The 72,089-nt window shown below is 36.2% G+C and overlaps 4 protein-coding genes across 4 annotated transcripts in view; all 4 read right to left on the minus strand.

The window, feature by feature from the left end:
• Window positions 1–7,119: 7,119 nt before the first annotated feature.
• On the minus strand, window positions 7,120–17,552 carry dhx58 (DEXH (Asp-Glu-X-His) box polypeptide 58). Its single transcript, XM_073833264.1, has 12 exons — window positions 17,457–17,552; window positions 16,732–16,905; window positions 16,431–16,635; window positions 14,294–14,484; window positions 13,046–13,159; window positions 12,818–12,950; window positions 12,548–12,733; window positions 12,148–12,395; window positions 10,006–10,317; window positions 9,708–9,898; window positions 9,314–9,407; window positions 7,120–8,352 (listed from the first exon to the last, which is right to left on the minus strand). Exons 2-12 carry the CDS (start codon window positions 16,903–16,905, stop codon window positions 8,161–8,163), a joined length of 2,040 nt encoding a protein of 679 aa, XP_073689365.1. The 5' UTR covers window positions 17,457–17,552; the 3' UTR covers window positions 7,120–8,160.
• Window positions 17,553–20,776: 3,224 nt separating this feature from the next.
• kat2a (K(lysine) acetyltransferase 2A) lies at window positions 20,777–36,338 on the minus strand. Its single transcript, XM_073833266.1, has 18 exons — window positions 36,069–36,338; window positions 35,438–35,561; window positions 33,707–33,852; window positions 33,456–33,545; window positions 33,116–33,297; window positions 29,133–29,324; window positions 28,934–29,040; window positions 28,130–28,234; window positions 27,878–28,014; window positions 26,386–26,594; window positions 26,144–26,270; window positions 25,562–25,672; window positions 25,330–25,473; window positions 24,574–24,688; window positions 24,438–24,474; window positions 22,469–22,532; window positions 22,303–22,387; window positions 20,777–22,149 (listed from the first exon to the last, which is right to left on the minus strand). Exons 1-18 carry the CDS (start codon window positions 36,285–36,287, stop codon window positions 21,956–21,958), a joined length of 2,388 nt encoding a protein of 795 aa, XP_073689367.1. The 5' UTR covers window positions 36,288–36,338; the 3' UTR covers window positions 20,777–21,955.
• A 1,633-nt stretch (window positions 36,339–37,971) lies between these two features.
• rab5c (RAB5C, member RAS oncogene family) lies at window positions 37,972–57,445 on the minus strand. The gene is made up of 6 exons (XM_073833267.1): window positions 57,324–57,445; window positions 46,715–47,069; window positions 43,440–43,591; window positions 42,440–42,562; window positions 39,608–39,701; window positions 37,972–39,420 (listed from the first exon to the last, which is right to left on the minus strand). The coding sequence occupies exons 2-6, from the start codon at window positions 46,881–46,883 to the stop codon at window positions 39,293–39,295; spliced, it is 666 nt and encodes a 221-aa protein (XP_073689368.1). The 5' UTR covers window positions 46,884–47,069; window positions 57,324–57,445; the 3' UTR covers window positions 37,972–39,292.
• A 4,902-nt stretch (window positions 57,446–62,347) lies between these two features.
• kcnh4a (potassium voltage-gated channel, subfamily H (eag-related), member 4a) overlaps window positions 62,348–72,089 on the minus strand; it is a 47,252-nt gene continuing 37,510 nt past the window's right edge. Inside the window, exons 12-16 of the mRNA XM_073841459.1 lie at window positions 71,500–71,538; window positions 69,806–70,158; window positions 69,501–69,586; window positions 68,693–68,769; window positions 62,348–67,597 (exon numbers count right to left, since the gene is read on the minus strand). Of these exons, the coding sequence (XP_073697560.1) occupies window positions 66,740–67,597; window positions 68,693–68,769; window positions 69,501–69,586; window positions 69,806–70,158; window positions 71,500–71,538 (1,413 nt within the window). The 3' untranslated portion in view covers window positions 62,348–66,739. The remainder of the gene's footprint in view (window positions 67,598–68,692; window positions 68,770–69,500; window positions 69,587–69,805; window positions 70,159–71,499; window positions 71,539–72,089) is intronic.

Genomic DNA, 72,089 nt, shown 5'->3' on the forward strand with positions numbered 1-72,089 from the left:
AGAGCTGGCCTGCACAAAAGCCAGATAGAGGTTGATTGAACACAGCAGATGTGAAATTACCCATACCCCATTTGGGCCAATTTCCTTGTCTTTTACTGGCTGTTACTGGCTATCTGAAGAGAGTCAACACATCCATTCAGTCTCTCTTTTGCGCACATTGGAATACACAGTCCACTCAGACTGTTCTCTCTCTCTCTTGTTCGACATTGTAAAAAAACAGCCCAGTCTACCTGATCATTAATACACAGCTTCTTAGAAGAGAAAATAGGAGCCTATTAACTACAGAATAGGGAGATTAAAAGAAAACAAGATTGACAGGGTGTTTTTCATACAAGCCTGAGAGATGGACAAAAGGAGGAGGAGGGGAGCGAGAGACAAAGAGAGCAGGACAGACAGAAAGACTGTCTGAAGGAAAGATGGATAGACAGCGTGACTGTGCGGATAATGACAGACACACACCGCATGTCCAAGACAAATGAGTGATGGCTTGAGTTTCTTCTTTCCCTTGTCTTCTTAAAGGAATAGCTCCAAAATAATTATGTCATTATTGACTCACCCTCACGCAGTTATTTATTCTGTAGAGCACAAAATGAGGAATTTCACGCTTCATAGTTTACTGCGCCAAGGTTTGAAACTCAAGAAAAATAATATTATTTTGACTCCGAGTCTGAGCTATCAAGGTATCAACTCATTTAAAGGTGACATATCATAAAAATCTGACTTTTTCCGTATTTAAGTGCTATAAACGGGCCTCTGGTGAATCTATGAACTCTGAAAATGTGAAAAAGAACAACCCAGTAATTTTGTTTTGTTAGGCCATTCGCTGCAAGCTTGTGAAAAAACAAGCTGCTCAGATTTGGCTCCCCCTGTGATGTAGAAAGGATTTTATTATAATATTACCCTTTAATCTGCACGTTTCCACCCACGGTGCCGCCATTTGGTTTCACAAACAACAACGGTGTACCAGTTCTAACACCATGGCAAAAGTTCAAGCATAACATGCTAACTGTTCTGTCTTTGGCTGCATAGACGAGTCCCAGCCTCAGAGGAGACAAGAATACTGGATTTATTGATTTATTTACTGTATATTACGCTGCTGCCACACAGATCTAATATAAACATGTGATTTCTTTCCCAGCTGTTTAACTTTACAGACATAACCGACTGTTTTTGTAACTCATGTGTGTTTTTAACATAAACTTATGTGTATTTGACAGTTTAAGTGCAATCAGACATGAAAGAGAACACGTGTGACAGGAGCTTTCCGCGCGTCTGCTTTGGATGTGTGCACTCAGAAAACACTATAGTAGGGCTGCAACGATTCGTCGACGTTGTCGACAAAAATCGATAATAGAAATAGTCGACAATGAATTTCATTGTCGATGTTGTCGCCAGACATGTTTTCTCTGACCGAGTGAGGCATCTCTCTGCCGAGAGTCGCACATAGGCATTAGCTTCTATGCTGAGCGATAACATACAGAAATGGCGGCGTCCAATGCACTGAATGCAGCAGCTGCGCGTACCAAAACACGCCCGTTTCACACATACTCCGTCTAAAGTGCGTATTTTTTTTCCACACCCATGTTAACGGATTACAACGTTCACAATGTACGGACTGTAAACGCGTTCTGTGTGAGCGCAAAACGAGTCCGTGCTGCTTCTGCACCGCATACGTAACGCGCACGGACTGTAGACGCAATGCAGACTGAGTATGTGTGAAACAGGCATAAAGTTTGGGAGCATTTTAGCCTGCTACGGCGAATAAAAAGATTACCTGCATGGTTTGTAAAGCAGTCCTTGTGCATCACGGCAGCACCTCTGTGATGCACGAACATTTAAAGAGAAAGCACGTCGGACAGTTAAATGAAACCAGTTTGGCTGGCCTCGGTAAGATTTAAATAACATGGAAGCCAATACGTTTTGTTTTGGATATACATGTTTGTTTACGGTATTATTGCTGCTGATGTGCCTGCCCCTGGTTTACAGGAAGAAAATGTTTACTTGATTTTAATTTATTTTTTCTTATAAAACAAATGTGCCTGTCCTTTAAAAAGATTATAGAGTTTCTTAATTTATGCGTTTATGTCTGTACTGACCGATTATTGTGCCTAAATGGTTTTAGACAGGGCATTTTTATTTACTTTTAGTATGAATTGGCCTATCAGCAGCAAAGTTCAATAAAATATGCATTTTTCATTGAAGTACCCCCTTCTTTCTTGTATTTACTATAATTTTCCACATAATTAAAGCAATCTCATGCTAAATTTGAGAAAAATTGAATAATTATCCGATTAGTCGACTAATCGTTTCAATAGTCGGTGACTAGTCGACTATTAAAATAGTCGTTAGTTGCAGCCCTACACTATAGCAAAAGTTTAAACTGATATGGCTTCAAAACATGTAATTTCAGGATGATAGAGAAGATAATCAAAACCAAACAGATGTTTTTTTTTGGCAGAGTATCTGAGGTACAAGCTGTAAAGGCACAGCTCTGTTCTGAAAAAGGAGGCGGGGAGAAGCAGAGTTGCCAGGTTTTCGCAACAAAACCCGCCCAATTGCTATTCAAAACTAGCTCAATCACTTTTTGTTCACACGTTTTTTTTTCCGGGGGTTCCCCCGGTAAATTTGCATTTAAGGGGCAAATATGACGAAATATGACGTTATTAGGGTCGATTAAACCCGCGGACATAAAAAACAACCTGCGGCAACAGTAAAGTACAAAACACTAGGGAGCAGTAGCTCATTTGCATTTAAAGAGACATGCACGAAAACAGCATGTTTGTGCTTCCACTCAAAATAGGCAATTTCAAAATTATATAATAAATTATCTGCGGGATATTTTGAGCTGAAACTTCATAGACACATTCTGGGGACACCTGAGACTTATATTACATCTTGTAAAAAGTGGCTGATAAACCGTTTTCTACAAGGAATCTTCTGTGCAATAGAAAGGTTGTACGGACTTTAAATGTTATTCACAGAATCATAAGAACCTTCATTAATTAATTTAAGAGTGATGATGGAGTTGCAACGGTTCCTGGGTTAAGAGGAGTAAATATTAGTGAATACAAACCTAAATGTCATTTTGGCTTCAAAAGACTTGCAAAGTAGCACATACACTGCCCTCCGAAAGTTTGGAAACACCCTGGCAAAGTGTGGTTTTGGACGATATCAGCATAGTGTGAATCATCTGTTTGAATAAACTGACAGCTTGGATGATTATGCAGAGCTGTATAGCTGCTAGTGGTGGATATTTTGATGAATTGAATTTTTTTTTTCTATGTACTGTTTATGTAATAAAATATGCTTTCATAGTTTGTGTTGTCCCATATCAGTGCAAAATTATCACAAATTAAAAAGGATTCACGCCAATATTGTCCAAAACCCCACTTTTCTAGGCTGTTTCCAAACTTTTGGAGGGCAGTGTAAGTCTTATGAACCACTTTATGTTGTTCTTTTAGGATCTTCAAAGATCACTATGATCTAAAAAAAGACATGTTAACATTCTTCAGAATTCACATTTTCAGCTCCATGTATTAAAAGCAAAATAAGGGTTTGGAACAACATGAAGATAAGTGACAATTTTCATTTTGGGGTAAGCTATTCCTTTAATCGCTCCACTGCAGTCCCTCATTGTCTTTTATATAGTAAACTATATACAAGTTTAGCATGTTGTTAGTGTGGTCAAATGTTTATATATGGACTGAAGAAACTGGGTTTACAAGCATATGTTTCTGAATTGGTCAACTTTTGCATTTAAGCATGCGTAATTAAAAACCATGTTTAGCTACGACAGAATGAGGAAAGGAATTTCGGAAATATAGATCTACTTTACGAGACAAGTCTGGATTTACATTTAAAGCTGTTTTATAATCCTTTTGAAGTGACCATAAGCATCCACTGGGTAGGAGCTTTCATAACATTTGGTTTCGATTACAGAGTCTTTGTTGGACTGAGAGGATTGTTTCTCAGTCTCTATATGTGTGCTGAGTCATTTTAAACTGACAGCGGGAGGAATATTTGGTTTTGCCTCCTTGGCAGAGTCCATTCATCCATCTCCATTCCTTCATCATCTATTTTGCACCTGGGTCTCTATGAACACACACACACGCATACACACAAAGAGAGCGACTTACACAAACAGACTTAAACACACCTATGAACCCTGCAGACATGATTAATCCTGTCTGATAAAGCCAGTCCAGAGCTCAACACATGCCAACAACATCTGTGCCGTGTGCGCTTATGTGCATGCTGTAGTGTTGTCTAGATTTCTGACCCATAGCTGTTGCTAGACTCTATTTTAAGGTCTTTCTCTGTAACCCCCCCATAAAATCTGTGGTTAAGCTATATGATCTCCGTTTGCTGAAAACAGTGTCTGCAGTAAACTATTTGACACGGCTCACTGAAATCCTTGGTTCTGAATACTCTGTTTAGTAAAAATACAGTTGAGGTCAAAAGTTTACATACACCTTGCAGAATCTGCAAAATGTTTATTATTTTACCAGAATAAGAGGGATCATACAAAACGCATGTTATTTTTTTTTATTTAGTACTGACCTGAATAAGATATTTCACATAAAAGATGTTTACATATAGTCCACAAGAAAAAAATTATAGCTTAATTTATAAAAATGACCCTGTTCAAATGTTTACACACACTTGATTCTTAATACTGTGTTGTTACCTGAATGATCCACAGCTGTTTTTGTTTGTTTGTTTGTTTGTTTAGTGATAGTTGTTCATGAGTCTCTTGTTTGTCCTGAACAGTTAAACTGCCCGCTGTACTTCAGAAAAATCCTTCAGGTCCCACAAATTCCTTAGTTTTTCAGCATTTTTGTGTATTTGAACCGTTTCCAACAATAACTGTAGACTGCATTAAGAGCCGGGGGTGTAAACTTTTGAACAGAATAAACAGAATATTATTTTGCCTAGATATAAATTTTCCATTTAGTACTGCCCTTCAGAAGCTACAGAAGATACTTACATGTTTCCCAGAAGACAAAATAAATTAAACTTACCCTGATCTTTGAATTTTTTAAAGTTTTTACCCCCCAGCTTTTAATATATTGTTTCCTTCTGGAGCATCAGTGAGCATTTAAACCTTCTGTTCCTCAGTTGTCCTTAATGTGAAAAGATGAATCTCAAAATCACACAGTCATTGTTGGAAAGGGTTCAAATACACAAAATTACAAAAAAAAAAAAAAAAAATTGTGGGACCTGAAGGATGAAGGCAGTTTAACTTTTCAGGACAAACAAGCAGGTAACAACACAGAATCAAGTGTATGTAAACTTTTGAACAGGGTAATTTTTATAAATTTAACTATTATTTTTTCTTGTGGACTAGATGTAAACATCTTTTATATAAAACATAACATGCATGTTATATGATCCCTCTTATTTTAGTAAAATAACTAACATTTTGCACATTCTGTAAGCTTTGGACCTCAACTGTATTTAAAAAAAAAAAGTTCAATTTGTATACAGTTCACTTTAATCAGTGGTAGAGCACAGAGTTGACCGCTAAAGTTACAGTCATGCACAGGTGATGTAGGCTACTCACATACAGAAACCAAAAAGTATAGACATGAGAAAATCAATATGCTTTGTAAAGGAAGACTCTGTTAGCAGAGAAGTGAGTTAAAGGTATGTCTGTACATCTGTGATTCAGCTCTTCCTGTCTGTCCGACAGAATTTTAACTTTGACTTTGAATGTCCTTGCTAAAGTCTGTGTAAATGAGCAGCATGTGTTTGTGTGTGTGATTTGTTCTGCGGGCACTGTGTGTGTGTGTGTGTGTGTGTGTGTGTGTGTGTGTGTGTGTGTGTGTGTGTGTGTGTGTGTGTGTGTGTGTGTGTGTGTGTGTGTGTGTGTGTGTGTGTGTCTGTGTGTGTGTGTGTGTGTGTGTGTGTGTGTGTGTGTGTGTGTGTGTGTGTGTGTGTGTGTGTGTGTGTGTGTGTGTGTGTGTGTGTGTGTGTGTGTGTGTGTGTGTGTCTGTGTGTGTGTGTGTGTGTGTGTGTAAATGTGTGCTGTGGGCGTTGCTGAGGCACTGATCCATGCAAAACCACACTGGCACAACACTACCCTTTATGTCAACCCCAGGCCTATGGCTCTGGCTCTCTTCTGCTTTGATTACATTTAACATTACATTCACACAAGAATATTTGGTCAAAGTTTGTTTGTCATCTAATTTGCAGATACTTATTTACTAGTTACTTAGAGAGCCAGCTCCACTGACTTCCCATTTGATTATATACACATATATAATAAAAGAAATAATTTACAAAAAAATTACACAAACACAACTGGTATTTCTATCATTATGGGGACATTCCATAGGCATAATGGCCCTTACACAAAACTTTATGCATTTTTAGATTTTCAAAACACTTCATCCTGTATTATTTATGAGCTTGTTTCCTCATGGGGACCTAAAAATGTCCCCACAATGTCAAAATGTACTGGTATTACTATCCTTGTGGGGACATTTGGTCCCCATAACGCAGTTAATACCAGCACACACACATCTCACTTAAAAACAAATAAGTATAATATATATAAAAAAAAATATACAGCAGCATAATGTACTTGTTATGCTCTAATTGTTCATAACACCACTAATGGTTGTCACCCTGAGGCCTTAACAAGGCTTTTTGTATTCAAAAGAAAGAAAAAACCTGAGCAACTGACCTCCTGGAAATCCGGTTTGTTTTGAACCCATGTGCCGACTGAAAAAACACAATGGCTAAGGAAGACGAACTGTGAACATAATAGACTTTTATAATAACAGGCGTCACTTATTTTGTTCCTTCTCAGCAGGTTTGTAAAAGTTAAACCTAGAACAAACCAAAGAACGTTTAAACAAGGCAAATAAGAACTAATTAACTTGGGGAAACTGACAACAATTAACACGAACGGAAAGCAAGACTGCGTGGCGCCATCTTGTGGCAGACGCCAAATAGTAGCAAAAATCAATCGATCTGAGAAACTCCACGTCTTGAAATATAGTTTTGTTTTCTCATGTAAATCTGACTAGTCTTTCCTCACACACCGTTCATAACAGTAAGTATCCACTTGTGTAGCAACTACAAGGATGAAAACACGTCAAATACAGTGCATAATTGTTTTATTATATATTTTTCTAAATGTAGGCTAATACATAGACTTTCATGTTGTAATATAGAAAAGGTCAGTCGTTTGAAAAGACATTCATTTTTCTGTTTTGTGAGAAACATAATTAAGTGCTATAAACAAATCTGCAACCAGTCTAAATGAAGGTTTACAGATTTTGTTGTGTGTTCATGTTTCTCTTCATTTGTAAGTCACGTCACTTAGGATAAAAGCATCTGTTAAATGAATATATGTAAATGTTCAAGCAATCTGAAAACGATGGTCTGAGAATACCTGAGCTCAATTAAGAGCTTCAGGTGCATTTAGAGAAATATTGCACAGTATGTCAATGTCAACACTAGCTAATAAACAGAGCAGCAGAGTCCTGATCCCAGAGATGTCTAATAATAATAAATGAAAATGTTAAAAATAAATATACAGTCAAAGCATTCAACACACATTCAGACACATCTTTCTCAGATAAAATCAAGCAAAACAAAACTCTCACACAACAGAAAAGTAAACACTACCATTTTAAAAACTATGTTTTGAGTACAAACAGCTACCAACCACAAAAGCATCTACTGCTCCCAAAATCCATGAATAATCAGGATGGATCATTTCATATTTGTGACACTGAACCACAAAGCCAGTCATAAGTAGTATATTTGTAGTAATAGCCAATGTTAGCCAATATATTGTATGGGTCAAAATTTTTCTTTTATGCCAAAAATCCTTAGGATATTAAATAGAGATCATGTTCCATGAAGATATTTTGTAAATTTCCTATTGTAAATATATCAACACTTAATTTTTGGACAACTTTAAAGAATTTTCTCAATATTTAGATTTTTTTGCACCCTCAGATTCCAGATTTTCAAATAGTTGCATCTCGGCCACATCTTGTCCTATCCTAACAAACCATACATCAATGAAAAGCTTTTACCAATTTAAAAAATCAAGCCTTATGTACTGTTACACAAGTACTCACTGTACACAGAGAAAATCTGACACAGTGACCCTTACAGTGTTTTGACTGAGTTTAAATGTTGTTAGTCATCTAAGTCTAGGCCAGGGAAACGGCTGCTCATGTCATCAATAAAGTCGAACGCTTTTACTTGGAACTCAGTATCCTTCCAATACTTGGGAGTTTTTGTGCCTTCAGAAGTCTTCAAGGAAAAGCTTTTTATTTTCAAGCAGGGGAGTATTACCACCTTCTTGAACTTAATCTCCATTCCCCAGTCCTGAGAAAGAGAGAGACGGAGGGATGAAGAAAAGTAGGTCAGTAGTCTTAAAGGAGTAGTTCACTTCCAGAACAAAAAATTACAGATAATGTACTCACCCCCTTGTCATCCAAGATGTTTATATCTTTCCCTCTTCAGTCATAAATTCTTTTTTGAGGAATTTTGAGGATTTTTCTCCATATAGTGGACTTCTATGGTGCCCACGAATTTGAACTTCCAAAATATAGTTTTAATGCAGGGCTCTAAACGATCTCAGCTGAGAAATAAGGTTCTTATCTAGCAAAATAATTCATTATTTTCAGAAAAAAAATACAGTTAAATGCAGTTAGGCATGTCGAAAAACTCCCATCTCATTTTTTCCTCCAACCTCAAAATCACTCAACAGTGTTTACAAAGTGAACTTGCAAAGAAGGTCAAACGCAGTAAAACAGCGATGTAGGGTATTTTGAAGTTGGAGGAGAAAATGAGATGGGAGTTTTTCGACATACCCTAACTGTCTTAAACGGGACTGCACAGAGTATGCATGCAAATGGCAAAGCTAGACAAGATGAGCATTTGAGGTTTAAAAGTATATAAATTTCAATTTTTTTTTTTTTTTTTTTTAGAAAAGGACCAATCATTTCTCTAGATAAGACCCTTATTCGTCAGCTGGGATCATTTAAAGCCCTTTGAAGCTGCATTTAAACTGCATTTTTAAACTGCATTGCAAGTTCAAACTCGGGGGCACCATAGAAGTCCACTATATGAAGAGAAATCCTGAAATGTTTTCCTCCAAATACATAATGTCTTCACGACTGAAGAAATAAAGACATGAACATCTTGAATCACAACAGGGTGAGTACATTTATCTGTGAATTTTCACTCTGGAAGTGAACTACCCCTTTTAAGAATTTGTTCCTGTGTTTAGTTGGATACATTTATAATACAACATGTGATCTATTCTTCTTCTTCTATTCTTTACCTTTCCACAGTTCCTGCAGTTGATAACCCGTCCAGGTTCCCAATCTTCAAAGCTCCTCTCCAGAACGACCGGCCCACCTGTTCTATAGTGCCTCCTATGAAATACACCAGTACATGTTTGTTTTTGATCATGGTATGGATAATTGACTTCATTGTTTTATTTTGAGCCAGGACATGTTTTAATATAACTTTGATTGTATTCATATCAAAAAAGAAAGCCCTAGGATGGTTTAAGGCTGAGTAAATCATGGGCTAATTAATTTTTGGCGAACTATCCAACTTTTGAATGGTAGTGTACTGTATTTCTTTACACACTATCTTCAGCTGCACTTGTTTCAGAACTTGTGTCTGTTTGGTCTGTGATATTGACTGTGATGTACTCATGAACAACTCACTCAAACTCGGTGTTGATGTTGACATGGTGTGTATTTTCTATTTTTCTGAAATCTTCTCCAGTGCAGACAGGCAAGAAGCATCCTCTGCATTGAAACTGAACCTGACCAGGACTGTAGCGCTGCTTCTTCGCATCCTTTTTCCTCTCCGTCTGGATTCGAATCATAACAGCAATTTGTTGGAGCTCGGATATCTAGAGACAGAAATAAGACCTTATTACAAAATGTGTTGGAATTTTTTTAGGAATTTGAAATCTAAATTCTTCAGGTTTTTCTATTATTTGAAATTGCAATTGCAAACCTTTAGTCTGAAGTCCCTTGGACTCATCTGCTGCACTTGGTCAATGGCTCTTGCAGTCAGACCTTCGAGATACTCATTGATAAGTTCCCTGCGTAGTTCACGCCCACCTTCTTCAGCTACCACCGAATAGACGCTGTTCATAGCTCGAGCCCGCCCACTGGCCTGCTGCTGAGCAATCTCATTGGTCAACAGCCCGTAACGTACAACTAAGTTGCATTCTGGAATATCAAGTCCTTCCTCAGCTACACTGGTGGAGATGAGGAGATTGAGTATTCCTTCTCTAAAATGTTGTATGGTTTCCTTTTGCTTATTCTAAGAACAAATACAAAAATGAAGACAGAAATAAGAGGCAGAGGAAGTTATTGCTAAATCAGTGGTGTTCTGAAGTTTTGTTTTTTTTTCTTTTAATCAAATGTAAATTTATGTACCAGTCACATTTTCTTGGTTACATAAACAGAAAAAGAAAAAAAAACACCTGTTTTGACATTAACAATGTAATCAATATGACACTTATTATAGAATTACTCCACTTCCAGAATAAAAAATTCTTGATTCTTGATAATTTTCCCACCCCCATGTCATTTTTTTCTTCAGTTTCAAAGAAATTAAGTTTTTTGAGGAAAACATTCCAGGATTTTTCTCCATATAGTGGACTTTAATGTAGATCAATGGATTTAAGGTTAAACGTTCAGTTTCAGTGCAGCTTCAAAGGGCTCTACACGATCCCAGTAGAGGATGAAGGGTCTTATCTAGCGAAAATTAATTTAATTTTCAAAAAATAAAAATGTATATACTTTTTAACCTCAAATGCTTGTCTTGTCTAGCTCTGTGATGCACATGCGTACTCTGTGCACTCCAGTTCATGACAGTTAGGGTATGTCTAAAAACATCTCATTTTCTCCTCCAACTTCAAAATCATCTGGCATCGTTTTTCACCTTTTTTTGTAAAGGGCGTTTGACCACCTTTTCACATTTGTTGGTTTTACAACTTTGTCGGTATTACTGCAGAAATGTAGGAAGATTTTAAAGTTGGAGGAGAAAATGAGATGGTAGTTTTTTGACATACCCTAACTGTCTTGAACCGGATTGCACAGAGTATGCATATGCTTATGCAGAGCTAAAAGGGTTAAAGAGTATATACATTTTTCACTTTTTTCGGAAAATGACTGATTATTTCACTAGATAAGAACCTTATTTCTCGACTGGGATTATTTAGAGTCCTTTGAAGTGTCATTAAAACTGCATTTTTAACCTGCAATCGGTTCAGCACCATTGAAGTGCACTATATGGAGAAAAATGTTTTCCTCAAAAAACTTAATTTCTTTGTCACTGAAGAAAAAAAAAAGAAATGAACATCTTGGATGGCATGGGCTTCAATAAATTATCAGGACATTTTTATTTTGGAACTGAAGTAATTCTTTAAAGCCGATTATGAATCTCATCAAGTTTTTAAGCATTTTACATTAATTACAATAATAACTCAAGTCAGTAACAACTTAAACAACATATTTTATTTGTGAACTTATGTTCTTTTCAATAGTTAACTGGGTAAATATTGGTCACAGACACAGATTTACTTTTATTTACTCATTAAAACTCCCACACCATGTTTTCATACCATGTCATGTCTTATTTTGACGTAACAAATTGGTTGTATCTAAGTGTGAGTTCTTTTTTTATTCCATTAATGTTCATTTAGACTGATTGCGAACATCGAATGTGCATTAACACAAGAGGCGGGATTTATCGCATGAACCAATCACAGCCGAACATAACCAGTCATATCCAATCATACCGTGTTGGAGGCATTGCCTCCTCTCACGTGACTTTCCCCCGTTCATTCTCAATTACCCCCCACCAAACTCATGGCACTCTTTAGGGGATCTGTTAAAACTCAGTGGGCTCAGGGGGAGTCGAAAGAAATGTTGCTTTAGAAAAACTAGTGATTTATACACTTTTTAATGTTATATTTTGTATTAGGTGTTTTATTAGGTGAATTTTTTTCCCATCTAATATTTTGAAGAGGCACTGTCACGTCAGAAGAAACGCCCCCTTAAAAATGTCAGAATTAGTCCTCAAGTAAACAGGAATAACATTGCTTTTTAAGGAAACAATTTGAGATGTTTTCTTGATTGAAAGTACCTGCGTCATGTGATTTGCACCTGTACCCGCTCCAGTGAGAATGCCAGCTGTGATGTTGACTTTCTGCAGCTCAGGGTTAGTGTTCACCCAGTCATACAGACAATGGGTGCCCCTGCGGGTCTTTGAGAAGAGGATACCACGAGACTTTTCATTATGAAACTCATCCTGCAATGTGTGTTGCAACTTGGCCAGTTTGGGGTTTTCGTAGAGGGCATTCGATGCCAGCTGTTTAAGCTCCACGCGGTTCTCTGGACAGAAACAGAAGAGCAGAAATTTTTGTTAGAAAGGTAATCTAAATGTAATAAATGAAACACTATCAAAAGAAAATGATGATTTTTAAGGGGTTAACTGTCCCTGTTAGCATATCACAATAGTCAACGGCACAGTAAACACTCCACACCATCAAAAACTCCCTGGAGAAAGTAGTCTGTTACATCCAGCATTCTGGTTTTCCTTGAATTGTAGAACTCGTCTAGAACCCGGAACGCATCCACCATGCGAACGGTGTCATTAATGAGAAGAGCGTCGTTGTATTGTCGCAGATGCAATGCACACTGAGCAATCAGTCTGCTTTCTGTCTTTACACCTGACACACAAACACACCATCAAATCAAGTAATTTTTTTGCAAGGAATTAAGAATGTACAACTGAGAGTTGGAGTGACAGTAACCTTCTTTCTCTAGTTCTACCACATCAGCTTCATATTCCTGGGTGCCCATCTCTCGCAGGCTGCGACTCACAGTTGGTGGCATAAACTCATGAATCATCACCATCATCATCTTCAAGTGGTCGCCAAATGGATCCTGTAGCACACAAACAAACATACACACTTATTGGTCTTTAAAGCAGTTGTACAGTAGAAACACATCTCAATCTGAAAGCACTCAGAGGAAAGTACCAGAGGTCTTTTTTCAACAATGTCATATTGCTTTCTGGGTCTGGGAACGACTTTCTGCAGCACTGGTGTAAAATTCTTGGTGGACACAATTACTGAATCCAGATTGGCACAGATCTGAGAATGAGAGAGAAAAAGAGATATATTTATTAGTTCACAGGAAAAAATACATTTGTTTTCAAATGATTTTAAGCCTGTGTTTGTATTAAAGTGACAGTTCAACCAAAAATGTAAATTCGGTCATTAATTCATGACATAAGACCTTAATTTATCTTTAGAACACAAATTAAGATACTTTTGATGAAATCTGAGAGCTTTCTGACCCTGCATAGACAGCAATGCAACTGACAAGTTTAAGGCCCAGAAAGTTAGTAAGGACATTGCTAAAATAGCGCATGTGCATGTGTCAACAGCACCACACACATGCGTTGTGGTACTCTTGTGAATGCACGGCAGAGACTGACACAGAAAAGAAGAATTGTTGAATAAAGTCGTTATTTTTGTTTTCTTTGCACACAAAAAGTATTCTTTCAGCTTAGTGAATTCACGGTTGAACCACTGATGTCACATGGACTATTTTTAAAAATGTCCATACTGGACTGTTGATCAAAAATATCTTAATTTGTGCTCCGAAGACGAATGAAGGTCTTACAGTTTGAAATGACAAGAGGATGAGTAATTAATGACAGAATTTACATTTTTCATTTTTCAGCTCTTTATTGTCTATTATGGGTCATATATGTGACCCTGGACCACAAAACCAGTCTTAAGTAGCACGGGTATATTTGTAGCAATAGCCAAAAATACATTGTATGGGTCAAAATTATTAATTTTTCTTTTATGCCAAAAATCATTAGGATATTAAGATCATGTTCCATGAAGATATTTTGTAAATTTCCTACCGTAAATATGTCAAAGCTTAATTTGTGATTAGTAAATATGGCTAAGAACTTCCTTGGACAACTTTAAAAATATTTAGATGTTTTTGCACCCTCAGATTCCAGATTTTCAAATAGTTGTATCTCGGCCAAATATTGTCCTATCCTAACATTTATTCAGATTTCAGATTATGTATAAATCTCAATTTAAAAAAATTGACCTTTATGACTGGTTTTGTGGTCCAGGGTCACATATCTGATATTAAATCTTAGCTATGAATGTGGAAACATGACTTGAATCGAACTTCTTGCATATTTTTATTAATTGTGCTTTAGTACCCAGTCATAATGTGCACTGTACATTTAAACACACCTGCAGGACATGTTCAACAGCTTTATCCAGTGTCCTATTTCCTCCTGTACCAGGTGATGCTGTGAGGCCCAAAATCTGAGGCAGATTCCCTTCTTTTCTCACTTTCTTTTCAACATAGCGGCCCATGATCTTATTATAGACGGCCTCCTTTTGTGTATGGTGACATTCGTCTATTACCAGCAGAGTGAAGTCTGAATAGAGACAAATGAAGGGTACTGTTAAAAAAACTGCATATTAGTACATTATGTTTTCAACCCAAAACGTTTACAAGATCAACTAAATGAAGTAGTCATTGAATGAAAGTGCCTGAAGGATAGCTCAAGCTAAAATGAAAATTGTGTCATTAATTTCTCACCCTCATGTCGTTCCAAACTGTAAGACCTTTTTACCGCTCATCTTCGGAAAACAAATGAAGATATTTTTGATGAAATCCGAGAGTTTTCTGATTCTGCATAGACAGCAATGTAACTGACAATTTCAAGGCCCAGAAAAGTGGTAAGGACATCGTTAAAATAGTCCATGTGACATCAGTGTCAAAGACACAGAAAAGAAGAAATTGTTTAATAAAGTTATTTTTGTTTTCTTTGCGCACAAAAACTATTCTCGTAGCTTTGTAACATTATGGTTGAACCACTGATGTCACATGGACTATTTTAACAATTTCCTTACTGCCTTTCTGGGTCTTGAAGGTGTCAGTTGTGTTGCTGTCTATGCAGGGTCAGAAAGCTCTCGGATTTCATCAAAAATATCTCAATTTGTGTTCTGAAGATGAACGAAGGTCTTACAGGTTTGGAACGACATGAGGGCGAGCAATTATTGATAATGATACATTTTTAGGGGAAACTATCCCATTAACCTTAAATATTGTCTACCTTATATTTTTATTTTCGTATCCTTTTCTGTAAGCTTTTCAACAAAATGTTTCAAATCATGATTTGTTTGATTTTGTAATTTTACAGCAATTAACATTAAAGGGATGAAAATGTGATGTTTATCTGCTTACCCCGAGGGCATCCAAGATGTAGCAGACTTTGTTTCTTCAGTAGAACACAAATGAGGATTTTTAAGTCTGTCAGTCATATAATGGCAGTCAATGGGCTTTACGGCTTTGAGTCAAAAAAACATACACAGACAAAACCAAATTAAACCCTGCGGCTCGTGGTACATTGAGGTCTTAACACACAAAACAATTTGTCTGTGCAAAAAAAACTAAACAGTATTTATATCATTTTTTACCTCTGATCCACCGCAATATCCAACTTTCCTGAGCATGTTCACAACAGCTCTGGCATAGTAGATGCATAAACATATGTCACTCAATGTTTACACAGAGAGATTGTGGGTACGACGGCTACTCAAAATGGTAATTACTTGCGCTTATCTTGATTGATTAAAAGATTACGTTTGTTTGCTCGAACTCATCCGGGAGTGTTGACTTTTCACTGACTCCCAACTTTTGAGCCTGATCGACTGAAGTTATGGTTGCTTGCTCTTCGTCATGCGCTCAGGACAGTTGGACACTGCGGTGGATCAGAGGTAGAAAATGATATAAATACTGTTCAGTTTCTTGCACATACCAATTGTTTTGTGTGTTAAGACCTCAATGTATCCTCACAAGCCACAGGGTTTAGTTTGGTTTTGTCTGTGTAATTTTTCTTTACTTTCAAAGCCCATTGACTGCAATTATATGACTGACAGACTTCAACGGTTTGAGTTAAAAATCTTTGTTTGTTTTCTACTGAAGAAACGAAGTCACCTACATCTTGGATACCCTGGGGGTAAGCAGATAAACATCAAATTTTCATTTGTGGGTGAACTATCCCTTTAACATCAAAATTAAATATACAAAATATTTATGTACAACAAACTAACCAATAAAAAAACTATTCTAGAATGGGTTAAAGTGGTGCAGATTTAGCCTAAATTATGCTGTCACTTAGGTGCTACTTGGTTTGTAGTTACTGATGAACTTGTTTTTGTTTGATAATAGTTAAGAACAAGTTAAAAATGGCAACCAAAGTGTACCGTAATCATGGAGAAAGTCAAGTTTTCATTCATGCGCTAATTCATGCATGTGTAGAACTGTTGTAAGGCATTATGTATTATATATAGAGTGTCATGCAGAATCATCTGTTACCAGTGAGCTCCACGTGTTTTTCTTCCTCCGTGTTGGTCAGGGCATTCTCCAAGATCTGAGCCGTGCAGATGACCAGGTCTGAGCCCTTGACTAGAGTCCCAAACAAATCTTTCTCATTACTGTCCCCACTGATAGCTGTTACCTTGTATCTACTCGCAAGAAAAGGGTTGAACTCTTTTGCAAAGTGCTGGTCTACCAGATGCACCTGAGAACAATGGATATTTAGACACAATGTAAATCTAAAGACAATAAGAGTAATAGAAAGTAAAAAAAGCTTATGCACAGACCCGGCTGGCTTTACCTTGTTGACAAGCACTGCCACTTTGGCATTGGCTGTGGTCTCCAGGTGGTTCTTTGTGACGTAAACCGCAGCACGGGTTTTTCCTCCACCGGTGGGAAGCCAGATGATGCTGTTCTGGCCTCTGAGTGCTGCCTGCACCACCTCCTCCTGGTACGGTCTAAGATTGAAGTCCATCTACGCATATAACAGTCAGGAAAACAAGGTGCAATAATGACAGCTATTTACATTGTCAAAAATGTTTAGTATTCATTTTCACCACACATACTAAAATGGTTTGACTAAAATGGCTGACACATTTCCTGAAGCTTCAGGCACAGTAATGCATTTGATTAGTTATGTGCTTAATAAGCCCTTTCAAAAAAAGGTAATCATACATTCAGATCATTACAGATTAACCAGTATAATGGATAAATGCGATAATGAATAAACTGATCCAGTGCCAATCTGAAGATACAGTAAGAAACAGGTAGAATATAAATTGTGCAAACCAGAGAGAATGTTTTAGATCTTTTCATAGAAATTCTTACAAGCATTTAAGGTAAAACGCTAGTTGTTTCACTATTAATCTCTGTTAAGTGAAAATGAACCACTGGTGGTGTCATTATTTATAATTAATCTTAAAATGAAGTTACAACTTTGCTTATGGTTTTGTATTGAAAGACTATAAACTAAGATCAAATAACTATATCTGAACAAATCAGTTTTGTGTCAGTATGTTCACTCACCTGTGCTGCCGTCACTGTAGCGGTGAGGGGTCTGTGTGTTACTTTGACAGGCTGAACTTCATCTGGTCTTTAAAAACGTTCCCTTTGTGAGCCTGCTGAGCAGAAAAACGAAACCGAAAACAGAGAAAGGGCCCGGCAGGAGGAGATGAATGACATACAACACAATAGGCTCCAAATTCAACGACAGCATGCATCAGTGGGCTGTTAGTAAAAGAAATAATCAAAACTTTGACTTTTTGTCTGCTGTTATCAGAGCTTTGTTTTTCTTTGATTACTCCATGGCACAGCGGTGATGTGAACTGAAATGTAAATGAAACATGATTCATAAATGTGGAGAGCAGAAGCTGGAATGAGGGCACAAGGCAGTAATAGAGAGACCTTAATGGGGCCCCATTTCACAGTCTGATGTTAGGAAATCAAAACTGAACAAACTGCCTTTGTCATCTGCCTGTTAGTCATGCTCTGATCAAAACATTATATATTTTTATATATTATATATTATATATATATAAACATTATATATTATATATATATATATATATATATAAACTACACATATAAATATATATATATATATATATATATATATATATATATATATATATATATATAGATATCAAAATAATGTTATTCATATACTGATCAAAACAAACACGTTTTAGGGTTGTAACGGTATTGTAAATACCGTCATACCGCAATAACAATTTTTTTCGATACTACCGTGGTCGCATGACTCGATAAAACGATAGGTCTTCTGAGAAAAGTTTGCTCAGGCGAATGGAGCGAACGGGAGGTAGCGGGAACTACAATTCCCATCAGCCCAGGCGTGGCCATCATCCTTTGCGGTTTGTTGTCGCTACAGACTGTATCAGCAAGGAAAAGAGATGGAAATGGTCGAACCTGCTCCGTCTGCAGTGCGTATGAGTTACATATTCTTTTCAGCACCCATGTTAACGGATTAGAGCGTTCACACTGCACGCGGTTGCTGTCCGGCAGTACGTCCTAGAAGCGGTGCCTTTGAAGCAGTGCAGCGATCGTTTCGGCACCTAGTCTATTTTTTGCTGCGCTGTATGCGCTGAATTAATGTTACAGTGCATTGTTCGCTGTAAAAATGAACATGGATTGACACGGAAATGTACCATAAATGCATATAAATGAAGTCTACTGTGTTTCACAGTCAACACGTGGCTTTTTGGCTATGTTTAAAATAAGGAAAGGTGTTTAAATAAACTAGGCAACATAATAGATGCACTTGTCCAGGTAGAAAAGTTCTTTAAAGGATTGTTTTTAATAAAGATGTAATGCGAAAGAAAGGCATGAGAGCCTACTGCACTGAAAAAAATGCTTTTCTTACTTAAAATTTTGTCTTGTTTCCAGCCAAAATATCTAAAAATTCTTAAATCAAGAATGATTTTCTAGACAAGTAAAAATTGTCTTGTTTGTAGTAAAAACAAGTCAAAATTAAGTGAGTTTTTGTTTAAAACAAGCTAAATAATCTGCCAGTGGGGTAAGAAAAAAAAATCTTATTTCAAGCAGACAACTAGATTACCGTACCGTGCCATTCATACCGAGGTATTACCGTACCGTGAAGTTTTGATACCGTTACATCCCTAATAAACTACACACATATATATATATATATATATATATATATAGATATATAGATATAAAAATAAATATGTAAATATATTATATATATATATTTATATATATATATATATATATATATATATATATATATATATACATAAATAGACATATATATTCATAAATATATAAACAGATAAATATGAATATATATAAATAAAAAACTACACACACACACACACACACACATATAACTACATATTTAGAACTATATATATAAAATATATAAATATCTGAAAAATATATAACTATACCTATATATAAAATATAAATATATAAATACATACATACATACATAGAAATATATATATATATATATATATATATAAATATGAATACATATATATTAGAAAATATAACAATATATATATATATATATATATATATATATATATATATATATATAAATAACTACATATATATATATATATATATATATATATATATATATATATATATATATATATATATATATACCTATATGTATATAAATTAGTGGTGGGCCGTTATCGGCGTTAACGTGCCTGCGTTAACGTGAGACTCTTATCGGGCGATAAAAAAATATCGCCGTTAATCTATTCTCAAAGTTGGGTTGGGAGCTGGGTCTAAACTACGCAAGATATGATGACTTTCACCTTGATATTTTAGCGCGGATGACGTATACCTAGTCGAATTGCACTGTAGGGGGTGAGAACAAGTCTTCAACTTCTGTGAAATTACACATCAAATGAGACGTGCTGACATTGATGCAGCTATGAAGCCGCTTCAGGGCAGGTGCGTTGCTAGACCATTTTTACTGGGGCACGTGAGTTATAATTTACTTTGATAATCCCGAAATAAAGACATTAAACTATATGCAACAACTGAATTGACGCTTCTAAAAGCAACGCAGTTTAATGGAAGACTATGCACGCAGAAATCCATTCCCGTGCGCGTCTGTGTATTTAACGGCAACACGTACAGTGTGCAGCCTTTTGCGCAGAAGTACTTGGTTACACAAGTTTGTATAGGTAATTATGTTGTAAATGCAATTGTCAAGCAGTTTGTGATGCATTTTGGAAACAGGAGATGAGCGCCTGATCTACTGCGCCACCTGCACGTTCTCGAAGACTTACTTTAGTCATTATTTGGGTAGCACACATATTCTGAATGCCTTCAGCAGAATTCAAATTAGCCATTTTAATCTAGATTAATTCCAAGATTTTTTTATTAATCTATTATTAATTAATCTATGCCCACCCCTAATATAAATATATATAGATAAATATAAACATACATTATATAAATACATAAATATTTATATACACAAACACATGTATAGAGAGAGATAAATATAAAGTTAAATTTAAATATATAAATAAAAATATAATACATATATTTATATAAACACATAAATGTATATACATCAATATATATATAAATAAATGTGTATATACATATAAATATATATATTGTTTATATATATATATATATGTATATACATTTGTTTATATATATATATATATATATATATATATATATATATATATATATATATATATATATATAAATAAATATATGTATTTTATATATATGCCACCTCATTGTTAATTATGCAACTATGATTCTGATAATCTCTGAAATTGTATGCATCAGAAATGTAAAACTCAAATCTACAAATCTTCTCTGCAGCAGACTTTTTAAAAAACTGTTTATTTTCAAAAAAAAAAAGAAAGAAAATTATAGTACACAGAGCCATAGCAATTTACATGCATCTTCCAAATGTATCCATGGCCAACCGCTTTCAAGCACACCGGTGTGTCCTCTTCATGACAGGTTCATCAGTGTCCCACAGTAAAACCAAAAATAAAGAACCCTGATAATACATCAACATTGCAGCAGTTCATCAAAGTCATGATTCAAGTAAATGCCCAAACAGCTGTCCTGCTCCATGTGTGTGAACGGCAAACTAGCAAAGAACATGCGCCAGCAGAGAAAACATACATATTTGGAAATTTAGGTAGTAGCAGACAAAAGTGTTTTGCAGTTATGACTGAAATGGAAATAGTTGCTCCTGGTCCCAAATGGGTGTAAAAAGCAGGTTGCAAAAATGGTGAACGGTTACGCCCTGGGGTCATGACACACTGAAAGCTTTTGAAGAAGACAAATATTGGCTTGCAAACATAGATAAACACTTCATGACGACACCGACAAAGCCAAGTGGACAGCAGTAATTTCCCAGGAGAACAAAAACACGGACTATTGTTACTGGAAGTGATCTGTCAAGGAATGAGCCATCTTTTCTTCAATGAAAACCACTGACGGAACTCAACTCAAAACACCTTATTTTTCCCTCATATTCATTAGATTTATATTGAATAGGCACGTCCTGTACATGACTAACCGGCTGTTTCAAACAGCTTTGGCAGAGAATGGCGGCATCATCACCAGAGGCCAAACATTGTCCGTCTTTGGCTGCAGCATTTCAGGTCAGGAAATTTCGCAGGATAAGACTTTGTTACACAACCGAATATTTGTATACAGTATGTTGGGCAACAGCTTGCGCTGTTCGTGAGTCATTCATTTATTGGCGCATGAGAAAGAAAAACAGAACTGCTATTAGTGATTTCTGTCTAAGCTAACGCCCACATCCAACACTTTCACTTTTCATTTTCCCTTAATGCACTGGCACAGCAGAGTCATACACACGAATATAACCTTGAGTTTTAGAACTATACTGTATAAGGAAGAAAAAAAGTAACAGAAAGCAGCAACTTTCAACAAGTTTGGATGTCAGTCATCCAAATTAAACATGTATGTGACCAAACTCTCTATAGTATCTAACTGGTCCCTTGTCCTAGACTAGATGCCCGTTACTTGTCAATGAGCCCGGCCTCTTTCAGTTTAAAGTAGAAAAACTTCTCCAGTGTGTTGGCACACTTGCAGTACTCGCTGTCTGGAGGGTTGTACTCTCTGCAGTTCGTGATCACTCTCTGCAGGTCGGCGATGAACAGCTTTTTTGTCACATAATAGCGGTTCTTCAGACGCTCTGTCATCGTTTTCAAGTCTGAGGAGGAGGAGAGGTTTATTTAATTGGATGCAACTTGCTGTTGTTCAGAGTCTATAGACTTTTACTGATGAATATTGTCTAGCTTGTTCGGCTAATTCAATAGCGGCTCTTCAGAATAGTTACATCTCATTATTGTATACGCAGACCTACCAATGGGGAATCGGATGACTTCATAATAGTCTGGAGCTTCAGATTTCTTCACTGGCTCCATGAAAGGCCAGGCATCTGGATGCGTCTGTTTACACACACATAAGAGGTGGTAAGAACATAGCCGAATATTACATAGTTAATGTACTGAAATGAACGTGGGACTTACTTTAATCTGTGCAAGTAGATTCTTTAGCATGTTGTAGAGCAGATCTGGATCTTTCAGCTCTTTACTGCAGAGACAGAATAAGAGAGAATGATGGATACACATAGGGTTCAAAAATAAGTCATTAAACACCAAAAGCAAGTAAAAATGTTTTTTTGCAAGCACAAAAGTTACTCCCCAGTGGCTACTAACTAAGACTGGCCTATCTTATATATCACACACAAAGTGACCAAGTGTGCTATTAGTCTTAAATATATGCAGATTTACAATCAAGCCTGAAATAATTCATACCCTTGGTAAATTCTGACTTAAAGTTACTTTTATTCCACCAGCAAGTTTTTTTTTATTAGAAATGACGCAGACGTCTCCCAGAAGATAAGACGATGTACAAGAGGCATCACTGTGGAAAAAATTATTACTCATCTTTTATTTACATTTGAACAAAAAGTGGCAAGCCCAAAATTATTCATACCCTTTGCAAACTGTCAGTCTATGGGAAAATCCAAAGTTCTGTACCATTCCAAATAGTCCAAGCTGTTCTAAAGCATCCTTGCTTGTACGTCGTCTTATTAACTTTTGGGAGAAGCCTCTGTCATTTCCGGTCCAAAAAAAAAACTTGCTGGTTGAATAAAAGTAACTTTAAGTCAGAATTTGCCAGGGGTATGAATAATTTCGGGCTTGACTGTATAAAGTAATGTGCAGAAAAACAGCTTAATAATTGTAATAAATCACACTTAAACATGCTTTTATATATATATATATATATAAAAAAATGTTAAATATAGTTTGCATTCCAATTAAAAATACTGAATTACTGTTAAATTGTCTCAACTGTCATTAAAAAAACCTGTACACAGCTACACAATTGCGGTCAGTAATTTTTTTTTTAGAAGATTTAGATAGAAGATGTTTATTATGCTCATGAAGGCTGCAAAAATAAAGAAAAAATTTAATATAATACAATTGAAAATTTCTATTGCAATGTATTTTAAATGTACAATGTACGCTTCTATTTAAAAGTTTGGGATCAGTATGATTTTTAATGTTTTTAAAAATATAGAAAAAAACTGTAATATTGTGAAATATTATTACAATTTAAAATACTCTATTTCAATGTACTTTAAAATATGATTTATTCCTTTGATGAAAAGCTGAATTTTAGTAGTACTAATTTCTTAAAAGAAAAAATAAAAGAAAAAAATTACTCACCTTAAAGTTTTGAACAGTAGTGTATACTGTTACAAAAGATTTCTATTTTAAATAAATGTCGTTCTTTTTAATGTTTTATTCATCAAAGAATCCTGACAAAATCACAGGTTCCAAAAAAATATTTTATTATTATATTATTATATTATATTATATTATTACCAACATTGATAATAAATCAGCATATTAGAATGATTTCTGAAGAATCATGTGACAATGAAGACTTAAATATAAACTTTAAAATGTTAAAATAGAAAACCATTATTTTAAAATCCAATAATATTTCACAATATGACGTTTTTTTGTATTTTTGATCAAATAAATGCAGCCTTGATGTGCAGAAGAGAGTTTTTAAAAACACATTACAAATTTTACTGATCCCAAACTTTTGAACGTTAGTTTAACTTATTCTACAGTGTCACATGATCCTTCAGAAACCATTCTAAGAAGCTGATTTGCTTCTCAAGATTCATTACTTATTATGATCAATGTATTTTTGATGATGGTGCATTTCTTTAGGATTATTTGATCAATTAAAAGTTCAAAAGAAGAGCATTTATTTGAATATTACAAAAGATTTGTCAATTTAATGCATTCTTGCTGAATAAATGTATTATTATTTTTTTAATTTTACTGAGCCCAAACTTTTAAAGTGTACACATGGTATCACTGTAAATCATCGGTGAGATGCAATTCCTCTATGATCTAAAACAGACACACAGATGGTATAAGATTTAGAATAAATATGCATAAATTCTCCTCTGACCTTTTCTCCTTGGCAGTAGGTTTCCAACCAGTCTCTCCTCAAGAAAAAAAAAAAAAACAGCACAGAGAGAGTGTGTGAATGGAAAAATTGTGTTACGTGCATCATATCTCCTATTAAGACACGAGCACACACTTACTGATGCCTGGTATACTCTCCACAGGAATCTGCCGCACACCCTCTTTAAAGCAGGTGAGACCTGGATACACTTTCCTGATCTGATTCTGTTTCCTCTCAATCAGTTTCTTGATGATCTACAGCAGACAACAACAAACCCATAGTCATATAACAAAGCCTGGCTGCCTTGCCTTTCTGTGAGACATGCAGACAACCTGACAAAAGGTTAATGTGTTCAGCCAATTTATAGAAAAAAAAACAAAAACCAAACATTCACCCTCCAAAAATCATGTGACCCTGGACCACAAAAGCATAAATGTTGTAAGTAACATATATTTGTGGCAATAGCCAACAATACATTTGTATGGATCAAAATTAGCAATTTTTCTTTTATGCCCAAAATCATTAGGATTTTAGGGGAAAAATTTTGTTCCATTAAGATATTTTGTAAATTTCCTACTGTAAATATAACAAAACCTAATTTTTAATTAGTAATACTACTTCACAACTTTAAAGGCGATTTTCTCAATATTTCGATTTTTTTTTGCACCCTCAGATTCCAGATTTCCAAATAGTTGTATCTCGGCCAAATACTGTCCTAACAAACCATACATCAATGGAAAGCTTATTTATTTAGCTTTCAGATGATATATAAATCTCAGTTTCACAAAATGGACCCCATTTGAGTGGTCACATATACACCAATACACAATGTAATACCACTGGATAAGACAATTTTATTCCTCTCCAGCAGCAGGGCAGATCTGTGCACCCTCACCTCTTTCTGCCGCTTTATGATGTGTGAGAGTTCGGTGTAAGGTATTCTGGGATTGAGCTCGCACTCCATTAGCGTGGCTCCCTCATAGTCTTTGATGTAACCAAGGTATCGGCTCTTCGGCACTTTGATGTCTTTGGAGAAGCCCTACAGACAGAACGAGGGTTCAACAGGTGAAGCTGTGCAGTGGAAAAACAAAATGAAAACGTCTGTAGCCAAGTGGCTGGAGCTGTACCTGTTTTTTGAAATAGCCGATGGCATATTCGTCAGCGTAAGTGAGGAAGTACAGAATGCCGTGCTTGATGTGGTACTCCTTAAGATGATTCATCAGGTGTGTGCCATAGCCCTAAACATGCACAAACACACAAACAAAATCATCAATAAATTAACAAAAGAGCTGTTTATGTACACTTTAATGTCTTTCTTTCTGTAGTAAATAAATTAAGATTTTTGAGGAAATCATTCCAGGACTTTTCTCCATATAGTGGACTTTCATGGGGACGAATGTTCGAAGGTTTCAATGCAGCTTCAAAGGGCTCTACCGGATCCCAGCTGAGGAATAAGGGTCCTTCAACTTGTTGATCTCCATTGAAGTCCACTATATAGAGAAGAATCCTGGAATGTTTTCCTCAAAAACCTTAATTTCTTTTTGACCTTAAAAAAGAAAGACATGAACATTCTCGGATGACATGGGGTGAGTAAATTTTTCATTCTGGAGTGAACTAATCCTTTAATTAATTTTTACACTATGTTCTTCAATAAAAATAAGACTTGGACATTTGCTGAGGCCCTTAGGTCTTAGGCGTAGTCTCCATACCTTGACCTGCTCGTTTGAGGTGACCGCACAGAAGACGATCTCTGTGAATCCCTGAGTGGGGAACATCCTGAAGCAGATCCCTCCAATCACACGTCCATCTTTAATCAGAGCCAAAGTCTTGTGCTTCCTGAGGTCACACAGAGGACACAGGGTCAAAAGAGGCTGAGGTGGAGGCTTGGAAGACAAAGTTTGAGGAAAGTTGTGGGTGCTATGGAAAAACCAAGGGGTCGCTGTGGACTTACGGGTCAAACACAAGACGTGTGATGTACTCCTTGGGCATGCGGGGAAGCTGATGGGAGAAAACATTTTGCAGGCCCACGAGCCACATTAGAATCTTCTTATTGGACTTCTGAGAGAGAGAGTTACCAATCACATGGAACTCAATGATGCCTCTCCTCTCCTCCAGACGAGCCGTCTCGTCACGAGCTGCGTTTGCCGACAACAGACTAGTCTGGGAAACCAGCAAACAAATCACAATGCATGAGACTAGGGCTGTATCCGAAATCGCCCCCTATACCCTATTCCCTACATGCCCTCATGATGTTTCAAACCCGTAAGACCTTCGTTCATCTTCAGAACACAAAATGTCTATGGAGGTCTATGTGACATCAGTGGTTCAATTGTAATTTCTTCTCGCGTCTTAACTCGAAGACTGACACAGTTGTTTTTTTTTGCGGACAAAAAGTATTCTCGTAGCTTCGTAACACTGCAGTTGAACCACTCACTGGACTATTTTAATGCTGTCCTTACTACCTTTCTGGGCCTTGAACGTGTCAGTTGTGTTGTTGTCTATGCAGGGTAAGAAAGCTCTTGGATTTCATCAAAAATATCTCATTTTGTGTTCTGAAGATGAACAAAGGTCTTACGGGTTTGGAACGACATGAGGGTGAGTAATTAATGACAGAATATTCATTTTTGGGTGAACTTGCCAGTTAAGGAACTCTTGAACCAAAAAATGAAAATTTTATTATCAACTTTGTTTACTTGAAGGCCATTGAAGATGTAGATGAGGTTGTTTCTTTATCATATTAGAGAAATCTAGCATCACATCAGTTGCTCACCAGTGGGTCGTCTGCAGTGAATGGGTGCTGTCAGAATTAAGGATCCATTGGTGAGCAACTGATGTAATACTAAATTTCTCCAAATCTTTTCAGATGAAGAAACAAACTCAGATCTACATCTTTGATGGCCTGAGTAAATTTATCAAATTTAAATTTTTCTGTGAACTATACTTTTAAAGCCATCTTTAAGGTGCACTAAGCAATAAAAAAAAAAAAACGCTTTCGACTACAATGTCGGACCGTGTCCCAAAACACTTGTAGCCAATCAGCAGTAAAGGGCGTGTCTAACAATGATAGGGAGAAGAGAGCGCTCAATTTGAGTGCACAGAATAGATATTAGCAGATCGACTATAGATAGAGAATTAGATAAAAAAAATAGAGTAAAATATCAGAGGAAAGAAACATTAAAAAGAAGGGTTACGGTCAGGAAAGCGGTAGGACCCGCGCAAATATCGGAGCAGCTGTTCAGCGGTGGAGAGAGCTCAAGGAGCAGGAAGGGCTCGAATCGGACATTGAGGTCGTGTTGTTTCTTTTTGATGGGTGAGCAACGTTGATTTTGCATTGTTTCACAACTTAACTGTTTTGGGTCTTTTTTGAATATGCTTATGTGCCATTTTGGTGCTTTCAAATATCAATCGCTTAGTGCACTTTTAAGTGTGTGATGAACTCTGACCTCTGGACCCAGCATGGCAGCAGGGTCTGTAATGGTCTTCATGACTTCATTGACCAGTTCCATGGGAATGTCACCCATAACTCGGATCCGCTTGGCATCCTCCAGAGTCAGTGCCTCAGGAAGCTTTCGCTTCTCTCCTGAGAGACAATAAATCACAGAATGATTGCCATGATCTTTGACCTTATTAATTAGTCTAATGCATATATATATATAGAGTGCACAATAAATAATTCTACAACAGGATCTTCTTACCGGTTACTGGTTCAGAGGAAGCTACGTCCAAACCTGTAACACCCAGAGCAGAACCACTGCTGCCTTTACTGAGAGGAGAGCCAGACACTGAGACTGGACTCAGCACTAGGAGAGACAGAGAGAAAAGGGATTTGAAGGAACATAGTCCAAAGCTAATGCTAGGTCTCTATGGTGGCAAACAAACTGGAAGATTAATTATTATGTTCTATTATGTTGTATATGTGCCATAAGAATTGTTTTATGACATATTACAACTGCACATTGATACACAGAATAGCATCACTTCTTGTTTTCAAACAGACCATTCCAAAGACACTAAGGTGGGACACAAATCGTGTCGTTAATTTCTATAGTTTCCAAAAGCTCCAAGCTCCAAGCTTTTGAACTGTATAGTGTATAACGTTACAAAAGCTTTTTATTTCAGATAAACGCTGATCTTTGGATCTTTCTATTCATCAAAGAATCCTGAAGGATTTGAAGGATCTTGTTACACTGAAGACTGGAGTAATGATCCTAAAAATGTTGCTTTGATCACAGGAATAAATTACATTTTAAAATAAATTCAAATAGAAAACAGTTATTTTGAATAGTAAAACTATCTAAAATTTTTACTGCTTTTGCTGTACGTTGGATCAAATACATGCAGGCTTGGTGAGCAGAAACATTAAAAATCTGTTCAAAAACTTTTGACTGGTACTGTATGTCATGCTTGTTTTTTTCCCTATAAATTTAATTTGAGTAAGTTGTTGTTACATTACAAAATTACTCTAAATTCTCATCCTTAATAACAACTTCAACACACACCTGTTTGATGCCCCAGCTGTGTCCCCTCTGAGGCTGGCATGGTGAAATCTGCCTCCCAAATAGGAGAGTTCTCTCCATAGATTTCTTCTTCCAACATGGAAAGAAACCTGGTCCACAAACAGACACACACATACTCAATTACACTATGCAAGAGTGAAGGTGCTGGAGTATGTATTGATCAGATGTTATTGGATCTTACTTGGGGAAGTGTGTGAGGATCAGAGTGCGTTTCTCTGGTGGGAGTTTGTCTTTCTCCACCCTGAACTTCTCCAGTAACTGTCTGCGGGTAACAGTGAAGATTGACTTCAGCAGACTGCGGCCGAACACATGACAGGTCTCGTATCGGGGCAAACTGTCATTACTCTGAGGAACGTGACAGTAACACAGCCACCTGAAACACATACACAAAAAACACTAATTCACAAAACTGTTATTGTATTGGCACATACACATTAAATTATACAGTTGTGGCCAAAATGATTAGAACACTAGTATTTTCAGCAGCTAAAAATGGTTTTAAGTCAGTTGTTTTCATCTTTTGCTGTAGTGTGTCAGTAGGAAACATCAGTTTACATTTTCAAACATTCATTTTGCCATTAATTGTAATAATCCAGTAAGATTTTTGTTTGCACAAGGAGTCTGACAACAGCCACACTGAGATCTGATCTCATCATCATCTAGTTTGTCTGAAATGACATGTAGAAACAACAAACTGAGACCGACTAAAACCAGAAGAACTGTGGGAACATCTCCAAGATGCTTCAGGAAACCTTCCTGCAAAGCTATCTGAAAAACTATGTGCAAGTGCACCTAGGGCAAAAGCTGCTTTTAACGCAAAGGGTGGTCATAGCAAATGTCTATTTAATTTAGTTAATAGAAGTTCATTGATCTATTTATGACATTTTTTGACAGCATCCTCATTTTACAGCACTTTTACACAAGTGTCTAAAACTTTTAACAGTACTGTAACTTTGCAGGTATGTTTCTTAAAGCATCTTGGAGACGTTGCCACAGTTTTCTGGATTTAGTCTGTCTCAGTTTGTTCTGTTTCGTCATATCATTCCAGACAGACAGATGATGATGAGATCAGATCTCTATGTGGAGCACTGGCTGTTGTCAGACTCCTTGTGCAAACAAAAATCTCAATGTTTGGCAAAATGAATGTTTGGAAATGTAAAATGATATTTTCTACTGACACACTACAGCAAAAGATAGAAATAATTGACTTAAAACCATCTTTAGCTGATGAAAATACTAGTGTTCTAATCATTTGTCACCACTTTACTAATGAAACTTTATCATTTTTTTTTTCATATACACTACTGTTCAAAAAGTTCTGTTTAATATTTTAATGTTTTTGGAAGAAATCTCTTATCAAGACTGCATTTTGCATAAGGGTCAAAGACAAAAAGGGTCATACTGCTTTAAATTGTTGTTTTTCCAATTTAATTTAATTGCATTTTTGTTTTTCTGAGCAAAAAATAAATCACACATTTTTTCCCTAATTTACAGAAGACAAACACTAAAATGTCATTCAGTGTAGCAATCTTGTCAGACATATTTACAACAAAAATCTACTTATGACATTAAAAGACAAATTACTTTCACCCCAAATACTAAGCTGTAATTCTACATTTGCCACTATCCTATGTTTTGCCCATTTGTCAGTAAGAATTTCTTACTCATTTAAACCACAATAAAATGCAATATGCTCCCTTATTCTTTTATATATTTTAATATGTACAAGTCACAATAAGCATTTTGTTTTACATGTATATTGTGTTACATTGAATGACAATGGAACATTATTTCAGCCTAATTGTGACATTTTATTCTCCAAACACTAATTTGAAACCTTAAAAGTAGACACTATACTTACATTTAATAGGGTTGTAACGGTATTGTAAATACCGTCATACCGCAATAACAATTTTTTTCGATTCTACCGTGGTCGCATGACTCGATAAAACGATAGGTCTTCTGAGAAAAGTCTGCTCAGGCGAATGGAGCGAACGGGAGGTAGCGGGAACTACATTTCCCATCAGCCCAGGCGTGGCCATCATCCTTTGCGGTCTGTTGTCGCTACAGACTGTAGCAGCAAGGAAAAGAGATGGAAATGGTCGAACCTGCTCCGTCTGAAGTGCGTATGCGTTACGTATTCTTTTCAGCACCCATGTTAACGGATTAGAGCGTTCACGCTGTCCGGCAGTACGTCCTAGAAGCGGTGCCTTTGCAGCAGTGCAGCGATCGTTTCGGCACCGAATCTATTTTTTGCTGCGCTGTATGCGCTTAATTAATGTTACAGTGCATTGTTCGCTGTAAAAATGAACATGGATTGACACGGAAATGTACCATAAATGCATATAAATGAAGTCTACTGTGTTTCACAGTCAACACGTGGCTTTTTGGCTATGTTTAAAATAAGGAAAGGTGTTTAAATAAACTAGGCAACATAATAGATGCACTTGTCCAGGTAGAAAAGTTCTTTAAAGGATTGTTTTTAATAAAGATGTAATGCGAAAGAAAGGCATGAGAGCCTACTGCACTGCAAAAAATGCTTTTCTTACTTAAAATTTTGTCTTGTTTCCAGCCAAAATATCTAAAAATTCTTAAATCAAGAATGATTTTCTAGACAAGTAAAAATAATTGTCTTGTTTATAGTAAAAACAAGTCAAAATTAAGTGAGTTTTTGTTTAAAACAAGCTAAATAATCTGCCAATGGGGTAAGAAAAAAAATCTTATTTCAAGCAGACAACTAGATTCAGACAACTCATTCAGCTAAACTGATTTGACTGTTTTTTACATGCTTTAATAATTTTTTGTTACTAAAATTTAAAAATTTAAGTTTCTGTTTCAAAGTTTACAGATAGATGGCTAATTTGTATGCCATTGATATGTTCAGTGTTCATGTAAACTGTTTAATAAACACTTCTGGCACTTTTTTCGATTCTCTTCATTAGTTTTGTTTTTTCTGTAAATGATTCAATAAATACCGTACCGTGCCATTCATACCGTACCGTGAAGTTTTGATACCGTTACATCCCTAACATTTAATGTTCTTTCTACGGACATAAAACCACTTTTATAAAATTCTTTTGATGTGGACATCTTAAAGGAGAAGTTCACTTTCAGAACAAAAATGTACAGATAATGTACTCACCCCCTTGTCATCCAAGATGTTCATGTCTTTCTTTCTTCAGTTGTAAAGAAATTATGTTTTTTGTTTTTTTTTGAGGAAAACATTTCAGGATTTCTCTCCATATAATGGACTTCAATGGTGCCCCCAAGTTTGAACTTCTAAAATGCAGTTTAAATGCAGCTTCAAAGGGCTCTAAATGATCCCAGCCGAGGAAGAAGGGTCTTATCTAGTGAAACAATCGGTTATTTTCTAAAAACATTTATATTTTTTATATACTTTTTATTTTCTGAAAACATTTATATTTATTTATATATGTTTTAATCTTTACACAGAGTACACACAAAGCTAGACAAGACAAGAGTTTAAAGAGTATACAAATTGTAACTTTTTTTTTTTAGAAAATAACAGATCGTTTTGCTAGATAAGACCCTTCTTTCTGCGGTTTTGGTCGTTTAGAGCCATTTGAAGCTGCATTTTGGAAGTTCAAACTCGGGGGCACCATATATGCAGAGAAATCCTGAAATGTTTTCCTCAAAAAACATAATTTCCTTACAACTGAAGAAAGAAAGACATGAACATCTTGGATGACAAGGGGGGTGAGTACATTATCTGTAAATTTTTGTTCTGAAAGTGAAGTACTCCTTTAAAGTCTTTAACCAAAAATCAAAATAAATACAGTAAAAACAGAACTACTGTGAGTTATTACAATTTAAAATTAATGTTTTCAATTTAAAATGTAATTTATTCCTGTGACAGTGAAACTGCATTTTCAACTTTTTAAATTAAATGTATAATTTTTTTTTTCAAAAATTTTCTGTCAATTTAGACTGTTTTCTGGGTTTTTTTTTTGAATAATTAATTTTATTACAAAATTCACAAAAAATATCACTGACATATGATGTAGCAGGCCTTACTTCAAAAGAGTGAAATCATCACTCTTTTGATCATCATTTTTTTCTGACAACTAGTTAGAGTGCACTTCTTACAGCATCTATATTATATAACATACAAACATACACTTATTTACAATATAACGCACAAACCTAGTATAATCGACTTTGTAGGCGGCCGCATCCTCTTTCTGGGCCCTCTGACGGAACTGTGACGGGGTCTCCAGCTTCCAGTAATTCAGACAGAGAGTGAACATCTTACTGAGCTCATACATGGTCTGCCTCTCCTTAGGAGCCAAATGACTGAATTTATACTGGACAAAGTTCAGCACCCCCTGAGACAGACAGACAGACAGAGAGAGAGAAAGAGATCTTGAGTGCAGAACAACTCACACAACAATAATGACCTGCATTAAACAACAAATGTCCCTGGCATTTTGTGACTGCCAGAAAGCTTTTTACCACCTTTCTTATACACAAGACACACACGTACTTGTTCTATGTTGGGTTTCTCAAAGGGAGGGCTACCGAGAGAGCCTTCCACCACTGGCTTTCCCATCTGCAGAATACACTTCCTCAGCAACTAAGAAAAAAAAAACAGTGTCACCAAAACAACACAGGTAAAAATGTGAACTATTCAGCTAAGAGATAAACACAGACATCTTAGAGGCTTTTTAACATGTTAGTAACTCATCTTGGGCGTGTTTGCACTTTGAAGGAAGCAGATCTCATCTGTCTGTTTACCTTGAACAAATAAAAGTAGACTTGCTTGGTGTCTGTGTCTTCTTCTTTGTGCACAGACATAAAGAGATTCTCCACATCCACCACCATCCCCAACAATCGGTTAATTTCCTCCTCAGACACATTTTCCAGGTGAGACACATGTTCAGCTAAAGAATGTGAACAACAATAAGATGTAAACTACACAGTTAACAAATAGTGTCCTGTATATCCACAAAGGTTATATTTATGCTCATCTCTGGTTTGCATAATGTATACCTTTGAAATAGTCTATTTAGAGTGATATTTGCTACACCTTACTTCTTTTCATTTCAGTGACTTTTTATTATTATTTTTTGCATATTTCTTAATTAGACAATTTGCTGTGCTTAACCCTGCAGACTTTCAAGTATCTGTCCATATAAGCCATACAGTGCCAAAGTCCTGAAGCAAAAATCTCATACATTTTCTCCCTAGAGAAATTGATTTAAACCATAATTTATAAACCTTTAAAAACCTATTGAGAGTAACATGCTGTTGTTGACAACCCTGATGATAAACACAATTACCCATAATTATGCAAAGAAATTTCCACCAACCAAAGAAGTGATGTAAAAGAATGTAGTTTTTATGTAGAAATTATGTCAGTTTCCCTACATTCTCAAACTACAGTTCAAGTCAAAAGTTTACATACCCCTTGCAGAATCTGCAAAACGTTAATTATTTTACCAAAATAAGAGGGACCATACAGAATGTATGCTGTTTTTTATTTAGTACTGACCTGAATAAGATATTTCACAAAAAAGTTGTTTACATATAATCCACAAGAGAAAATAAGTTAATTTTATAAAAATGACCCTGTTTAAAACCTGAATGACCCACAGCTTTTTTTTTGTTTTTGGTTAGTGATAGTTGTTCATGAGTCCCTTGCTTGTCCTGAACAGTTAAACTGTCTGCTGTTCTTCAAAATGAATTGCTTCAGGACCCACAAATTCTTTGTTTTTTTTAGCATTAACAAGTCCCTCAGTTGTCCTCCATGAGAAAAGATGGATCTCAAAATCATACAGGGTTTAAAAAAACAAACATGCAGAAAAACCAAAGAATTCATGTGACCTGAAGGATTTTTCTGAAGAACAGCGGACAGTTTAACTGTTTAGGACAAACATGGGACTCATGAACAACTTCCACTAAAAAAAATAATAATAATTTTCACAGCTGTTCAAGTAACACAGTATTTTTTAATCAAGTGTATGTAAACTTTTGAACGGGGTCATTTTTTTATCAATTTAACTACTATTTTCTCTTCATCTTTTATGTTTAATATCTTATTCACATCAGTACCAAATAAAAAACAGCATGCATTTTTGTAAGATCCCTCTTATTTTGGTAAAATAATTACAATTTTGCAGATTCTGTAAACTTTTGACTTAAACTGTAACGGTCATTGTGAATTTGACTGTCTTTTGCAATGACAAATCGTAGTTCTTTGCCTCATTAAAACCATTAACTACACAGTCTTGCCTTTTTTTATCTGATTTTCACCTACTTTGTTTAAACCACAGTTTGTAATGTTTAAGTTCACCTCATAGCTGGTTGGCTTGGTTCATGATTTTTTTGACATTTCAAAAACAAAATACTTCCAGAAACAAGGCAACTAAAAAAGATTTGGGCACTGTTGCGCATTATAATTCTGGACCAGCCTACTTGGATGATACCATATATAGTCATACAGTGACATAGAGGCATTCATCTTACCCAAAGAGTGTCCACAGCTCCGGCAGGCCTCCGTCAGACTGGCTGCCTGCTGCTGGAGCTCCATACGAGCGGCTGTCGGTGGATTGGGGTTCTTCCATCCATTACATTTGCAAGCATCATTCGCCTGTGATAAGAGAACACAGATGTGATTTAAGGAACAGTCAATGATGATAGAGGGCATCAGGTTCATGCTGTCAAAACGTTTTGCTTTATAGTAATGCAGAGGTGACAACATAACATAAAACAATAAGATATACTGAAAATATCAAATGTGTGGTACATGTTTTAAAAACCTACTTAGTTAACCACCGTAGACTAATATCACACTATATGCTGTTTAAAACCTATTAAGCTACCCATTTTAACAGTATTTTTGCACAAATATTCTGCATAGAGAAGAGTACGTTACACTAGAAATATGATTCATTTTTTATTCTTTAGGTTTTCCTAGTCATGTGTTTTTACTTTCTAACCTCTAATCATCTTTAGGCTTTTAATACTTTATAAAGACGAGTTTGGATTGCATTTGTACCAGGAAACAACGTGATTAGATTGCAGGCTGTTACTATAGCGGAGACACATGACAGGCCCGGACACTCGCTCTATTGTTATGAGCCGAGCTCTCGGTTACCTTGCAGGAGGAAAACACTCCGAGTTTCTCCAGCTTTTTTGCCCGCGGAAACGAGCGGACTTGGGCTTTCTTCTGGCTGGACCACTGCTGCTGACTGAGGCCTGGTCGGGCCGGGTCGTTGCTCCCGGCTCCGGCGTTCGGGTTGGATCCTGCCGGGCCGCCGGACTGCGCTTGCTGAAGCCGGGGCTGCGCGGAGGTCTGTGCCGCCGGGTCCGCCATATCAGCAGCCTCACTTCCCCTCCTAGGATCACCGAGCTCACTTCCACCCTGTCCCGCTTCAATAAAGTTTTGTGATGGTTTTCGATACACCTTCTGACCACTGCATTGCGCATGCGCACTATAGGAAGGATGCTGGGAAATGTAGTATTATAGTCAAAATACTACAAAAGTAAACGTTATTTTCCACTGGGGGGCATTAAACACTTGAACTTCTTATTATTGTATTATATAACTTTAAAAGGGCACATATTATACTTATTAATAAAACATATTTATCAAACAATGTTAATCTTCTAACGTTAAATCTTAAAAAATGTCCTTATATATTTAACAAAATATAAACAAAATGTATTTAATGAATGATGACTGATACCTTAACAATTTACAATAAGGTTCCATTTGTTAACATTAACATTAGTAAGCAAGAGTGTTAAACTTTCTTCTCCTGCATGCGTTCATTGATTTACTTTTCATTTAGCCTGAGGTTTATTTTATTTCACTTTTGGGTATGAAAAGGCTTTTACATTAGCTTAAAATATTTTTTATATATATATTAAAAACAAACAAGCAAGCCTCCCAGATTTAAAAAGTAATGTGGCAGTAACGCAAAAGTTACTTTTCAACAACTACCAAAAAAAAAAAAAAAAAAAAAAAAACTAATGTAATTGGTTACTTTTTTAGGGAGTATGTATAACACAATATTGTAATGCATTACTTTTAGAAGTAACTTTCCCCAACATTTGACCTGAGCGTACATGAACGAAAAATAAATGAATACTGTAAGTGTATTGCTCATTGCTGATGTAATGCATTAAATATAGTTAATGGAAACGACTGGTGAAAAAAAATGAACGTGCATTCATAACTACCAATCAGGACCTACATGAATTTAAGTCTGAAGATGCAATTAACGATCTTTCTTTGTTAAATTTTTTTTACCCCTAAATAAATGCATAATCATTTTGAAACAGATGTACAAAATATATTAATCCTCAAATCATACCTGTTACCTTATAAAATAAGTTTTATTGTACATGGAGAGGGTTTCCTCAGGGGCAGCCATTTTAGAATCACATGACCAGACAAATACTATTTGCCTAATCTTACCAACCCTGTTTATACATTACTTACGAAGCTCCCTCCAAAGCAGCCTGACATTTAAGAATCAAGTGACTTTTAAATATTTAAGGCAGGAATAAAAAACAAAAAAAAATCTCCAAATTACCATCACCAAGTCAAAAGTTTACATACCCCTGTATAGTTTTTCCTTCTGGAGCATCAGCGAGTGTTTGAATCTTCTGTAATAGTTGCATATGAGTTGTCCTCAGTGTGAAATCTTAAAATCAGTCGTTGGAAATGGTTCAAATACACACAAAAAATATGAAAAACCAAAGAATTTGTGGGACCTGAAGGATTTTTTAAAAGACGAACAAGGGACTCGAGAACAGCTATCAATTAAAAAAAAACACACATCTGTTACATCAAAAATCAAGTGTATGTTAACTTTTGAACAGGCTCATTTTTATCATTTCAACTATTATTTTCTGTTGTGGATTATATGTAAACGTCTTTTACGATATCTAAAAAAAAAAAAAACATGCATTATGCATGATCCCTCTAGATTTTGCAAGGTGTATGTAAACTTTTGACTTTAACTGTATATTTAGAAATAACAACAACAAACTGAATGTATACCTTCCCCTCCTTTATTGGTAAAATTACAAGTTCTATTAGGTTTGTGTTTTTCCATTTATTTGTTTTTGTCCATCGCCTCCATTGTTTCTTAGACCCTGCTTGAGACATCTGGGTCACCGTTCACATTTGTTGTGCTAGGTCACATGTGATGCTGTAAATGCCGGTCGAAAGAGACGTCCTTCGACATAACACAGGAGGGAACAATATCAAGAGAAAATGACATGTTGTCAGCGGACAAAGAAATACCCAGTGCACTCTAAGAGACGTTAAGTACAAAAACAAGTAAATTCTTACAAAGGTGCTGAATTGAAATGAAAAATGATTGGGGTCATATTCACAGGAAAATAAAGGGAAAAAAATATAACAAGAGTACAAGAACAGCAACATTATCTTTTTTTATTCCCCTCGTAAATATTTGTGATTTTGGTCAGAGGAGGCTGATTTTGCCTTATGTCATTTATATGTATTTTCTCCAAGTTTGATTTCAAAAACATCTCATTAATGCAAAGGAAAAAAAAAAAAAAAAACGACAACACATTGGAGTTATACCACCTGTTAATGCATTTAGATATACAAGTAGATATGTGTAAATGATTAGAAAAGAAGTCTAGCCTATTAAATCATATACTGGATTCATTTGTGCTGGAGTAGTGGACGTCTGAGAGACTAATACAATAGAAATAATACAGGATCTACAGAACAGCCTGACATAGATGGAAAATAGCCTGTTTTCTCATTCTCCGACCTTTCCTCTCTCCGACAAAGGAGGGATGTGATCAAGGAGAGCAGGAGAAAGGTGAGGTGTAACTCAATACTGGCAGTATGCATCCACCAAAAGGGAGAGCGAGTTTGAATAGTGGCGTCGCCACTAAATTTTTCATTCAAACGAGAGGATAAGGAAATACGAGGGAGCAAACAACTTGTTTTTCCACCAGCAGCAGTCTGGAATTTCTTTTGCCTTAAGTGCGATTGGTTAGATCTGATCACATGTTTGTCTCCTTTTGCTTTGTCAAAACTCTATATAAGACAAATCGAGTAAGTGGGAAATTCATAGACGGCAGAGACGCTTGTGTTTGGATCTGAATGTGTATGTGCTGTATTTGGGAGGAATAACTGGTCGAAACATTAACGTGTTGTTTTTACAAGGGTATCGACGGCCAGTTTCCAGTTCTGAAGCTGTGTGGTACAGTCTAACTGGCCATAGTTTAGAGCTGGGTCTTAAGTGAATGGATCTCACACTATGGATTCATACTGTGTTTGTGTGTCTGTATCAGTCCTTGGGTGCATCTGCCAGCTGATTGGTCCGATGGTTAGTTGCCGCCTCCACAGCACTGGCCGCTTCTGCCCTGAGGTGCTGTCTCCTGTAAGTCGACCCCTCCTCTGGCCCGTCCGCCAGTCCCTGCTCCACCCTGCGGCTCGTTCTTCGGAAGCTTCTTGGCTAAAGAGAGAGATCGAGAAGGAAAACTTTGTCATAAACATACTAGATCTGAATGAAACCAGCAGCAGTGTTTGAATGATTAGGTGTGGCGTCTGGTTGAGCGTTTTTGCGGCAAGTGAAACTGGTGTCATGTTTCCGTGTTTTGCTCCGGGCTTGAAGAGAGTCAGTAAGAGAGATGAGATCGTACCGATAGCCATGAAGATCTCGTTCACGTTCATGGCGGTCTTTGCAGATGTCTCCATGAAGAGTAGGCTGTTGTCGTCTGCGTATGCCTGCGCCTCCTAAAGAAAGCATGTGGATGTGTTAGAAACGGATACCTGTGTTCATTTTGACAGCAAATTTTGATTCAGTCTTAGTCATAGACTTTCGACTTAAATGCCATTCAGTTTTAGTCATCTGAATTGTTTTAGTTTAAGTCGACTAAATCTACAGTAGATTTAGTTCGCTTTAATCTAATGGGTTTAGTTACAGTGTAAAAACTCATTGTATAGGTTTGATATTAAGGTTTTATCATGATAGACACAGATTTAAGAACATGCTCTTCATTTTAATGAAACGCCAATGGTTATATAGGCTAATTATGCTAACTATTACTTGTTTACCACATTCCTCACTCTTTCAAGCAGACATATTTATTTGGATTAATAAATTTAGATGAATCTTTATTAGGGCTACTAAACTGATAGTCAAGAGTAGTGAGTGATTTTCTGTCTTTCTTTTGTTACATGATTAACATCAAAGGTCACAGACAATAGCAACTATATTAGGCTGCTGTCCCTTTAAAGAAAAAGTTCACTTTCAGAGCAAACATTTACAGATAATTTACTTGCCCCCTCGTCATCCAAGATGTTCATGTCTTTTTTTCTTTTGTCATAAAGAAATTAAGTTTTTTGAGGCAAACATTTCAGCCTTTTTTCTCCATATATCAGGGCTCGAAATTAACTTTTTTACTTGGTAGCACTGGTGCTCCCAAGTTCTAAAAGTTAGGAGCACCAAAAAATATTTAGGAGCACCCAATTTCATTTTAGTAATGCGCCAATCTCGATTCTTCATGGCCGATTCTGATTGCCAATGTTTTACAAGCAAACTGGCTGATTCTGAAAGCCTTTTTTATATATTTATTTTATGGCTTAAGCAAGGGACACAAATAAATGAAAATATGAGTACGCGAACAAGATGTTTATTTTCTCTATTAAAGTTACAGCCATTTAAATTAGAGGCAACCGCTGCATTTTTAAAGACTCAATAGTATAAATAACAAAAAATAAACTAAACAGTTCTTTCTTAATCGTGTAGACAATAAATGCAGCCATAACCAAAGTAGGCTGTTTTTCAAGGATGATACAGAGCTATAGACAACTATACAACTTAGTATAGCCCACATACTAATAACAGCCTAGATATGTTATGTAGCCTAATTTGCGCGCATTGGGGAGTCGCTCTCTAAACGCGGGCTATTAAAATTGGTTTTGAATGCGCGTGCGTGTTTTACTTTTGGTTTCGTTTTAACGGTCGCACGAAACTCTCGGCGGCGCTGAGCGTGCATTCTTCAATACAAGAGGCAACTTTACCAAAACCATTTGAAAGTGGGAGGACACCAACGGGATTTTGAAAAGCGTGTCCCCAGTGGAAATTACGCCCCTGCGTGAGTGGAACTCTGCAGCTGAGTTATCATCTGATGTGTGTATGCTACGTTGGACAGTATACTGAGATGGAGGCGCGAGAATCGTATCTGACAAATTGTGCGCTGTAGGAAGAAAAGCAGATTGTGGAGACCTTTTAATTGTCCACAATCAAAAACCGTCATATCACACACCCCTAACTGCAATGCAGTTTGTACAAATCTGGAACAGACTTTGGGTGAGAGGGAAAAAAAAAACGTCCGGTTCCTAGTTCAGCGCAGCCGTTCAGATTGACGGCTAAAATCTTAAATCTGCATTAAAGGAAATAATGTAAAGCTGAAGTTTAAATGTTATGTAATGTTGGAGAGAACGGCGAACCTGTCACTGCATCAGCTCACAGCAGTCTGTGCAGTAGTTAGACTAACGAAAGTTTTGTAAAGAAATGAAACCAAGTCGCACCACAACAATTTCTCGCACTCGCACAAATGCTCCCAAATATAATTTGAGGAAGAAATACTTCTTTGGTACCTGTGAGTTTGAACTTCCAAAATGCAGTTTAAATGCAGCTTCAAGGGGCTCTAAATGATGCCAGCCGAGGAAGAAGGGTTTTATCTAATGAAACGATTGTTATTTGAATTTAAGAAGTATATAACTTGTATTTTTTTTTTTTTTTTTTTTTTTTAGAAATTAACCAATCGTTTTGCTAGATAAGACCGTTCTTCCATGGCTGGGATCGTTTTGGAAGGTTTTTCCTCAAAAAACTATTTCTTTACGACTGAAGAAAGAAAGACATGAACATCTTGGATGACAACGAGGTGAGTACATTCTCTGTAAATTTTTGTTCTAGAAGTGAACTCCTTTTAAACCGAATGCACAGACACCATACGTAACTGAGTGTTTACATAAATACTAATTAAAACGGACAATTTGACAATTTGGTGTGTATTTCTCCATTCATGAGACACCAAAGAGTAATTTTGTGCTGTGTGCGAGGCGCTGCTTCAGTGTGTGCACTCAGAAAAACAGACCGAATTGAGTTCTCTTTTGCGTCGTCAAATTTATCCATACGTCTGCTCTTTTCTTACTCCCAGATTTTACAATTTTGAATGTTTTATAAGACTTGCAGCAAATGTTAGCTGATAGATCTATCTCATTGGATAGATCAATAGGCTGTGTAACAGTTCATATGTAAACATCTAACCTCCTAACCATGCAGCAGATTCATTCTGAATGAATCTCTTCCCAAATTGTCCCTCTTTAACATTTGAGTTTTGATTTTATTTGTTGACAAAAATGTCAATAGACTTTCAACATAGTTTTTTGTCATTCAAAACGAGTTTTTGTTGTGTTATAGTCTCGTTTTCGTCTGTGAAAAAATGTTGTTCATGTAAACATACCTGAAAGTCAACAGCTCTCTTGTTGGCCAGGTCTGCCTTGTTGCCAGCCAAAGCAATAACGATGTTTGGACTTGCCTGACGCTGTAGCTCCTTCACCCAGTTCTTTGCTCTGGTGAATGTGTCCTGAGGAGAAACAGCAAGGAAGTCATTGGTAAACAAAGGAGAAAATTACTGAATGAAACATTAAGGACTTGTTCAAACTGTTGAGTACTCACAGAAATATTAAGGACTGTCAATTTAAAGGGATAGTTGACCCAAAAATTTCGTTCCAAACCCGTAAGACCTTCATTCAGCTTCAGAACACAAATTAAGACATTTTTGATGAAATCTGAGAGCTTTCTGACCCTGCATCGACAACAACACAACTGACACATTCAAGGCCCAGAAAGGTAGTAAAGACAATGTTAAAACGTAAAAGTAAAGTTGTTATTTTTGTTTTCTTTGTGCACAAAAAGTATTCTTGTAGCTTTATAACATTACGGTTGAACCACTGACGTCACATGGACTATTTTATCACTCTCCTTACTACCTTTCTGGGCCTTAAACGTGTCAATTGCGTTGCTGTCTATGCAGGATCAGAAAGCTCTCGGATTTCATCAAGTTTATCTTACTTTGAGTTCTGAAGATGAATGAAGGTCTTACAGGCTTGAAATGTCATGAGGGTGAGTAATTAATGACAGAATTTTCATTTTTGGGTGAACTATCCCTTTAAGGTTGCCAATAGGAACTGCACTGCCACTGTGACTTGCTTGACTTTGAGCAAAGGTCTGATTGTATCCTACAGAATAATAATTAACCCCAGCAGTCAGTCAGGTGAAACCTTATTATTCAGACCTTACCCTTCTGCTGAGCACAACGGCGTGATGTCAGCCTTTATTAGAGTCAATGCTTGACTGGCAAAGTCACATTGCAGCTGAGGTGCCAGCTGGTGAATGATTGGCTGTGCAGGACACCTGTTTGATCCAAATCAATTTTGATTTTATAATCACGGGGCACTTACTGTGTTAGTAATGTCATAGACAACTATGGCTGCCTGGGCTCCTCTATAGTACATCGGGGCCAGGCTGTGATATCGCTCCTGTCCGGCTGTGTCCCAAATCTCAAACTTTACTGTTGTATCATCCAGGCAGACTGTCTGTGTGAGGAAAGCAGCTAGAAAGGAAAGAGAAACAGAAATGTTTATGACATGACGTCAATGTGTATCAGTTCATATGATCAAAATGATAATCTTAGCACTTCCTTACTGCTGAGCTATTTAAGGCATGCTCTTCTAAACATGTTCAGAAGAGAGGAAGAATGAGAAACATAAATATGCATCGTCATGATCATGATTCAGAGGTTATTTGACGTGTAATGTACATTAAATTCCAATCTGCCACTCGTTGATTAGGCCAAAAACACTGGTGTTGAAAAGCTTAAAACATCTGAAAGTTGCTTTCGGCAGAAGGGTTCCTGAGCAGAAGGTTAGAAATTAGATCACAGTCAAAGGGAACAGGAAGTTCCCTTTTATAAATGTATCTCATTACATTACCACTCGGGTTTAATTATTAGTAGTGCTAAGCACTGCCATTATTATTGCTCAAAGTTTTAGTTTTGCTAGGGGTTCAAGCGCATACCCTACTGTAATTGTCAGAATTGCCAAGGATCAGCAATCTCCACGTAAAACTGATCGGGCAGATCAAACCGTAAGTTGTAGAGACTTAAAACTTGGAGGAATGATAGTACTCACGCCGCCTACAACGTCACCAAGGCTTGCCCCAATTGGCCTGACATAAAGTACAAAAAGTAGATTCAGATTCAATTGTGAGCCTGAAATTTTCAGGTTATTTGGATTTAAAAAAAAAAAAAAAAAAAAAACTATTTTGCAAACTAGTCCTAGGTATTTCGCCCAAACTAGAGCAGAAACTAAACATTCTCTAGAGAGAGAATATCAATCTTTTTTTTTTGAAAGTTGAACTTTCGACTCACTTTTAGTAAAATTCCTCCTGATTTAGTACTAAACTCCTGAACGGAATGAGATATCTTTGCCAAATTCAAAACACATATGTAAGAGTTCCATCTGAGGAGGGAAAAAACAACAACAACCATAATAATTACAATTTTAGCAGAGCTTGGCCACTATAGGAGAAGGGAAAAAACTATCAAAACTATAATGTCCTATCAACACGACATTCGCTGTGCAGAGTTGAGGTCCAAAGTGCCACAAGTGTCCATAAGGAAAAATCTCAAAAACAAACAAACAAAAAACAAAAAAACAAATACATGACCGTCATTGGCCGATGAAGTTTGAGCACTTATAGACCCTTTTTCTGTTAGTAAACATTGACGTTTTTCTGTGGCTGGAGCTCAGGTGGAGGCAAAAAGAATCCCCTGACTGCTTCATGCTAGTGCTAATGCTAGCTATTATGGCTTGTTAGCTTCTTTAATAACAATAACTGGATAAAATCTGATTGTACCTGCATATGTAAGGTCACTCACTGTCCAGAACCTCGATTGCTATTTGAATAAGTTAACTTTAAGGGACAAAACCAAATTGGCGCAATATTGAAAAACCAACCCCAAAACCTAAACATCAGATGTGAGATGACACCCGACCGAACAACTAGCAACATGCTAACGACCACTAACGCCTTAGAAACCACATAGAAAAACTTTGGCAACCACCCTGAACAATTTCTTTATCACAATTGTGACATTTGCACTTGCAAGCACACTAAAACTCCAGAAAATGTTGATTTTAGAACACACTTAAATGACGCAGACACAGGAAGTGTGCAGAAACTGGGAATAAGACCGACCATGCCAGTTTCTAATCCCTACAACTCCAACTTTGTGCTGAGTCAGGTGCCACAGTCACATGTTTGTAGCTCACATTCATTTCTTCACAGTACCGAGCATTGCGATCTTTGACCTGCTCGCTGACGACAGGATGATGGCATTGAAGGAAAATATGTAGAAGGACAAAAAAAAAGTGCTGAGGATTTCCTTATTGTCAGCCTTGTGTAAGCATGTGGTATCCTGCCTGTACTAAATGTCACTCCCAGCACTTTTCTTTCCTCATGCCTGACTTTATACTAGAATGAATCTCTTGCTAAATACGAAACTGAGCTCTAATGGAGCAATTCACTTAAAGATCCCCGAGACACTGATGACTTAAAAACAGAGGGACATGCTAGCACACACACTCAGGAAATCCCATTGTTGACTGTTTCCCTTTCCCTTCTGGTCGCCAAACTCCTTCCTCTCGGCTCTCTTTGTCCATTTAATTTCTTTAAAACAGTGGATAACGTCATTTAAAATGTAAAAACGAACAGCATTTCAAGCTGCGTACAGAACACACGTGTTTGGTTATGAGATCAGATGTGTGCACATGCATAACTGCGTGTCTGTTTTATACTGCAGTCGAACTCATGCGCTAGTCATGTGATTAGCGAGTAAGAACCAGCTTGTCCGCTTCTGACTGAGCCCAGCCCTCTCACCACATATCAACACAACCTCACATATGCAGAGGGCTTGCTCTAAATCGAGTGTGTTCTCACTACCACTAATGTGTTGAGTTACCAGATCTTTTAAAGGAGATATTCGACCGTTTCATAGAATATTTTCACTGAAAATTAACTTTAAAAGAATGTTAGATCATCTAAAATGTAACAAAAGGTAGAAATGAGCATCAGAATTTAATATCCGATTTCAATAACGATAAACATTTTTCTAGTCCTCTCAAAATGATAAAATTTCCATGTTTTATCCACAAAATTGTTTGATTATTTACAGAAAGCACATACTCTATTTATCCCACTCTCTCCCATACAGACGCACACACATACAGTTAGCACACACGTTAACATACGTGCTAATGTTGTTAGCGCTGCTCTGATGATTAACAACTTAAAAACTAAGTGACATTTCTCACAAGGGAGGTAACAACAGCACTGTTCCTGAACAAAATGAACTTAAAGTTTCACTTTTAATAGACGATGCTGCTGCCGATCAGTTTTGAGAGACGCAAAGACTCAGAGAGCTATTTTTAGCTGTACAAAACAGCTCGTTTTGATGCTAGATATTGCAAACATACCATGTTTATTTAGTGTATTATCTTCATTGTGAACACACTGGTTTGTAGTGCAAACAGTTTTACCGTTTACTGCACGTTGTTATTATTGTTATTTCCCTATAGCAGATAATAAACCGGAAGTCTCACCCATAGGCTTACTTCCGCATTGAAGAAAAAGGTAGATAAAGAATATGCTTGGACATAAACACACTCCGGCTAACCTCCAATGGTGCTCTCCTGATACTCGTGGAACTGGCCTTTGACGAAACGCAGCACCAGGCTGGACTTGCCCACGGCAGACTCTCCCAGCAAGACCAGTTTGAACTGGCAGATTTTGTTCCCGACGGGGGCGGCACCGTTGGTCCGCGCTGGTCCACCTCGCCCCGCCATGCCAACTGGCCGGACAACAGGAGAGGAGAGGGCTGACTGGATCTGAGAGGGGTCCTCGCTGGATACCACAGAGGTCCTGAACCAGGATCAACAAAGCTCAGGGGAGAACGGGGTTGAGAGAGAGATAGAATCAGGCCGAGAAAGTGAGAAAAAGATGGAGAGATGGCCCCTTCTGGATGAACAAACCTAGAAAAAAAAAAAAAGGAAGTTGGTCAACAAAACACATAAATGACCAGATATAAATGGTCATTTTATAAAACACTGGATTGTGTTGCTCCTGAGTTGAGTGAACGGAAAGGACGGACTCATTACAGGTCGTTAACAGCTATCACACCATTCCAGCGCACTAACCATTAACCAGCCACCCCATAATGCTCCAATAAAGCGCACCACAACAAAACAGATTCCACCCACTCTGTACTGCAATTACAGTTAAAAGCATCAATACGAAAAACACAAAGTAAATATCAGAGTGTCATGTCACACATACGCTAACCTAGTTCTCCAAATAACCTACACTTATCAGCGATCCAGAATTATCTGCTGCATATCGACTGATAAGACGCTGAAAACAGGCCAGGATCTGTTGTTGTTTGATGCGTATATTTGTTATTCGGAGCACCACACAGACCCACATTCAGCACAGCTTGGGACAAAACAAATCATGTCACATTTTCTTTCGTCTTTCTTTAGGATTGATAAATAAAATGGCAGCGGGGGAAAACACATTTTCAACTCCTGAAGCATTTATTTTTGCGCAAAGTAAGTTTTGATCTTACTTTTTGTTTATTAGAAAAGTTCCATGGATCCTCTGAAGCCAAATACAGACAACAGAGCTAAAATAGATCACTAAAACAACTCTACCAATAAAGATGAGAGAAAATAAATGTGATTATTAGAAAAAAAAAGAGATACAGGAAATAGATGTAACAGTAACTCCGAGGTCATTATTGAGATTGTTAAAAAGAGAGCCAGATTTTCTTTCTGCTGCAGGTACTGTAATGGGCAGTGGGAGACAGGTGAAGACAGATGTCGATAAATGGATGGATGGACCTTCATCTACTGTAGGAGAATATGCAGGCCGTAAATGGTAACACAAATAACATTTTCATTTTAGCAACATTGACCTGCGTAATAACGGCAGAGAAAGGCCAATTGAAGTAGCAAGTAGTGGGCAATGAAAAAAGTGATTATGGAGAGTGAGATGTCGCTGCCAGGATCAAGTCTTGAGGTTCAGTCTAATCCAAAGCATGTGATGGAGGTTTAGAATCTCTCTCTTTCTCGCTCTCTCTCTCACACACACGCACACACACACACGCAGATGGAGAAAGTGGTACAACCTAAATAGAAACAAAAACTCACCAAAACCACACCAAAGCTTCATTACACAGCAAAACATCAATTAAATAGACAGTCTAAATGTTATTTTTCACACTCAGTTTTTGAAACTGTTTTTGTTTTTCTGTTATTCTAAATTAGTGAAGCCTCATTGGAAATTTAATTTAAAGGCTAACTTATCTGATTTCACAACATTTTTTTTTAAGTGACAGCTCATGTTTTTGCAATTTAAGGAGACCTATTATGCCCCTTTTTATATTACTTGTTATGCCCCTTTTACATGTAATATACGTCTTAGGTGTCCCCTGGATGTGTCTATGAAGTTTCAGCTCAAAATACTCCACAGAACATTTATTGTATCATTTTGAAAATGCCTATTTTGAGTGGAAGCAGAAACACACTGTTTTTTGTGTATGTCCCTTTAAATGCAAATGAGCTGCTGCTCCCCGCCCCCGGAACAAGGCTGTGCCTTTACAGCTTGCATCTCAGATGCTATGATAAAAAAAACAACAGTTTGGTTTTGATGAACATGTCTATCACACTGAAATCATATGTTTTAAAGGCACGTACGTACTAAACTAAGCTCTCTTTCATGTCTTATTGTGATTAATCTGTCAAATACACAGAAGTTTTTGTAAAAACACATACAAGTTACAATACAAGTTACCGTTGTCACTTGTGAAAACAAAATGGTGGTGCTGTAGGTGGAAACTTTCAGATTAAGGGGTGGTAATATTATAAAAACATGCCCTTTCTACATCACAGGGGGAGCGATACCTGAGCGGCTTGTTTTTTCACAAGCTTGCAGAGAAAGGCTTACCAAAACAAAGTTACCGGGTTGTTCTTTTTCACAATTTCTAGGTTGGTAGATGTACTGGGAACCTGATTATAGCACTTAAACATGGAAAAAGTCAGATTTTCATGATATGTCACGTTCAAAAGCATGAGATGCATAATAACTACCATAGTATGCAATAGTAACTTCAGAGCTGGGGTCTTGAGCATAAGACATGCAAAGGTCAGATGACCATCTATTGTATTATATAGAAAAACAAATAAAAGCAGCACAGCATACTGTAAACAGGTCTAACTGAGCTTTACAATTGGCCAAAATGTCTTACATCAGCACGTTCAGACCTTGTAGATGCTCTTACTGGCAATCCTATTCTTTGTGCTTCACACATAGCATCATACTGGTGGTAATTTACTGGTAACTTCTCATACCAGAAAACTGAAATGATTTACTGACCTTTTAAAAAGGTCCTGTTTACACATGATCTATAAATGATAAAAAATGATTTGCTGGAAAGACAGAGACAATTTAACAACACAACTTTTTTTAGTTTTCTTTTTTTTTTTTTACTTTTTTTTTGTGTTAAATCAAACATATTATCAAAACATCTGTTTTAATGCTTCTTTAATTCTAGTTCATGACTTTAAGAAACCTCAAGGCCAAATAAAGCACCTAGACTATATCACTCAGTTGTAAAGCAGACTAGAGAATAATTCTCACAGTGAGGCCAATGAAGGATCAAAATATAGAGATAAATGCACCAGTAAACAAAGAGCATGTTTATGAAAAACTAAGGGATGTAAAAATATTATCAATGTTGGAATTTCGCGATAGCAAAACTGTCTCGATATTATTGTGATCACATGATGTTATGAGATGGTCTTCCAGGCAAAAAGTGTAGTTTTTAAATATACTCTTACATAAAAGGGATTTAAAGTAACCATTATGTTTTGGCGTAGCATCTGTCAAAAGAACTAAAACCGAAAGCAGTCTGTTTTTCGCTGCACGTTTCAAAGCGAAGCGCACACTTCGTTCAGACGATCAACTCATGATCTGATCTGTTTTCCGCGCCTCAGAACGGATCAGTTCACTGTGAATGGATGCAATGAACTTGTTGTTGCATGTGCTGTGAGTTTAGCACGTGTTTAAGAATGCAACACCCATCAGATTTGCTTTATTTTCTCGGCAGATGATTACAGCATTTCATAGATTTGTAGTGAAATGCATTTTTGTTTGCCAGTTTTCACTGAAGCTGGAGCTTTCCTTTAAAATAAAAGCTCTACTGCTGTTTTCATCTAAATAAAAGCTTAAAAGAGCAGGATGAATTGCTGACAACTAGCAGTTTAATGGGTAACGTATTGTTAAGTATTGTCCCTACAGTAGCGTATAGCAAAAATAAAACCTATGAAATATTCATTTTCATTTATTTTACAGTCCAGCTGTTTCACAATATATGGCTGTCAAAGGAATAACAATAATATAAAATTGTTGTTATTATCATTATATTCTAATTTGTTTGGCTTCCTAAAACACCAGTGTGAATGTAATTTAGACTGATACAGTATATCACTTTTTTCTGACTCATGATTTCTTAGTTAGGAACATGAGTTGGCGCTCTTTATTTTTTAACTCTTAAAATGCATTAGATAGAAGAATTTGCAATTTTCAAAACGTACAAAATTTTACATTTTTCAAATCCATTTTCGCAATAAATATCATATCGTGGACTTCAAATTGCGAAATTATCGCATTGTGAGATTTTGATATCGTTACATCCCTATCAAATACTGATGTGATTTTCATATGTTCTGGTTAACTGCTTTTTAACATAACATTTAAGAAAGTATTGAATGATCTTATAAGCACATGGACAGTCTTGAAAATGAAACTTGCCGCAATACTTAGTAAAGTTCATAATGTCATTAATAACATCAGACACTTGCTGTGGAAGGATGGTTTCATCATCATAACTCTCTTCAGTTCACTGTAGTGCCCCTTTTTTCTGAAACCACAGTTGAAGTGACCAAATACCAGATAATGACACAGATGAAATTCCACAGAGCACTGCTGTAATTTCCTGGCATCGCATTTTAATCTACTACTATCAGAATGAGAGCCATCTGATACACTTCCTGTCATCTTTTCGGAAAGGCCACCTTATGGAAATATAAGCACAGGTTGTGACACCTGCACATACATGCGTCGACCTGAATTCCAATGATCGTGGCTCATTTCCTTTTCATGTGAAATCACAGGATACCTGCTGAATTTACAGTGCTGCGGTAAATCCAACAAGGACTGCAATAATACTGTCCCTCCCCCATCAAACTGTGGAAATAGGAAATGCTTTCCAGGAAACCGACCAGCCGGAAGGAAATCGCATCACCAATACAGGACCACGAGCAGCCTGATCATTAAAGCCAGGTCTGATAGGGTGTGTTAGAGAGGACCGACTATCTGCTGTAAGAAGTCACTTCAGTTCTGCAGAGCAAACACACAGATAACAACACACCCACACCCTGCCCAACGACTGTCTGCAAGGGCAAACTGACGCGCTCAACAGCTGCATTCATTAATAATAAAACTCAACAGATGCTATTATACGCATCTTATAACAAAGATGCTAAATGCTCCATCAGACAAAGGGTTTTCCATTTCTTAGCCTGTTTGTGCAGGCATGTTATCTACTTTGTGCTCCAATTGTGCCTGCTGATTAGAGCCGCTTCAGCATCAGTTTAAACATTTCATCTTCAGATGAGCATATCTGGGTTATTCAGACACATTAGGTGGTTTGTGGTTCCTACATAAACGTTTCCACATATTCTAGCATTCCTCTATGTCCAGTCTTCACCTAAGACCTAAAGACTAAAAGCCCACAGAATTTTTTTTAATACTATTATAATGTTTATGAATATTTTAAAATGATCTTTTAAAATAAACTAATGTTGATGCACTAAAATTAAAAATACTTTTGACATTTTATTATTATTATTATTCAATATTTTTACAAATATATATTTATTTTTTTTTATTTCAGTTTTAGTTTAAGTAATTTTAGTATTTCAACTTAACCTTATTTCAGTTAGCTGCCAAGGAAATATTAAAAAAAAAATTTAATTAAAATTTGAAAAGAAAGTTTAATGTTTTTTCCCCCCAATCTAATATTTATACTTTATTTTAGTTTCATTTAAGAATTTTAATTAAACAGTTTTAGTCTTAGTTTTAGCTAACAATAACAACACATAAATACAGTTGCAATCAAAATTATTCAACCCCCTTGCCCTGCAAGACATTTTGCTGCAGAGAACACAATTTTGTAAAAGCAACTCAACAAAGGCATCAGTAAACTATTAAAGAAATGTATAAATACACATTTGAGTCATTTCTCGTTTGAGAAAACGGAAGCTGATGAATAATAATAAAAAAAAAATCAAATTGGCTCTAAATGTTCATGTTCAAAATTATTCAACCCCTAAAAGTCAAATTTTGTGCAGAATCTTTGATTCTTTAAAACCACCAATAAACACTGCCTGTAAGTGCTTTGAAGCTTCTGTCACCTCTCTACTGCAAACTTGGCCCATTCCTCGCCTAAAAAAAGCTTTGAGATCACTGATAATCTTTGGTTTTAACTTTGCCACTGCTTTCTTCAAATTCAACCAAATGTTTTCAATGAGAATTAAATCTGGAGACTGAACAGGCCACTCAAGTAAATTCCATAACTGATCCCTGAACCAAGCAGAAGTAATTTTTGGATGTATACTTTGGGATGACTGTCCTGCAGAAAAGTCCACTGATCATCAGCTTCAGTCTTTGCACCAAAGGCATCACAATTCTTGCCAAAATGGCCTGATACTTCAAAGAATCCATGATGTCCTTCATACGGTCATGATTTCCACTTACTGCTGCAATAAAACACCCCTCGAAACTGACTGGTCCACCTCAAAGTTTGACGATGAAGATGATGTTCTTCTGCTCATAAGCTCTGCCTTTTTTGCACCAGACATACCACTGATCCATAGGTCCAAAAAGTTCCAGTTTGGTCAGATCACTCTATAAAACATTCTTGCAGATCTCCACATGTCTATCTAAATTAATTTTAACATGTTCACGTCGGCCTTTTTGTTCTTCTTGGTCAAGAGTGGTATTCGGCAAGACGTCTCAACATAAAGGCCATAATTGATATAATAGATCTTCAGAAAAGCTTGTATTTCTAAACTACTGCAGTCTCTGGGGGGTTGAATAATTTTGATTGCAACTGTATATATAAGCATATATATATATATATATATATATATATATATATATATATATATATAAGCACATAAATGAAAATAAGTTGCCAGACCATAATAATGAAAATGAAAACATGAAAAAATGAAACATTTTCTATGTACTTTTATCATATTTATTATTTTGATTAAAAATAAAGGGAAAGGCTGCTTGCCAACTAACTAAAAATAAGTTTATGTTGATGTACGCAAATGAATGAAATAAAAACAGAATGAATACAGAATGAAGTAGAAATATGTTTAAAAAATTATTAAAATTACTTTTTAATGCAAAATTACTAAACCTTAAACCAACATTTTTTAATATAAATATTATTATTATTTTTTAATTATTACATTTTTATTAGTACATTTTCAGGTTTAATTTTAGTTTAGGTATGAATCATTATTATTATTATTATTGTTCAATATCTTTTATTTAGATTTATTTTATTTCAGTTTTAGTTTAGGTAATTTTAGTACTTCAACTTACGTTTATTACAGTTAGATGCCAAGGCAACATTTCAAATGTATTTATTTATCTTTTTTTATTTATCTAATATTTATTTTTTATTTCCGTTTTATTCAAATTAAGAAATTTGTTTACTAGTTTTAAAAACACCTAAATAAGCACTGTAAACAAGTGTCCCAATCTTTTGACTAATTTATAAAAAAAATTCCAGTCATCAAGAATACTGACATACCTTTTTTGTATGGTTGATTAAAGATAGTTTTTATTGAGAGCACTTTATACTATATAGTGAAAAATACTCATTGATAATTAAAGAAATAATTAAATTATAATTAAATATAACTAAATAATGAAAGAAAAACCTTCTGCAATATCACAACTATATTACCATACCATATTCAGTTTGTGAGCCTTGTATTTGTGTGTTAGTGATGTAACGCCATGCCAGCTTCCAGCCAACCCTGTGTTAAAACAATATAACTGATAGTGTCATAACCATAAATAGAGAAAAAAAGAAAACACTCAATAGTAAAACAACAACCTTGATCACACCCTGGTTTCTCATAATACCCTCAATACCAACATATACAGTACATGAGTCATCTGTTATAGGCACAAGATTTGGCAATAGCCATTTGGAATCCAATGAGCATAGGCATTTTAATTTGATTGCTTTAATGGAAGAAACACAAAAACAGGCTTCTTGATGACCTAAAATGCCTCAAGCAGTCACAAAGCATGCTGGGAAAAGCCACTTTGCTCTTCGGAGCAGAACTAGGAGATGAAAGTAATATTCTGTTCCTGTTTGTTCACCTGCAGCGAGTCAAAACAAGAAAGCCTCGCACATTAACTGAAGCACATTTCCATCGTAATGAAGTCTCTGTCTATTTTGATTTGCATCCCATACTACTTATGTTAAGCAATAGGCAGATCCTCGCAGGCCAAAACTAACCAAACCACAAATAAGACGTATCTCTCCAAAGACAATGAAGTTACGAGATTGTAAAACAGTGCTGAAGAAAGCAGGTTTCTGCAGTCATGTGTGCATCTGCTGAACAAAAGTTCACTATGTGCAACAGGACAGTGAATAGGTATTATACAAGATTTCAAAGGTGAACATTCATAACTGACAATAAAAGTTTGACAAGAAAGCTTGACTATGAAGAGAAATATATATCAAATCAGATCAAATCTGAATGTTCAGAACCATTAATCCAGTCTTCAGTGTCACATGATCCTTCAGAAATCATTCTAATATGCTGATTTATGATCAGTGCAGGAAACATTTATGCTGCTTAATATTTTCTGGGAACCCGTGATACTTTTTTGAAGAATTCTTTGATGAATAAAAGAATAAAAAAATAACTTTTCATTTTTATTTTCTTTTTTATGAAAGAAATTAATACTTTTATTCAGCAAGGATGTGCTAAATTGATAAAAAGTGAGAGCAAATACTTACATTGTCAGAAAAGATTAATATTTTTTTAAAAATGCTGTTCTTTTTCGTTTCGTTTCCAGAACTTTTTATTCATCAAATAATCCTAAAAAAACAGGTTCCAAAAAATATTTGGCACCACATCTGTTTCCAACATTGGTGATAAATCAGCATATTAGAATGATTTTTGCAGGATCATGTGACACTGAAGAATGGGGTAATGATACTGAAATTGCAGCTTTGCATCACAGGAATAAACTATTTTTTAAAGTATATTAAAATAGAAATCATTATTTTATACTGTAACAACATTTCACAATATTACTGTTGTTTTTCTGTATTTTTGATCAATAAATGCAGCCTTGATGAGCATAAGACTCTTCTTTAAAAACATTACAAGTCTTACTGATCCCAAACTTTTCAACTGCAGTGTATGTATAAAAATCTTAATATAGAAAACATATAAGACAAATATACACTACATAACACACACATATATAATACTAAATATAAACAAATTATTGCTTCTAAGACAAACTATAAACAGTTCACAAAGGCACTGTTTTCTAACTAGAACAGAAATATGATTCTACTTCGCTAAAAATACAAAATTGTCTTACTAAAAATACAGCTATTATTACATGAAGACAATGGACAGATGCACCATTTTAAATATTAAGTTTTAAATAATGTATTTGATTGTTAAATTATTAATAATTCATAAACATGGATGCTCAAATATGTCCACTTCCAGCCAGGTTTAACATATTTGATGTGCTCTTTATATATGCAATGATCACTGTTTATATGTGAATAAAGCATGAATTAAACCTGCCTAAACTTTCATTTTTCTGTGAACTAAACACAATACTTATTGCCACTATAAATGGTACATATCACAGCTTTTTTGCACTGTGATATATTGTAAGATAATATATTGTTAAACCCCTAATATATTATCTAAGATAAATAAGAACTTACACATTCACAAACATACATACACAGTCAAACCAAAAATTATTTAGACACCAGAAGTAATTTTTGATATTTTGTACTAGTGGGTGCAGGACACAATAGTTCATTTATTATATTAAATAAAGTAAACTGTGACATATTATACCCAAAAAATATTCATACAGTGGACTACCAGTAAAACTGATAAAAAGTTGGGAGCAAAAAGTTGACACTTTGACCTGACCATGTTTTGTTACATACCTTTTACACACCGAGTTATCTGACATTATCAAGATGAATTTGTTCTGACACAGTTTAACTCGAGTTCTTGTCATATTTTATTACCATTTTCTAAACTACAGCAAATAAACTGAAAATGTGAGAAAGGTGTCTGAAATTTTGGTTATATATATGTGTGTGTGTGTGTGTGTGTGTGTGTGTGTGTGTGTGTGTGTGTGTGTGTGTGTGTGTGTGTGTGTGCGTGTGTATGTACACAGTGCCTGCTATCATGGGGTCTTCAGAATCATAAAAGCACATTGTCTTCTAGTTTTAAGCTCATATCAATGTATGTGCGATCTCAAGTGATGACTCATCTAGCTGACCTGTCAATCAAGCCTCCTCAGGCCACATTATTGACTTCCTCATGAAGTCCTACGTCTTTCACTTCTGATCTGCACCTCCCACGAGCTCTGACCACAAGCACTCAACTGAACGCCGGTGAACCTGCTACACTGACCAAATAAAAGACATGTAGATGTACGTTTGCAGAAGTATCTCCTTACTAATCGCAATACAATCGGCGCTTTGCGACACCACGGAGAGGCGTGTGGCTGCATCACAACGGTCAAATGATAAGCCATGAAAACAAGGAAGCCCTGCTGTAGATGGTCAAACTTCAGAGCTGCTGATCAAACACACGTATGCCTATGTACACACCCATATAAGCCGTTTCCATTAAACTGAACTTTCGCCGTAAGATTCATATTTAGAATATGACAAATAGACAGAGGCCCGAGTTATTCCTTTATTATGTCGCTCAGGGAAAGATCCAGAGGAGCGGCTCAGGAGCGTCATGAGCATCGGCTAACAGTCTTGACAGTTTATCAGTATCAGAAAACTACGAGCAGCGAACAATAACCTATTAAGTATCATGTCAGTACCAAAACCAGACAGCGGTTACCTTTAGGTAAGAGTGTGGCGCTTTTCTCTTTCTGTCAAATCCCTGGCTGTCAGGCTGACAGAAAATTCCCCTCCTGCCGCCTGAAGTGTCTCCAGTCTACGGGCCTTGGCCTTCACTTCCGCTTTGAGGGACGAACTTCCGTAATCCGCCTTCTTCCGAGGAGGAGGGGCTTGTTTTTGACATACGTGGTGGTGGCCAATAAAATCGCCCATCCAAGACAAGATTATAATAAATTGAAACTGATTTTTTCCCCCTCATTTTAAGTCTTAAAAGGTTAGATTTCAAATTAGGCCTACAATTCATTTTAATTAGATTTGAGAACATTTCTATGTGTCGTTACTAAAAATGTATTTATTTATTATTTTTTAATTTAATCTACTTATTTATTTTATTATTTCGAAGCGATGCATTTGTGACCCTGGACCACAAAAAATGGGTCAAAATTATTGATCTTTCTTTTATGCCAAAAATCATTAGGATATTAAGTAGATATTTTGTAAGTTTCCTACCGAAAATACAAAAACTTAATTTTTGAATAGTAAAATGCATCGCTAAGAACTTCATCTGGACAACTTTAAAGGCGATTTTCTCAATATTCAGATTTTTTTTTTCACCCTCAGATTCTGATTTTCAAATAGTTGTATCTCGGCCAAATATTGCCCTATCCAAACAAACCCACATCAAACATACACCAAACTACGCCAAACATACATCAATTGAAAGCGTATTTATTCAGTTTTCGAATTATGTATCCTTATGTACCTTATTTTTACGGTAAACAGAAAGTAAACGGTAAAAGTTTAATTAAAAGAATACATTAAAATAGCATGGTAAGACACACTATTTGCAATATCAAGCAGCAAAACAAGTTGTTATGTCCATCTTAAAAAAGCTGGACGCGATGAGACCAAAAGCCAGACCCATAAAATTTACATATGGCTCTTACGGAAAAAATAATGTGAAAAAAAATGGACCCTTATGTGGCCCAGGGTGACATTTCTTTTTATTTGACTTCTAGATATTGTGTTAGGCAGTGTTGTTATTAACTAAACCTAAAACTTCATGTTAATTGAAATAAAGCTGAAAATATAAATAAAAAAACGTACTTTTACATAAGGAAAAATTTGAAACGCTTTATGGTAAAATAACGAAATAAAAACAAATGAATGCTAAGTAAAACTATGTTTGTGACATTATATGTCAAAATGAATTGAACATAATTTTAATGCAAAATGACTTAAACAAATTTAAATAAAATCTACAAAAATGTAGTAATAATAATAATAAGTGGTAGTAGTGATAGAACATATACTATAAATAAATGATACCAAAATAACATTGGTGTTAGGAAGCCCAAGGCATATCTGAACTATATGTTTCTTTCTATTTTACTTTGATAATGTAAATAAACTGACTTTATTAAGCACATAAGTCTTAAAATAGGCTTCGGTGAGCATATAGTCATATGCTCATGTAATAACCAGTAATCACCAAGCTGAGGCGCTACAGGCTAATTAAACTTTGAATGGATTCTTTTTATCTTTTTATTATATTCTTTTTATTATATATATAGCTTTTTTTTCCTCTGGCTGGGCTACTATAAAAAGTATAGTCTTTTGTATTACTTTTGAATTGTAACAGTTATGTGTTTGTGCTCCAAGCTGCAGCATCAGTTCAAATATTTCTTCTTCTGAGCAGGCCAGCTGCATTATGTGGTGTTTTAAATGATTTTAAATTATTAATAACAATTTATTCGTTTAAAAATGTATGGCATCCTACATTCTCAGAAAAAAGGTACAAAAGTGGGGTGGTACCCCAGCAAACACAGAACGTTCCCCTAACGTTCCCATATGGTTCCCATTTGGTTCTTTTTTTTGGGAACCAAATAAGAACGTTCCCTGCAGGTTATTTATTGGTTTAATTTTAAAACCTAAAAAGAACATTCCCAGGTTTATTTTTATAACCTACAGAGAACGTTCTGGGAACGTTCCCTGCAGGTTATTTTTAGATTTAATTTTATAACCTAAACCTACAGAGAACGTTGTCACGCTTGTGCTGGATGGACGAGACGCAACACGATCTACAAACAAATAAAGTCTTTAATATAAATCCAAGGAGCAAACAGGTCAGGAACAATCAGGAACTTTGGAGACATCCACACACAACAGAGAATAACAACAAAGAACGACAGTGTACTAAACTCAAAGACAGACTATAAAGCTTAACTAATAATTAGACACAGGTGACGGGGATCAGGACAAACGAGGGCAAAACCAATAGATCACAGAATGACGGGGGAAGACAATGGGAGAAACCAAGTACAAACCGTACAAACAGACAGAACTGTTAGGGTAGGTTATAAATTTAAATCTAAAAATAAATAATTAATTAATTTTTAACCTACAGAGAACGTTCCCTCCAGGTTATTTTTAGATTTAAATTTATAACCTACAGAGAACGTTCCCAGAACGTTCCCTGCAGGTTATTTTTTAGATTTAAATTTTTAACCTACAGAGAACGTTCCCTCCAGGTTATTTTTAGGTTTAATTTTATTACCTACAGAGAACGTTCCCAGAAGGTTCCCTGCTGGTTATTTTTAGATTGAATATTTTAACCTACAGAGAACGTTCTGGGAACGTTCCCTGCAGGTTATTTTTAGATTAAAATTTTTAACCTACAGAGAACGTTGCCAGAACGTTCCCTCCAGGGTATTTTTAGATTTAAATTTTTAACCTACAGAGAACGTTGCCAGAACGTTCCCTCCAGGTTATTTGTAGGTTTAATTTTATTACCTACAGAGAACGTTCCCAGAAGGTTCCCTGCTGGTTATTTTTAGATTGAATTTTTTAACCTACAGAGAACGTTCTGGGAACGTTCCCTCCAGGTTATTTTTAGATTTAAATTTTTAACCTACAGAGAACGTTGCCAGAACGTTCCCTCCAGGTTATTTTTAGATTTAAATTTTTAACCTACAGAGAACGTTGCCAGAACGTTCCCTCCAGGTTATTTTTAGGTTTAATTTTATTACCTACAGAGAACGTTCCCTGCAGGTTATTTTTTAGATTTAAAATTTTAACCTACAGAGAACGTTGCCAGAACGTTCCCTCCAGGTTATTTTTAGATTTAAATTTTTAACCTACAGAGAACGTTGCCAGAACTTTCCCTCCAGGTTATTTTTAGATTTAAATTTTTTACCTACAGAGAACGTTGCCAGAACGTTCCCTCCAGGTTATTTTTAGGTTTAATTTATAACCTACTGAGAACGTTCCCAGAACGTTCCCTCCAGGTTATTTTTAGGTTTAATCTTATAACCTACTGAGAACGTTCCCAGAACGTTCCCCCCAGGCTATTTTTTTTAGGTTTAATTTTATAACCTACAGAGAACATTCCCAGAAGGTTCCCTGCTGGTTATTTTTAGATTGAATTTTTTAACCTACGGAAAACGTTCCCAAAACATTCCCACTAAACATAGGATGTCTGACGGACGTCTAGATTATGTCAATATTCAAAAACGACGTACAAAAGACGTTGTTTGGACGTGTCTTTGCGCAGGGGTCACTGCAGGTTATTTTTAGTAGAACTATTTTTGTAGAATTGTATGTCCGAAATAAGCTTTTAATAAAGTGTAGATATCAAAGTGGTCAAATATTTTTAATTATATATATAAGCCAAGGTTAAGAAAATCATATTATAAACACTGGGTTTATTTCTTTACTACGCGCCTCTGATCTGCACGCGCTTCTCCAGCACGCGCTTTCTCCTGTCTTCAACATAAAGCTGCGCGCTCGCGTAATTTAAAAAATAACAGTCACTTCGTTTTACTGACTGACTAACATTCGTTGATTGATCTCTTTAATGGATAGTTACTACATTTTACACGTCTAATTGAAGAGAACACGATGTTAATCGAGTCGTTTTCGTTTACAACCAAAAGAGGGAAGCACATCATCGTTAATTCAATAGTACGTTCCGGAACGTTCCCGGAAGGTTCCCCTAACCTAAAGAGAATGTTCCGGGAACGTTCCTGCAATGTTCTGAGAACGTTCCCAGAACGTTCCTCTAGCCTAAAGGGAATGTTCTATTTACGTTAAGAAAACTTTCCTGTCTAACCAATAGGGAACGTTCTTGGGAACGTTCTGGGAACCCAAAGCTAACGTTCCCAGAATGTACTGGGAACTAAAAAAAATTAGCTGGGACCTCTTCAAAAGGTACACTTTTGTACCTTATTTATCTAAAGGAGTGCATTAAATGTATATATTAGGCTAGTGCCTAAATTGTACATATAGCACCTTTTTAAAAAATATTACCCCAGTGAAAGCTTTTGTTCTGAATGTTCCCCAGTTGAAAAAAACTATGCCCTAGAATAATTTTATTACGCATATCTGATATGTTTCAGTAGCCTACAAACTTCCTTTATTTATAGTTCGTGCTCACATATTGCTGTCACATTAAATCAGATCTTTTCTACAGTTTCTGCGTTAGATGCAACAAAACCTGCTAATTACTGCCCAGTGGTATATGTAGAACAATCAGTGAGCAGTGTGTCATTAAAGTTGTGCGTAGGTGGCGAGTACACATATGCTGCCATCTTCTCAACAACTGCTTTATGCCATTAATAACCATGCTAAATTTTACTCAGACACACACAGCAACTGTTTCTGCTCATTATCCGAGAAATATTACGCATTCAGTATATGAATAAAAAAAAAAACACATTTCTTTCACCATGGCCAAAAAAAAGGCACTCTGTTGACAAAATATGCTTACTATAGCCTATACCTTATTTGACTGCATGCTGGCCAAACCCTAGCCCCATCAGTCAATGTTCCAGCTACATTTCAAATAAAAACAGCAGAAAGAGATATAGATATAGAAATAGATATATTTTATGAAATGTTGACATGAGGCATGTATCGGCCTGGGGAGGAGTTGAGAGATAACAGGTTGTTAGTAAGATTATCCCACAACCAAGCAGCATGTGTGGGTAGCCTCCTGCGGCTAATGATGTGTCTGGAGCCCTGATGTAGACAGAAAGAGCGAGAAGGTGGGCGTCTTAAGAAACATCTCTTTGGAGAAGATCAGTGCAGCATAGCCGCCTTAGTATGTGTTGTTTAAACTAGATTTTCCACTATATATCTTTACTTAGATGTGAGGTTAAGCCTATTCTGATGTTGCAGTCACATCAGTTGAATAATAAAACAACAGTTACCAAGTTGTTTTGGATCGTTTCACATAATAAGTCTCTTCATGTGGCAGTTTACTATACATTTTTTGTGGATATGTTGAACGAAAGACCAAGGGGATCAACACAGCCTGTTTTGTTTTTATCAAGGGTGCCAATATTAGTGGCACCATTCTCTTTTTTTATGAGAATCGATCAGCCTGAGAAGTACTGAAGAGCTAAAAATAATGCCGCTATCGACCACAAATCAGCCCAATCAACTGCCAATACACTTGTTTTATTTTAAATAAATAAAAAAAGGACAGCCTGGTTTCGCGTGTAATGGGCCAATCAAAACTACTCAATAAATGAGGAAAGGCTGGTAAACAGATTTGTGGTTTATTCCCCAAAGAGGGCATTTTCAACAGGCAAATGTATTTTTTACAACCCCAAGTCATTTAATTTAGTCAGGCGCAGTCGAGAGATAAGGAAATGGAAGATTTATTTACCAAATACAGGTATGAAAGAGACTCAGAAAAGATATGCGAACAGAAATAAATCAAGTTTTTTCAATATTCTTTTTTCCGACAGTGAAAAAAGAAAAGAAAAGAGGCTTAGCAACGGAAATAAATTGATATTGCTCTGCACATGCTTCTATAAATATTCCATAATTTAAAGAAATACACTTTAAAAATGAAAGTTCTGCCATTATTTACTCTCACTTCGGGCTACGTTTACACTTGTGCGTTTTTCTTTTAAAACAACTTTTGGTACGATTACGCCTGTTGTTTACACTACTCCAGCGTTTTCAACCCTTGATAACGGAGACTTTCAAAAGCGCTGCAGACCTCGTTTTAGGCCCTGTTTAAACTAGTGCGTTTTCGTTTTAAAACTGTTTTAAAACGAAAGCGATCCTCGTCTACACTAACGTTTTCACTGCGCTTCAGAAGCGATTTTGCGAAAATGCATGTCACATGACCATTCAGACTGCATAAGTCATTAAGAAAGTTTTTATTTAAGAGAAGTAACAGTAGAAAGATTGATTCCGTTATTCCTTGGGGTGTAAAAATACGGTAATTTTTCTTTTTTACTTTGGAATTTAATGGTTACTTTTTAAAAATGTGCCTCCGAAAAGAGAGGCAACAAATGAGCATGATGTTAGTGTTTACGCGGTCATCAAGGATACGCAGAGCAAATGTGGACAGCCACGCCATCATTTCAAAAGTCTCACCAAAACGCAACCCCAGAGTTTTCAAACTAAAATGGGGTCTGCAGTGTTTTCGAAAGTTTCGACCCTCGAAAACTGAGACTTTCGAAAACGCTATGGGCAGCCACACCATCATTTTCAAAAGTCTCAGTTTTGGTCCATTTACACTGAAATGCAACTTTTTAAAGTAAAACGGGAAATTTGGAGAATTTCGAAAATACTATTGGCAGCCACACCATTGTTTTCAAAAGTCTCAGTTTTGGTCCATTTACACTGAAATGCAACTTTTTAAAGTAAAACGGGAAATTTGGAGAATTTCGAAAATACTATTGGCAGCCACACCATCATTTTCAAAAGTCTCAGTTTTGGTCCATTTACACTGAAATGCAACTTTTTAAAGTAAAACGGGAAATTTGGAGAATTTCGAAAATACTATTGGCAGCCACACCATCATTTTCAAAAGTCTCAGTTTTGGTCCATTTACACTGAAATGCAACTTTTTAAAGTAAAACGGGAAATTTGGAGAATTTCGAAAATACTATTGGCAGCCACACCATCATTTTCAAAAGTCTCAGTTTTGGTCCATTTACACTGAAATGCAACTTTTTAAAGTAAAACGGGAAATTTGGAGAATTTCGAAAATACTATTGGCAGCCACACCATCATTTTCAAAAGTCTCAGTTTTGGTCCATTTACACTGAAATGCAACTTTTTAAAGTAAAACGGGAAATTTGGAGAATTTCGAAAATACTATTGGCAGCCACACCATCATTTTCAAAAGTCTCAGTTTTGGTCCATTTACACTGAAATGCAACTTTTTAAAGTAAAACGGGAAATTTGGAGAATTTCGAAAATACTATTGGCAGCCACACCATCATTTTCAAAAGTCTCAGTTTTGGTCCATTTACACTGAAATGCAACTTTTTAAAGTAAAACGGGAAATTTGGAGAATTTCGAAAATACTATTGGCAGCCACACCATCATTTTCAAAAGTCTCAGTTTTGGTCCATTTACACTGAAATGCAACTTTTTAAAGTAAAACGGGAAATTTGGAGAATTTCGAAAATACTATTGGCAGCCACACCATCATTTTCAAAAGTCTCAGTTTTGGTCCATTTACACTGAAATGCAACTTTTTAAAGTAAAACGGGAAATTTGGAGAATTTCGAAAATACTATTGGCAGCCACACCATTGTTTTCAAAAGTCTCAGTTTTGGTCCATTTACACTGAAATGCAACTTTTTAAAGTAAAACGGGAAATTTGGAGAATTTCGAAAATACTATTGGCAGCCACACCATTGTTTTCAAAAGTCTCAGTTTTGATCCGTTTACACTGAAACGCAACCCCAGAGTTTTCAAACTAAAATGGGGTCTGCAATGTTTTCGAAAATCTCTGTTTTCGACCCTCAAATTTGGAGAATTTCGAAAAAAATTTGGGCAGCCACACCATTGTTTTTAAAAGTCTCAGTTTTGGTCCGTTTACACTGAAACGCAACCCCAGAGTTTTCAAACTAAAACAGCATTTTCGAAAGTCTCCGTTATCGAGGGTCGGAAACACCAGAGTACTGTAAACGACATGCGTAACTGTACCAAAAGTTATGCATTTTAAAATGAAAATGCGCTAGTGTAAACGTAGCCTTGGTTTGAAAACTCAGGGGTTGTTGTGTTAACGGACCAAAACAAAGACTTTAGAAAATGATGGCGTAACTGCCCATTCGCTCTGCAATATAAAAACTCTGTGTGGACACAGAGATAGTTTCTAAAAAGCCAAAATGGAGAGAAAAAGATGTGTTTTCAAACGAAAAAGTATAAAGTTTTCACAACGTGTCATCAATTGGCCATATTGGTGGCACTGAATGTAAACAATGCCAATGAACCAAACAATTATTGTCATGTTTTGGGCTGTACTAATCGGTCGGACTGGGAAAAACACTAATAGACTGCCAAAAGTTATAACAAATCTAGGAGAAGAGTGCAAAAAACTGTCTGAGGAACAAAAGGAGTTTGTGGTTGTTCAAACTCAACCAGGATTTCTAGAGCAAGAATCTTGACAACATTTGTGTTTGTTTTTATCATTTCTGTTCAGGTAGGTGAAATATTAGGCTAATATTTTAACACTACTCGTACATATTTTTACCACCTATTAACTTTAGTTTGTCAAAATATTGCGCCCATTCCTGCTTATTAAGTCCTTCACTATATGATTTAGCAGCTTCCGCGTGGTTTTTCCGTGATTTAGACAGCATAAATGAGCAGAACAAAGTATTCAATAGTACATTAACCGTGCAATCCAGGCTGTTGTTTACGTCCGAGTATCGCTAATGTGGCTGCGCATCCAGGTAACTGACCAAATCGTGACGTTTTGTTGACCACGGACTTCCATTGTATCAGCAAAAAGACCACTGAAAGATTTCTCAAAATATCATCTTTTATGGTCCAGAGAAGAAAAGAAGGTCATACAGGTTTGCAATGTTGATGGAGGTGAGTAAATAATGACAGAATTTAGATTTTGAATCATTCCTTTAACACTCTTGAAAATGTCAAAGAAATAAAATGCAATTAATCTTCTGTTATTAAAACATGAAATTATATAAATGATTTAATATTAGGCTTTGAAAAAGACTGGAGTGAGATAACAGCCTGTAAATTCTGGCTCTTTGTAATCTATGACTCAGTCCTAAGAGACAGTCCTACATGGTGAAACTTGCAAAAAATCAAACCAATGGGCATTAAAACAAAACCAACCCATGGAAACAGGTTTAACCTAAATACAATTTAGCATGACTCACAAACCTCTAAGTCCTACTTGAATCGAAAGAGAGGCGATTTGGAAACAATAGGCACGGTTTTGCACATCATCGTGCAAACCCGTGCATAACCCACAATCATCGTGCAAACCCGTGCATAACCCACAATCACGGCTCCCACAATGCATTGCATTTGGTTAAAATGGGGGCACTATCCATGCAGTAGAAAAAGAGTATCTTAGAATACTCTTAATATGTCCATCAGTCCTGCTCAGCGACGGCTCAATCATTGTGTCAGTCCTCAGCAGGTCCTGGTTTCCCCTTTTTCTGGTATAGTGGGCTCGAGCGTGTGAACAGGACTCGATCCCACCAGGTCATTCTGTCTCGGACCTGTGGGGAAATGCAGCAAGCTGGAACTACAAATCCCAGAATGCAAAAGCGTACTGACTGCTATAAGAGGCTCTGAGGGGCCGGTTGGAGTAACCGATAAATGGATGGGTGTGGGCGCCCTGGTGTGCAGGTCAGAGGACATCTGTACGTTTAAAGATGGATGCGACTGACTCTGGATGTTATGGGTGCACTGAGACAATGTGTTACCAGGACTCCCACTCCTAACCTGAGGAGCCAAACCACTGGACGGAAATGCCGCCAAGCCTAAAAGTGACCCGCCATTGCGGGGAACATGGTGTCCTAGATAAGGAGAGTTGGGTGTGGTTTTAGAAGTCTGATATGAGTTTGTCTGACTCTCTACGCCCAACGTGGCGACCCTTTCCTGGTCAGGGCAGTATGGAAAATAGGTTGAGTGAGGACTGGGAGCTTGATGGAGCAGCTCTATGTCCCCTTCCTGCCCCAAGACAGAGCCTCTTTTCTGGGCATGGCTCACACTGCAAATGCACGTGTGCATGGATCCTAACGAATCTCCCCGAGACGCCTCCGGCTGCAGGCAAGGGCCGGCAGACATGTTAAAGGTCAGCCTGGATGGCCAGTCGGTGGTCGAGGAGGCCACGTTGGTGCAGTTTGAGGATGTATGACAATTGAAAGAGCTGAAGGGAGTGAAAGAGGAAGCGAAGTGATGTGGGGTCACATGCGTATACAGGAATTGCATCATTTCGTGAAGCTCCTTGGTCAGTGAGGACACTTCCTGGTTTAGGTGGTTCATCTAAAACAGAATCAAACATCAAAAGTTGATATTAGAATATTTAGTGAATGACAAATAATGGTGATGACTGTCATAAACACTACAGTTACAATTAAGGATCAAACGTTTACATACACCTTGCAGAATCTGCAAAATGGTCATTATTTTACCAAAATAAGAGTGATCATACAAAATGCATGTTATTTTTTTTTATTTAGTAATGACTTTAATAAGTTTACATCTAGTCCACAAGAGAAAATAATAGCTGAATTTATAAAAAGTACCCTGTTCGAAAGTTTACACACACTTCATTTTTAATACTGTGTTGTTACCTGAATGCTCCACAGCTGTGTCTTTAGGTTTACTGATAGTTGTTCATGAGTCCCTTGTTTGCCCTGAACAGTTAAACTGCCAGCTGCTCTTCAGAAAAGTCCTTCAGGTCCCAAAAATTCTTTGGTTTTCAGCATTTTTGTGTATTTGAACCCTTTCCAACAATGACTGTATGATTTTCATTCTGTTAAAAAGTTTTTACCCCTGGCTCTTAATGCATCGGATTTTCTTTCTGAAGCATCAGTGAGCATTTGAACCTTCTGTAATAGTTGCATATGAGCCCCTCAGTTGTCCTTAGTGTAAAAAAAGATGGACCTTAAAATCATACAGTCATTGTTGGAAAGGGTTCAAATACACAAAAATGCTGAAAAACCAAAGAATTTGTGGAACCTGAAGGATTTTTCTAAATAACAGCGGCCAGTTTAACTGACAAGGGACACATGAACAACTACCACTAAACAAAAAAATAATAATAATGATTAAAAAAAAAAAAAAACAGCTGTGGAACTTTCAGGTAACATTAATAATCAAGTGTATGTAAACTTTTGAACAGGGTCATTTTTATAAATTCAACTATCATTTTCTCTTGTGGACTATATGTAAACGTCTAAATATCTTATTCAGGTCAGTACTAAATGCAAAATAACATGCATTTTGTATGATCCCTCTTATTTTAATAAAATAATTAACATTTTGCAGATTCTGCAAGGTGCATGTAAACTTTTGACCTCAACTGTAATATAAAACTGTTATTTCTTTTTAATAACAGCAAGTTTATCCTGATACCTCTGTATTTAGTTGATGGAGACTCTGTCTGACCTCCTCTGTTTCAAGGAGAAGGTTTGCGCCAACCTGAAATGGGTCTAAAAGAACCAAAAAACAGACTATTTTTATGAAAATGTACAGTATAATAATATCAGATCAGATGTATCATTCCATCAGAATTTCTTTTTTTAAATAATGCAGCCTAAAATGACTGAATTTGCAGCAGTTTTTCTCAGTTATTTTGCAGTGGAAGTGAACCAATAACAAATATGTATTTATGTTTATCAGCAATAGGAGTGCAATTAACGGTGACCTAAATGTGCATAATGAGTGTGTTTACTGTACATGTACATCAAAACACCAGTTACTATTGGAAATAATGTGAACACTGAATAAGCTGCTAGAATGCCAATAAAGGTGTTTATATCCAAAGGAACATTGGGGTAATGACTAAACAATTTTTGAAAAATTTCAATTCTGTCATTAATTACTTACTGTCATGTTACTTTTTGTGTGCAAAGAAAAATAACTGTCAGTGTTTGACACATATTCATGAGAGTACCATGATGTTTGCGTGTGGAGCATAATAACATAATGGTTGAACCACTGATGTCAGATGGATTATTTTAACAATGTCCTTACTACCTTTCTGGGCCTTGAACGTGGTAGTTGCATTGCTGTCTATGCAGGGTCAGAAAACTCTTGGATTTCATCAAAAATATCTTATTTTGTGTTCCAAAGATGAACAAAGGTCTTATGGGTTTGGAACAACAAGAGAAGGGTGAGTAATTAATGACAGAATTTTCAGTTAAGGGAGAGTCCACCTTACCTTTGACCTCTGTGTGAGGAGATGGCTCACTGTGCTCAACGTTGAAGTGAAAAGCATGTTCATTATCCTCAATGCCGTCGACAACCCTACAGGGCACACAAGAGAATTTAACCAAAAATCAATATTATCTGTTCTCAATATCAATAATATTTGTATATGGATATTTCCTCCCCCTAGAAGTAATGCTATTTTAAAATATAGTTATTAAAGCAAAGACAATATAATATATAAGTAATAATAATGATAAAAAAAACTAAAGCAATAGTAATGAATTCTAGTTTTTTTTTTTGTTGTTGTTTTTTTACCGGGGGCTCAGGTCCAGTGGGCTGACACAATTCAGTGTGGGAATAAGCAGTTTGGCTGGTCTGTAGCAGGAGCTCTTGTCTATTCTTGGGGCAGGAACTGTAGCTGGAGACAGATCCTCATGCGATGGCATCTGAGGAGAGGGGCTTTGTTCCCGGGAGCTTTGAATGGGAGATCTGCAGAGACGGAGCATGTTAAGGTGCCGAAACTCCTCCCCTAACATAGTGCTCAGATTAGGCTGAGATAAAGGGCCGCCCAAGCCAGAGAGCAAGGGCTTCCTGCCCAGGTCCTGTCCAGCATCTTCCTCCTGGTCGGCCTCCACAATAAACGGCAGCTTGAAATCATCAAAGCGCTCCTAGAAGTAATATAAGGGGACGAGAAAAAAGGCTAAATGTAGTGTAGGTGGTTGCTATGTTATTACTTTTTTTATTATATTATCAGTCCAGAATATTTTTGAATGCGATTCGGCATAATTACAGCCTTACGGTTTAAAAGTAATTGCTTTTAGTTCAAGTGAAGAGCTCAAGAAATGCATCTATTTGTATGTGAAAAATAAATACTGCCTCTTAAATACTGTACTGTTGTTGCTGCCTTTGTTGTTTTATAACATGTTGTCTTGTGAAATCAGGACGAGTTTACTTATCAAAATGAATTAAAAATGTTATCTCACAGTTTATATCTCACAATTCTAAGAAAAAAAGTCAGAATTGTGAGATATATGTTTGCAGTTGTGTGGTATAAAGTTAGAACTGTGTGACTGAATTTTTTTTTCAGAATGCGAGGTTATATCTCGCAATTCTGTCTTTTTTCTCTCGTAATTCTCTTTATATCTTAAAATTGTGATATAAACTCGCAATTGTATATTACATCTCAAAATATAAGAGGCATAAGAGACTTCACAATGGAGAACATTTGCACTGAACTGTCATTAGAGCTATATAATCTAAATAGATAACTGTTACAATAATGGCAACTTGTAAGTCATGGCAACCTGACATCTAAAGTGTACCCAATAGATTTACTTAATTAAATAGTTGAACTGAACTCAAAAAAGCCATGAAAACACTTGCCTTCCATTTTAAATATCTATGAGCCACTCACTTAATACAGTGTGGGATATCATGCTCTATGCTTTTGGAAAAGAACACTCAAAATTATTCATGAGTCACTGCTGTGTGCATGTCATCGTGTTCTTCTCTGTGTGTGACTCTATATCCTTCCTTTGGTTTGTGTGTGTGTGTGTGTGTGTGTATGTAGCTGTTCTGATCATTAAGACAGCTGGCACAGCAATGAGACAGAGGGTCAGTGCCACAAACAGATTGCTAATTCACCTGATTTAGGCACATCCAGATGAGCTGTCTGCCAACTCTGATGTCGCACACACACACACACACACACACACACACACACACACACACACACACACACACACACACACACACACACACACACACACACACACACACACACACACACACACACACACACACACACACACACACACACACACATGTCTGCAGTTCGGAGTGACACTAATAATTGGGAGCTTATGTAAGGTGGCCTTTTGATAAGTGTGGGTATAGCAGCGCATGTGTGCAAGCATCAGAGTGTGAATGGAAATGTTAAAGAGAATGAGGGAAAAAAAGTCTAAATTTTGGACAACACTGTAGAAGTGTATGATAAATCTGCTTGTTACCTGTGGGAGTCGAGTTGAGCGAGAGAATCTGGCTTGGCCCTGTTGAGATAAGAGAAAATCCTGAGTACCATAATGACTCAAGCTCAAACAGAACACAATACACACTTCCAAAAATTTATTTATTTATTTATTAGATTGGCTTATTGTTGATTGTGTTATTGTTGATTTATTGTTTAGTTTTATTATTCTGTGACAAAATTCAAGTATTATATATACAAACAAATTCTATGTACTGAATATCTATGTAAAGATATAGATTTTTGTTATAGATTATTTATTTAATTGTACATTCTGCTTTTTAGGTTGCTACTAAAATAAATAAATGGACACAATATAACGATTTGGGATTTAATTATGTCAGAAGAACATTCTATTTATTTTCTATTCATTAAAGAATCCAATGTATCATGTTTTCATGAAAATATTAGGCAGCATTTATAATGATGTGAAACGTTTCTGGAGCCCTAAATTAGTATAATGATAATTCAACACTGAATGGCTGCTGAAAATTCAGCTTTGCCATCACAGGAATAAACTATATCCTAAATATATATATATATATATATATATATATATATATATATATATAT

Source organism: Garra rufa, chromosome 1 (genome assembly GCF_049309525.1).
Source record: "Garra rufa chromosome 1, GarRuf1.0, whole genome shotgun sequence".
In the NCBI taxonomy this organism is placed as follows: domain Eukaryota; kingdom Metazoa; phylum Chordata; class Actinopteri; order Cypriniformes; family Cyprinidae; genus Garra; species Garra rufa.

Bases quoted from the DNA above. Each gene is read 5' to 3' on its own strand.
- dhx58 (XM_073833264.1), bottom strand. From the start codon at position 16,905: ATGGACTTCAATCTTAGACCGTACCAGGAGGAGGTGGTGCAGGCAGCA. The intron at 16,636-16,731 runs GTAAAGCCAGCC...CATTGTTCTCAG, and splicing joins TGGCAGTGCTTGTCAACAAG to GTGCATCTGGTAGACCAGCA. The intron at 12,951-13,045 runs GTACTTTCCTCT...TGTGTGCTACAG, and splicing joins TTGTTGAAAAAAGACCTCTG to GATCCATTTGGCGACCACTT.
- kat2a (XM_073833266.1), bottom strand. From the start codon at position 36,287: ATGGCGGACCCGGCGGCACAGACCTCCGCGCAGCCCCGGCTTCAGCAA. The intron at 33,298-33,455 runs GTACGTGTGTGT...TGTCTGTCTCAG, and splicing joins AGAAACCCAACATAGAACAA to GGGGTGCTGAACTTTGTCCA. The intron at 29,325-33,115 runs GTTTGTGCGTTA...TATGTGTTTCAG, and splicing joins TACAAAGTCGATTATACTAG to GTGGCTGTGTTACTGTCACG.
- rab5c (XM_073833267.1), bottom strand. From the start codon at position 46,883: ATGGCGGGGCGAGGTGGACCAGCGCGGACCAACGGTGCCGCCCCCGTC. The intron at 43,592-46,714 runs GTTAGCCGGAGT...TTTCCTTTCTAG, and splicing joins TCAGGAGAGCACCATTGGAG to CTGCTTTCCTCACACAGACA. The intron at 42,563-43,439 runs GTAAGTGCCCCG...GTTTCTCCTCAG, and splicing joins TCTATGACATTACTAACACA to GACACATTCACCAGAGCAAA.